Source organism: Trachemys scripta, chromosome 1, assembly GCF_013100865.1.
Source record: "Trachemys scripta elegans isolate TJP31775 chromosome 1, CAS_Tse_1.0, whole genome shotgun sequence".
Lineage (NCBI taxonomy): Eukaryota > Metazoa > Chordata > Testudines > Emydidae > Trachemys > Trachemys scripta.
In genome coordinates, this window is record NC_048298.1 from 193043580 (window position 1) to 193115668 (window position 72089).

The window sequence follows — 72089 nt, forward strand, 5'->3', positions numbered from 1 at the left end:
TCTGTCGACAGCTCAATGACCATTTCTGCTCAATGTGCAACTGCGGGCAAAAAACCGACAAGATGTTAGGATGTATAAGAAACAGGATGGAGAATAAAACTGAACATATTATAATGCCATTATATAAATCAATAGCATGGCCTCACCCAGAATACTATGTGCAGCATTGGTCACCACATCTCAGAAGGATATTTCAGTTAGATAGAGGGGGCTCAGAGAAAGGTGATGAGAATAATTAAGGGCATTAAAAAACTCTCCGATGAAAAGACTGTTTACGTGAGAAAGGAAATGAGTAAGAGGGAACATGATAAAAGTATAAAATATAATGAATGGCAGAGAGAAGGTAGATCGTGAGATTCTGTTCCCCCTTTCGCACAACACAAGAACAAGGGGATATTCTATTAAATTGAAAGGTGACAAATTCAAAACAGAGAGAAGGAAATACTTTTTCACACAACGTGTACTTAGACTATAGAATGTATTGTCTCATGATGACATTGAGGCCAAAAATTCAGCAAAATTCCAAGAGGGATTAGACATTTAAATGCATCTCCAGAATAGCCATAGTTGTTATTGTTAATGCTGACAAAGAGAGTTTTTGAAAAGAGATAAAACCTCATGTTTCTTGGTTTAAGCAAATCTCCAATTATTAGGGATTAGGATGAGATTGTCATGCAGGGCAGATTACATCTGCCTTTTCTTGGGTTCTCACACCTTTCGCTGAGCAGCCAGTACTGGCCACTATCAGAAACAGGATATTGGATAGATGATCCGGTATGATTTCCTATGTTCCAGAAATATCTCTTAATAAAATGAATGTTTTATCATTTCCCAGGGGATGTCAGTGTCTTTTAAACAGAGCCATTATTTGAGCAGGTCAGTATACCATTTACAAAACATATTTGAATACACTGGCTGTTTATGGCTAGGTTATTTATTTAACTCCTGTATGTATATCTATGTGACATACAGAAAACAATTCTATTCCTTTAACAGATTATTAATATTGAGCCCTAGTAATCATCTTTGCCATCACAGGAGGAGTTCCGCTTGAGAAAGGAGTGCTGAGTTATGAGTAGTAGGACTTTTATCCTCCAGATGAAAGGCACTATATAAATGTGAAAAGAACAGGAGTACTTGTGGCACCTTAGAGACTAACAAATTTATTAAGGTGCCACAAGTACTCCTGTTCTTTTTGTGGATACAGACTAACACGGCTGCTACTCTGAAACCTATATAAATGTGAGCAACCTTTATATGGCTGTCCTCTAAATGATAATAATGTACTTTTCATTCCAATTATAATATGCTTAATGCTTGGTGTTTAAACTTATCGGTGTTTTTAAAGGGAACTGGCTTCATCCCGTTCACCTTTTCCAGACCCAGTGTATTTCTTCAGGGAGAATGCTCCTGACTAGCAGATGCTTTTCAAAAAGGACCAAAAGATACCGCGACCATACTCAAAGAAGACTCTAATCAAATGAGGTTTGGTTTTTTTTAAATCTGAATAGATTCTCTCCCCTTCCTGAGGACTGATTCTTCAGAGGGAACCTTCTTTTCAGGAAATGTCCCATGCATACATCCCTGAAGATCAAGCAGCATACGATTTTCTTTTTTACTTCCTGCCCCAATCCAGTGTGCTGGACTGCTGGGGACTGCTTAAATTCTTACTACAATTCAATGGTGGGCAAAGTGATTCCTGAATATATCTAAACCCATATGGTCTCTTCTTTTGTGCAATATGTAATACTTCGTAAGCCTCGTCTCCAGACTCCTTCCCTATTAGAGGAGGTCACATGTGCACTGGCATAAGAGAAGGAGAGGAGAGGCACTGTGGGCAGCTTTCCAAGAAGTTAGCCATGCTCTGAGTTACATAGAATCATAGAATATCAGAGTTGGAAGGGACCTCAAGAGGTCATCTAGTCCAACCCCCTGCTCAAAGCAGGACCAATTCCCAGCTAAATCATCCCAGCCAGGGCTTTGTCAAGCCGGGCCTTAAAAACCTCCAAGGAAGGAGACTCCACCACCTCCCTAGGTAATGCATTCCAGTGTTTCACCACCCTCCTAGTGAAATAGTTTTTCCTGATATCCAACCTGGACCTCCCCCACTGCAACTTGAGACCATTGCTCCTTGTTCTGTCATCTGCCACCACTGAGAACAGCCGAGCTCCATCCTCTTTGGAACCCCCCTTCAGGTAGTTGAAGGCTGCTATCAAATCCCCCCTCATTCTTCTCTTCTGGAGACTAAACAATCCCAGTTCTCTCAGCCTCTCCTCATAAGTCATGTGCTCCAGACCCCTAATCATTTTTGTTGCCCTCCGCTGGACTCTTTCCAATTTTTCCACATCCTTCTTGTAGTGTGGGGCCCAAAACTGGACACAGTATTCCAGATGAGGCCTCACCAATGTCGAATAAAGGGGAACGATCACGTTCCTCGATCTGCTGGCAATGCCCCTACTTATACAGCCCAAAATGCCGTTAGCCTTCTTGGCAACAAGAGCACACTGTTGACTCATATCCAGCTTCTCATCCACTGTAACCCCTAGGTCCTTTTCAGCAGAACTGCTACCTAGCCATTCGGTCCCTAGTCTGTAGCAGTGCATGGGATTCTTCCGTCCTAAGTGCAGGACTCTGCACTTGTCCTTGTTGAACCTCATCAGGTTTTTTTCTGCCCAATCCTCTAATTTGTCTAGGTCCCTCTGTATCCGATCCCTACCCTCTAGTGTATCTACCACGCCTCCTAGTTTAGTGTCATCTGCAAACTTGCTGAGAGTGCAGTCCACACCATCCTCCAGATCATTAATAAAGATATTAAACAAAACCGGCCCCAGGACCGACCCTTGGGGCACATTTGGCTGCCCCCAGCCTCAAAGGGCTCTTCCTGTAGCTGGGATCTGCCAAAATGCCAGGGCACTCTAGTTATGCCTCCTTTTCCCTGGGAGCACCAGAGAACAGGACGGGGGGGGTTTAATGGCACTCAGGGATTCCCCCACATTGGCAAAGTCCTCCGCTGGCTAGATCAGCCAGATTTCCTGCTGCGTTGCAGAAGCTGGAGCAGTACAAAGCAGATGGAAGGAGGACAAGGATCTAGCCCTCTGTCTGCATAGGAATAGCAGCATTGGGTATTTTGTATGTTTGACACCCCCAGCAATGTTAAACTGCCAGGACCTGGTCCACTCTTTGCTCATTGGTTATTACTGGTGGCTTTAGGAGCTCCTAGCCATTGAAATCCATTTAACATGAATGATACTATAACTTTCCCAAGACATACTGGTAGAAAACATAATCTAGGCTGGTTTGTAGATCTAATGTTTACAATACCCATCAGCTATAAGTTACTTCTCTCATCTGCTAGTTGTCACAATAAAGTCCTCTCTGCTTCCTCGCTCGTCGATTAGGCTGATGACAGACTCGTGCTCGTTTTTTACTGGAAAAGTATCAAAATTCTTCTTTGTTAGTGAATTTAGAGCTCAGGAAAGAAAGAGTGGCTGAAGTCAGACACTGTGTAGACCTTTGAATGTGGCGTAGTAGCATGGAACAATGCCACAAGTGTGCTAGATTTCCCGGTTGCTAATTGCTTTTACATTGAAGGCACGCAGATACCATGGTGATGGGCAGCTGCATAAAACCCTAGATAGATAGCTCTATTGGCAATGAAAGGCCCCAACTTCAGCCTCTGTCTAATGATGAGAGAGATGTGGCCATTTCCCTTATAGCTCACAATCTTATGTTAAAACGGCTGGGCTAGATCCTCAGCTGGTGTAAATCAGGGTAGGCATATTTACTTCATGGGCGCTGAGCCAACTGTGCCTGCCTGTGTTGTGCCTCCGTCAGTGAGTTTGTAATTTTGTTCTGTAGTAGAAAGTTTATAGCAGTAAATTATAACCCTGGAGAGGCTCTAAAGAGAAGGCAAGGCAAAAGCTGTAGGGACAGATTGCGCAGGTGACCTTGAAAAGTTGATAAGGAAGCTAGTAGCATTTGTATTTTATTAACTATCTCCATGGAGCCTAATGAAAACTTAGTGTGTTTAATCTTTCAGTGGCTTCCAACAACAAAAGAGAGAGCTCAAAACTGTGAGTAGTGCAAAGAACTGAACTAGTGAGCGTACACCTCTGTTCACTGGTAGGTTGAATCAGATCTGATTGGACAGTAGCAAAGATGGTACAAGTCCAATATGAGGGAATTAATGGCTTGTTTCCTTTCGCTCAAGTGTGTGTCAGAGGTTGACAGGGATAAGTTCTGTTTCCCACACTGTACTGATGAGTGTTCACTGATGACTTTGGTACTGTAACTTTGTTTGAGGTGTCATAAAAAGGCCTTCTTACATGAAAAATTTAACACACAAAACCCCCATCAATTTATTTTAAACCTTTATTTAATATGAAACCCCAAAACAAAACAAAATCAAATTTTGATTTTTCAGTTTTTGCTTCCCTCTTCCTCAAAGCCTTTTTTTCAGTGGCCTGAGTGGGATGGATACAGGAGCAGAAAAAAAGAAAAAGGTGTGATAATGAAAACCAAACAAACCTAAATAAAGAATTGTGGAAATGTTCATATAAAACAAAATCATTTTTTTTGAAAATCTGCTGAAAAAATATTTTGCAGTTTTCTTTCTTTATTTAGTGAAAAATAATCATGACTTTTTGACCAGTTCTGAAGTTTGTGCATGCAGCCCTGCATTATTACAATATAGCACTGCTGAGGATGCCCCCAACTGTCACATGTAGGAGGCCACACTTCAGAGCTGTGGGACTGATAAAACTAATTAGAATAGGCAACAAAGGCTGCCCTACAGTTCACCAGATTCTCTGAAGTCGGTGGGAAGAATCTGGATGTGCTAGGGCAGCTTCAGTTGATTAGGACTTTGAAGAGGCATTGAAGCCTCTCCTAAAATAAGAGGTATAGGTGCAGCAGGAGTTGACATCATCTGATAGAAACAAGAGAACTTTGCAGTGCATTTAAAAATATGATTGAAGATTTCTTAATTAAGCCAGTAACTAATGTTCTTCACATGAGCATCATCCTAAATTAATGTATACAGTGCCATTAATGTAATCAAGAACATGTCATTATGCCTGTTCAGTCAATCATGCCAGACCCAGCTCATTATAATCTCATCACCACTTTCAGCCAAATCGCCTGAAGTCTCTGCAAAAGCAGCCTTCAAACATTGCTGGTGCAGCTTAGAAAACATCATTAGCAGATGCAAAATTATCTTCTTTTTTAGTTTTTAAATTTAGATAGTCCTATTATACTGTTAAGATTCAAGATCAACTATTATTGTCTCAAAATTCTCCAAAATTAAAATAGCTCTGACAATGTGAACTCAGCCACCTTGTTCAGCTACAGCATTTTCTGTTTCCCCTTTTACTTATTAAATGTAAACTTCAGCATGTTAGCAATCTGACCAGAGTAGAGTCCTCGAAGTGCACATGAATTACATTTATACCAATGCCAGAACTGTAAATAAGAATCAGGATCCTTTGTTATAACAACAGCATCAAATGCACAAGATGTGGAATGGGGCAAGTGAATGTTTCCAGGGGAAATGTAATGTTTATTTTTAATATCCTGTCTCATTGGTGGCAAATTTGCAATCTGAATTTTTCATTAATGCTATTTTTTGTTTGTTTAATATCTGAGTGTTTTAAGGGGGGGAGGTAGGGGAAAGATAATTTTAAAAGAAAATTTCAACAAAGAGTTTAAATTTCTCATCCACATCTATTCATCTTGGGCAGTTAACTATGGGATTTTTCTTACTACCAGGCTCACACTGGTTTATTACTAACACTTTTTATTTAGTATTCTCATATGTGCATTGTAATAATATCAAAGCTCAAGTGGTTTATTCAGCTGATCAGCATCTCGGATGGAAATATATTCTTGTAGCTAAGGGCCTTGATACAACCATCACTGAAGTCCATGGGAGTCCATCAATAGATCTCAGTGGGAGCTTGATCGGGCCTCGGGAGAGGAATATGATATGATAAACAAGGAGAAAGGAGATGGATAGGGTAGTGCAAAAGGGTATAAGAAGGAGCAACTGAATGAATAAATGTCACACTTCTGCAGTTTAACTTCAATGTGCCGTACAAAGATTAACTAACAAGTCAAGCAAAAGAATCTTTAGAATGTATATTAGGGGGAAAAATCCTAACAGTGAGGTCTATTAGACTGTGAAAGGGAAGCAGCAGAAGCTTGAGTCATTTGAACAATGGACTGCACCAAGTACTGGAAAATGGACTAGACTGGAGGGAATAAGGAATGGTCCAGATGATCTAATAGGCAGTTTCCATCCATAATTTCTTTGATATGACTTTTAGCCAGCAGAGTGTTGTAGGAAATTCAGGGTGTGTCCACTTCTATGTTGCATACAATACATTGGAGCTTTGTGGGATCATAGTGACCTATGGTGTAAGTGAATGACAACTCCTAGTTTGGAACATCTGAGTGCACACTATGCCTCCCACAGCCCATAGATTTTGGCTTTGATTTATACACACACCTCACCCCCCTCCCTCCACTGTATTTACAGGGAGAGGGAGCAGGGCTGGAATATTTGTGCTTGTTGGCTGGTTTTTAAAGTTAATAACCGTCTATCTAGAGCCAGGGCACCAGCTTTGGCGCTTTTCTGGTTTTGCTTGTTTGTCTGAATAATTAGCTTCATCTGGACTCCAGCTGGGAGTGTTACTGAGGTAAAGTGCCTCCTAGGTGGTTGTGATTAAACAGAGGAATTAGAAACTATATAATTTAAACCTTTAGAAACTATATAATCTAAACCTCTCTCTCCCCCCCAGCTGACAGTGTTCACCGTTGCCAAAAAGCAGTGATAGTCTTGCCTTCAAAAAACAACCAAACAAACTACCAACAGACCAGATACTTTCTACTGGGCCCTCATAACCAGACAGTCGCATAAACTGCAGCCACCTTAGAACCAGCACCATATCTTTTGAACTTTACTTCTAAAATCGTTTGCAGTATTTGTACGTAGCTGGGACACTCCAGTTGCCTCTCCCAAACCTGAAGAAGAGCTGAGCCTAGTTCAAAAGCTCGTCTCTCTTGCCAGCAAAAGTTGGTCCCCTAAAAGATATTACCTCATCCAGCTGGGGTGTCTCTACTTTTAAAAGAAAGCTAAGGTTATGCGCTTCTTCCCCTCAGAGTAGAATTGATCTCCCTTTGAAATTCTCAGTGGCAGGTGGCCTAACCCAAATGACACAGCTCCTGCTTCTCCCTACGTGTGATGCCAGCAAGAGGCAGCAGTTGCTGGTGCCCAAAATAATTAGTGTGGCTGAGGCTGGAGATTGGATGCTTCTCCTTACCTTTCCTCCCCCTAAAATAATCTCTCCCACACACAGTATTTCCGATCTCCCAAGTGAAAAAAAAAATCAATTAACTAACCAATTGGAGGCTCTATCCCTCCCCCCACTGCCATCACTCCTCTGTGGAAATTGCCACCATTGCTCCCCTGCCACCTCCTGAAAATGAGCAGCTAGCCCCTCCCCCTCTTTCTCTGCTCCTCACCAGGTCATGGGCCTCTCTATTCCCCAGTCACAGACTCTTACCTGCCGCTTCCTTGCAAACATAAGCTGATTAGCTCCTTGTTCCCTTTCCCTCAGCTCGCTTCTACTTGGGCTCCTGGTGTTGGCCCTGAGCTAGGGGTGGCACCTGAACTCAAACACTCTGGAGCAAATCTTCAGCCTCAAAGAGGACTGGGAAGAGAGGCTCTGAGCAGGTTCTGATCTCAGCCCCGCTCTATCCGTTCAAGGGAGCGAGGAGTCTCAAAGAGGATAAACCCACCTTGTCCTGACTGCCCTCTGAGGTTCTGCACTGAAGTGATTAGAATCAGCAAAGTTCCCACGCCTCTTTCCCACCCCTCACCCCCGTTTCTCTGCACCTCAATGCCCTCTCCATTGTGCTGCTGGAGAGGAGGAGGAAAATAAATTATGCATCTGCCACCTGGATTGATTGTTTCTTTAAAGAAAGAAGAGATTTCATTTGTGGGACATAGATACCCTGGTAATGAGGGGTTAGTGGGGCTATGGCTACACTTGTGAGTTAGAGTGCATTAAAGCAGCCCCGTGAGCTCTAACTCACGATGCGTCCACACCGGCAAGGCACGTAGAGCACCTGGACTCCGCGGCTAGAGTGCTCCTGGTAATCCACGTCGGTGAGTGAAATAACATTTGATGTGCCCCCGCTGGAGTGCCACAGTGCCAGTGTGGACGCCCTGGTCTGTTAATGCACTCTGGTCAGCCTTCAGAAGTATCCCACAATACCTGTTCTAGCCACTCTAGTCATCACTTTGAATTCTTCTGCCTTGCCCTCAGGTGACCAACCATCAGACCTGCCCTTTAAATTCTCTGGGAATTTTGAAAATTCCCTTCCTGTTTGCTCAGCCAGGCGTGGAGTGCTCTCAGTGAATCTTTCAAGGTGACCATGCCTCCACGCGCCAGGCGATCCCCAGTATGGAGCAATGGCGAAGTGCTGGATCTCATTAGTGTTTGCCGGGAGGAAGCTGTCCAGTCCCAGCTGCGCTCCAGCTGTAAGAATTACGATTCTATTATGTCCCTTGATATCTGCCTGAAGGTAAGGGGCCATGACCAGGACGCACAGCAGTACAGGATTAAAGCGAAGGTGCTGCGGAATGCCTACCACAAAGCCCGCAAAGCAAACAGCTGCTCCGGTGATGCCCCCACGACCTGCAGTTTCTACAAAGAACTGTACGCGATACTTGGGGGCGACCCCACCTCCACTCCAAGGACCACCATGGACACTTCAGAGCCCAGTTCAACAAGGCAGGAGGAGGAAAGCGGGAGCGAGGGTGCTGAGGAGGAGGAAGACAACCTGGAATCCCTAGATGCAGGCAGCCAGGAACTGTTCTCAACCAGGAGGAAGGTAGCCCATCGCGGCATCCGGTGCTTGGGGAAGGACAAACACCAGAGGAGGTTCCCGGTAAGCGGCTTTTATTTTGGGAAGGAAGTTATTCGGTGCGGGCTCTTGGGGCAAGGAGGGTTAGGGCTGCATGCATGCCTAGATGCAGAATAGGGCATTGATGTGCGCTCTCACATCGCGGTAATCGGCCTCAGTGATCTCTTCAAAGGTCTCATCCAGAAGTTGGGGAATGCGCTTGCACAGGTTTCTTGGGAGAGCCACTGTGGTCCCTATCCCAGTCACGCTAACATGACTGGGCCACTCTGCCTTGAGGGGCGGGGGGACTATTGCTGCACACAGGCAGGAGCGCCGCCAGCTTTTTTGCCGCCCTAGGCTGCGGAAGGTCCCGCCCCCAAAATGCCGAAGATCTGGCTGCCATGATCGACGCCCCCCAAATGTTAGGGCCCTAGGCGACCGCCTAGGTCACCTAATGGGTTGCGCTGGCCCTGCACACAGGCAAGCTGCATATGGGCCAGGGCAGAAGCTGCATTGCAGTAGAAGACCCTCCCTTGCTTCCCAGGTCACTNGCAGGGGGAAATTTCATTGTACTTTGTTCACCAGGTTCCGGAGCACCGCCAGCGTTTTTGCCGCCCTAGGCAGCGGAAGGTCCCGCCCCCGAAATGCCGCCCCCGACAGAGGCGGCCGAAGATCCGGCTGCCGCGGTCACCGCCCCCCAAATGTTAGTGCCCTAGGCGACCGCCTAGGTCACCTAATGGGTTTCGCCGGCCCTGCACACAGGCAAGCTGCATATGGGCCAGGGCGGAAGCCGCATTGCAGTAGAAGACCCTCTCTTACTTCCTAGGTCACTCTCAGCAGCAAGATATCTTCCAGAACGAACGCCTGTGGAAAATGTGGGGACAGTGGTCAGTATAGGGGCCCTCTGCAGCTGTTGGCTCTCCCCAAGGCACAGAACCCCAGGGGACGGTACGGCCATGAAACAATCAGTCCCCCTTGCCCCTGTGCTTACTCACCATTTTGGGGCTCCCATGGGTTATGTGTGCTCGCTTTGGGACAGGCAAATTATGCTATTGTGTAGACTGCGCTTGCCCTTAAGTATGGGGGAATCATTGCTCTGTCTGGTGCTGCCTCTGTTAAGTGTTGCATTTTGCCTTTACAGATGCAACCTTGAGATCTCAGCCATCCATGTTATCACTGGCCGAAAGACACCAAAGAATTAGGAAGAGGCCACGTAGAAGCAAGGAAGACATGCTGCATGAAGTAATGCAGCAGTCCCTTAATGAGAATCTAAAAGCGCAGGAGTGGAGGGAGAGTGAAAGGAGGATCCGCAAACAGAATGCAGATCGCCAGCACAAAAGCGCAGAGCTCCGGCAGCAAAGCACAGATCGGCCGNAGTGCCTAGCCAGGGGCGCAGGGTCTGGAGGCTGCCCGGCAAACCATGAAGCCGGTAGCGCTCAGGCAGCCCTTTTCGCTTGGCTGGGAGGGAGGAGGGGGGGTTAGGGCGGGGACTTTGGGGAAGGGGCGGGGAAGGGTCGGGGCCAGGGCCCGTGGAATGTCCTCTTTTTTTATTTTTTAAATATGGTAACCCTATATTAGGAAGACAAGTAAATGTCCCACAGGTGGCTGATTGCTCTTCATTCTACAGCATAGGGGAAAATATAATGGGCAGGGGGAAATTTCATTGTACTTTGTTCACCAGGTTCCGGAGCACCGCCAGCGTTTTTGCCGCCCTAGGCAGCGGAAGGTCCCGCCCCCGAAATGCCGCCCCCGACAGAGGCGGCCGAAGATCCGGCTGCCGCGGTCACCGCCCCCCAAATGTTAGTGCCCTAGGCGACCGCCTAGGTCACCTAATGGGTTTCGCCGGCCCTGCACACAGGCAAGCTGCATATGGGCCAGGGCGGAAGCCGCATTGCAGTAGAAGACCCTCTCTTACTTCCTAGGTCACTCTCAGCAGCAAGATATCTTCCAGAACGAACGCCTGTGGAAAATGTGGGGACAGTGGTCAGTATAGGGGCCCTCTGCAGCTGTTGGCTCTCCCCAAGGCACAGAACCCCAGGGGACGGTACGGCCATGAAACAATCAGTCCCCCTTGCCCCTGTGCTTACTCACCATTTTGGGGCTCCCATGGGTTATGTGTGCTCGCTTTGGGACAGGCAAATTATGCTATTGTGTAGACTGCGCTTGCCCTTAAGTATGGGGGAATCATTGCTCTGTCTGGTGCTGCCTCTGTTAACTTGCATCTGAAGAAGTGAGGTTCTTACCCACGAAAGCTTATGCTCCCAATACTTCTGTTAGTCTCAAAGGTGCCACAGGACCGTCTGTTGCCTCTGTTAAGTGTTGCATTTTGCCTTTACAGATGCAGCCTTGAGATCTCAGCCATCCATGTTATCACTGGCCGAAAGACACCAAAGAATTAGGAAGAGGCCACGTAGAAGCAAGGAAGACATGCTGCATGAAGTAATGCAGCAGTCCCTTAATGAGAATCTAAAAGCGCAGGAGTGGAGGGAGAGTGAAAGGAGGATCCGCAAACAGAATGCGGATCGCCAGCACAAAAGCGCAGAGCTCCGGCAGCAAAGCACAGATCGGCCGATAAGCATCATGGAGCGCCAAGCGGACTCGATCCAGGCGCTCATAGCCATGCCATGCCCCCTCCCCCGCCCGTAGCCCTTGTCCCAAAACTCTCTCACGTGCCCCCATGTCACCTCCAACGCACTTTCCCCAACATCCGGGTTCTTATCGCCATCAGCTATCTCCAACACCTGTAGCTTCACCACCCAGCCCTGAAAACTACGACCCTTACCCACTGCACTCAACCCCCATCACCATGCACTATAGCCATCCTGAAGTGCAGCACTCATTGCACAGCACTCCAGACAGAAAGGCTGAGTATGATAACAGGACATACGCAAATCTGTGATTGTACCATTCCCCAGCCACACCCCCTTGCCCTTTCTGTTTCCCAAGCAGTTGTGTTTCTTTTTACTAAATGAATTTTCTTTTCAATAAATGGATTTTTTGGTTTGAAAACATTCTTTATTATTGCATAAAGTAAAAGATACCTTAGCCGAGGAAAGCAACAGGCACTGCAAGTCAGTGTAGCAAACACAGATTCCTACTAACATTGGAACCACTGCACTTCACTCCCATGCAGGTGGCTTTCAGCCTCAAATTTCTCCCTCAAGGCATCCCTAATTCTTGCAGCCCTACGCTGGGCCCCTCTAATAGCCCTGCTCTCTAGTTGTTCAAATTCAGCCTCCAGGTGTTGAACCTCCAAGCTCCATGCCTGAATTAATCTTTCCCCATTCCCTTCACAAATGTTATGGAGAGTACAGCTCGCAGATATAACCGCGGGGATGTTGTCATCAGCCAGGTCCAGCTTCCCATACAGAGAGCGCCAGCAGCCCTTTAAATGAATAAAAGCACACTCCACAGTCATTCTGCACCAGCTCAGCCTATTGTTGAACCGCTCCTTGCTGCTGTCAAGTCTCCCTGTGTAGGGTTTCATTAGCCACAGCATTAAAGGTTAAGCAGGGTCTCCAAGGATCACAATGGGCATTTTAACTTCCCCTACGGTGATCTTCTTGTCTGGGAAAAAAGTCCTGGCTTGTACTTCCTGAACAGGCCAGTGTTCCAAAAGATGCATGCGTCATGCACCTTTCCAGGCCAGCTTACGTTAATGTCAATGAAACGCCCACAGTGATCCACAAGCGCCTGGAGAACCATAGAGAAATACCCCTTCCAATTAATGTACTTGGAGGCTAGGTGGGCTGGTGCCAGAATTGGAGTATGCGTCCCATCTATTGCCCCTCCGCAGTTAGGGAAACCCATTTGTGCAAAGCCATCCACTATTTCCTGCACGTTACCCAGAGTCACAGTTCTTCTGAGTAGGATGCGATTAATGGCCCTGCAAACTTGCATCAACACGATTCCAACGGTCGACTTTCCCACTCCAAACTGGTTTGTGACCGACCAGTAGCTGTCTGGAGTTGCCAGCTTCCAGATTGCAATAGCCACCCGCTTCTCCACTAGCAGGGCAGCTCTCAATCTCATGTCCTTGCGCCGCAGGGTGGGGGCGAGCTCCTCACACAGTCCCATGAAAGTGGCTTTTCTCATCTGAAAGTTCTGCAGCCACTGTTTGTCATCCCAGACTTGCAGGACGATCCCACCACTCGGTGCTTGTTTCCCGAGCCCAAAAGCGGCGTTCCATGGTGCTGATCATGTCCGTGAATGCCACAAGCAATCTCGTGTCGTATGCGTTACGCAACTTGCTATCATCGTTGGAATCCTCACTGTCAGTTTGGATCTTAAAGAGTAATTTGACTGCCAAACGTGACGTGCTGGCGAGACTCGTCAGCATATTCCTCAGCAGTTCAGGTTCCATTCCCGCAGACCGAAAGGGAAGACAGAGCGCGCAGTACAAAAAATGTTGAAAGTTGGCGCCAAATGTGGACGGAAGCATAGGGATTGCTGGGATGCAAACTGATGCATCACGGGGCGTTGGGACAGGACCCAGAATGCCCCGCACTCTCCACCCCCTTCCCACAAGCCACAGTGCCAGAATGGGAAGAGGTGCTCTGTGGGATAGCTGCCCATAGTGCACCACTCCCAATGCCGCTGAAAGTGCCACAAATGTGGCCAGGCCAGTGCGCTTGCAGCTGTCAGTGTGGACAGACTGCAGCACTTTCCCTACTGTGCTCTACGAAGGCTGGTTTAACTCAAAAAGTGCTCTACATTTGCAAGTGTAGCCATGCCCCCAGCTACCACCGACCAGAGGCAATAATCACTGAGTGCTTAGGACAAGGAAAGTTTATGGGTTTTGTCATTATTATTTCTGGGAAAATAATTATACTTAGTACTGCGAAATCTCTCTAATTTGGGCTCTAAATGCAGTATGTGAAGTTCAATGCTTGCACCCCTCCTTAACATGGGGAAACAGCCAATGGAGACTACTTGACCTAATATATATTATTCTATTTTGACAAGACTAGCCTCCCCTCTTTAGCGGCTGGTGCTATAATATATGATCTCTTGTTGTCTCACTGCCAGTAGCTGACAGGGAAGACAACACTGGTCCCCACTCAGACCATGACCCATTGAAAGCAATGGTACCTAATACCTCTGAGGATATGGGCCCATGACATTTAGAACAGCCTGATATGACAGCTCTCCTCTGGCTGCTGCAATGTTCAGCTCTGGCCACCATGACCCTCAAATTAATTTGCCCAGTCATCTCAACTGTGGCCCCTCCTGTCTTGGATTAAGACTCCAGAGGCAAGTTAGAGAAACAACAATTTGGCAATGAGTTCTTAATTACTATTAGTCCAAACACTCAACCACTTGGTGATAAGGATAGGATTGATGGCACTTTAGAAAGGAAAAGAAAACACAGTAAGTGTCTGAAGAAAAATACAACTCCCTGCTTTAGAAATTAAACAGGATTGAATTTTGATGATGCTATAGAGAGTTTTAGTATATTGGGAATGACTAAGAGTTTTTAGATACAGACAATACTGCGGAATGCTATCAAAAATTGTGTTCCTCTCATTTGCTCATCTAAAGGTCCATATGGCAGAGGGAACACCAGGTGAAATTACATTTTTTTTTTTTATTAAAGAACTGAAATTTTTATTCAACTAAGAAAGCTAAGCGAGATACTGTAGTCTCCAAGATCACACATCACACACAGATGAAAGTTGCTTCATTTCATAGCAAGCTTTGTTTCCATGAGACCATTTGGGGCAATGTTAAAGTTAAGAGATTCATTTGTTCATAGACTTGTTAGCAGAGAGCTGTGGAGTAAGTAACTAAGTGCAATTTACAGGTAAAATTTGTCTTGGGGAAGAACTCTGGACATTGTAAAAAGTTTTGAAAGCACTGAACACTAATTGAAAATAATGTAACTGCCCTATACTGCCCACATGTAGTTACCCCCCCATAGTGACCACATGGGCATATCAAAGATTTAATCACATGAAACAGGTTAACACAAGCAGAGCCTGAAATGTGCAAGCCAGCAAAACTAGTGAAAAGACTTCTTTTTGTTTGTGTTTACGGTTTGGAGACCAGCTATTATGCCACATAAGGGCTGCAGGCTTCAGAAATTCCTCTACTGGAAAAGTTCACAATGGGGCATACATCAGGAAAGCATGAGAGAAGCCAGGATTGCCTTTTGACACAGGGAAGCAAGTTAACTGTGATGCCCATATCACCTGCTCAGAAGGCTCATCCCTCTAGCTATTACCAAGCTCACATGGCCCAGCCCCAGCTGTTGAAAAACTCAATTCACTCTATTTAAATAAAGCAGCTCTAAGACAGCAATATACTCTGATCACCTGACTCTTATTACCTGGTTGCTATGATACTAGGATTACCCAGATTTAGTGCCACATTCTAGGCCATTCCCATTGCACCTGCTTACTCCAAATTGGCTGAATTTGGCCAATTACTTTATCATTCTAGTATTGAACTGGCATTGAATCACAACAGAGAATTCAGGCTGCTGGATCTCTGTACTTCTGGTATCACAAATGGATCTACTATTTCACCAAGAAGTTTGTAAGTTTGGAAATATTAATTTTAATTAAAAGATTTAGGACATTCTGTCACATACAATGGACCTGATGCTGCAATACATAAATTGGTGGTAGCCTAATGGACGTGGGATTGGTCCCACAGCAGTCCTAGTCAGATGGGCTAACAATTCTTCTGCTGAGCAAAATAAGTATTTTCCTTTAAAAGATGAACTGCAAAGTTGAAATCAAAACAGAGTTAAAGTCCAGAAGTGCTAGCCAGCTTGCAGGAGTCCCATTTAATGTCTAAGTAACTGTAAATTATTTTACAAAAAACACTCTCCTCCATTGTAAAATCCCATGGAATTTCCTGGTTACTAAGAAATCCCAGAATGCATCTGTCATTGACATCACTCATACCATTAATCTCATGCAGTTCATGATAGAGAGGACTGCAAATGATTAATTCATTCTTAGAAATCGTGGCCTGGCACCTGTCTCCTGCACTAGCACAAAAACACACCAAGTGGAACTAGGGATCTCTGTATTCTTAATTTTCATCTCAGGCTTGAATTCCGCCCCACTTCCCTTTCTTCTTTTGGCAAAATGAGCGAAATAGTACCTGCATCCCTGTCGGCATGTCAGACACATATAAAATAAACCACACTATTAGTAGATGCCAGTTTACATGAACGAGCCCAATGGCTTGAGAAAATGGCATCTAATCCCATCAAGTAGGTTGTTTCTCACCCTCTGCTCTCACGTGAGCATTACTCATTAGTCCACATACCTTGGGTGCATCATAAACATCAGGAACATATCCAAATCATTCACAATAAAGATTGGGTAATTAAGAACTACAACTACAGACCACACCTCCCTGTGTCAAAGCCATTAGGAAGATGTTGCCGAAACCCTTTAAAACCACTTGAGCATCAAGCCCAAAGAAGTGAGTTGGCAACTTTTTCTTCTCTGGGACAGTTAAAGATTTACCCGTTCACTTCCAGATTGAATTGAATTCATTCTGTTTAGTTCCCATTAAAACCATTTTTAAAACTAAAGAAAGAATTGTAGGAAAGTACCCTACTGCATCACAGACACTTTCTCAAAAGGTAGAGTAAGGTGGATCATGCAAATAATTGTCTGAATGGTCATTCAGACTTTAATTAATTTGGCTCACCCATGTTCTTGTGGTGTTCACTTTTCATGAACAGCAGAGGCCAAAAATGTTCATGGAAAATGAATTTTAAAGCCACATGTGTAAAATCAAATTATAAGTTTTCAGTAGAGGTGCTTATACATTCCTTCACTGGAATAGGAAAAATACCATGAGACCGAACTGATCAATCACAACTAGGCAAGGAGGCTCAAATTTGGAATATTACCTCTCAATCCAGAGTAAAAAGTTCAAATATATTCCAATAAATACAAGAATAATGTTGTTTGCAGGGATTCTGCAGGCAGAAAAGGGAAGCTAAGATCAAACTGTTTCTTGCAATTTATACTTTTAGCTCTACCTGGTGCTTAATATTCTAATTTTTGCAAGATGTTGCTTACAAGTATGGGGCTTTTTTGCAAATATTGCAGGTATTTTGCAATAACAGAGATTGTAGATCTAAGCTCCCTTCCTCCCCTGGAGTAAGTAAATGATCTTACACAATGAGCTAGGTTATGTTTAGCTATTATAAAGGGGAATTTGAAAGAAGTCGTCAGCAGGATAGACAATAAGCACTTGGCTGGAATTTGTAAAATCCCTGCCAGCTCCTGACTGTGACAAATGTTCTCCTGAACACAAAATAAACACAGAAGTGGCAAAAACAATCGCAAGAGATCCATGGAAAGGGACATAAGATAAATGTAAAAAAATAAAGAGCCCAGTGCATGATAATAGCAAAGATCCATGCATGTATCAAAATTCATTGACCCAAGGCTGAAGATGAAACAAACCTTTGGGAATCATTTCAAAGCAGGGTCTCAATGCACCGTAAATACTGCACATAAATTGCCAGATCCTCAATTGTCATAAAGCAGTGTCATTCCATTGATTAGAAATTCTCAGGACCAGTTCAAGTGATGAAATAGGCTTTTCCTTTTCACTACCATTAGATGCACACCAAGCTTAGGACCATTGGACCAGATCCTCAATTGGTGTAAATTGGCGTTACTCTATCAAATCAATGCTAGATTGATGGCAATGAGAAGTAGTGAATTTCTCTTTGCACTGACTAGATACAGCACAGAGAACAGCTTAAGCTAAGCTCCGCCCTTCACTGCCAACGTGTTATTAGCCGCGTTTTGGATCAAATCCCCACATGGATGGAAGGTAGTTTGATCCCCAAACCAATTCAGTTCTTCTTCACTGGCAGCCTCAGCACAGTGAGTGATGCTTGTTAGTGCAATGAAGGTGGTTAGAGATAAGGCAGGACTTGTATATGAAGCTGTGCCAACAGAAGCCCTCTTCTGTGGCACAGCTACACCTACCCTAGGGGCTGCGTCAGCATAGTTATGTCTTTAGGGGTGTCATCCTCACACCCCGGACCGCCGTAGCTGCCGGTATAGATTTAAAGTGCAGGCCAGCCCTGAGAGTGAAATTTTATCTACATGGAAACTATGTCCAGGGAGCTAAGATTTTTTTTTTATACTGTTATTTCACAGATATACCAAGTCATGGTGCTTTGGTCTCTACACACTTATGGACCAGATCCTCAGATGGCATAAATTGAAGTCAATGGAGCTACAGTGATTTATACCAGCTGAGGATCTAGTTCTCATGGTTTGCTGCATGTTAAGTATTCACCTGGATAATGTGACTATAAACATTGCATTCAGTTGCTGGACGATGACTCTTGGGATTTTTGTTTGACCAATTTACATTAAAAATACATTTAAAGGCCCAGTTTTTAAAAGGTTATATGGGGTTACAGGGCCTAAATTTGTATGCAGCCACATCAAAATTACAGCCAGGTGTACACATGTACAATATTTTTGGCAGTTTACTTCTGCATGTGCACTGGAAGAGGCAAATGCATATGGAAACCTGCAGCCTTCTATTAAGTCCAAATGAATATGCAAATAAGCGACATATCAAGACTGGCAGCATCTCTCACTGTCTGAAAACAGGAGACAAACCAAACTTTTCTCCAGCCGATATCCATCTTCTGGTCAATTTGGTAGTTGACCAGAAGATGGATCTCTGCAAGCTACGCAGCTCTTCCTCCTCAGTTCCCAGGGCAGGAGAATAATCTTTTGCCAATCCAAGGCACGGTTTGTGGGACACCAAAAGCAAGAGTCAATGCTGAGACCTTGCATTCCTGAAACAATCTCAAAACAAAACTTGAAACACCTGATGGACAGAATACCTCGATATGTAGCACAACTGGCAGTCTAGCCACTCCCTTCCTAACACCATTGTCTTGCCCCTCCCCAGCCCCACATTCCCTTGCCCTTCCTACTTCCTGCCCCCTAAAATTCCTGTTCTCCACATTCCTGTCTCCAGTCTGTTCCTGCACCCCCACATTCTCCTGCATCCAGCCTCTACTCCGTCCCATTTCCCATGTCTCCTGCCTGGATCACACATGGCAAGTAGGTAAAGCCATCTTCACTAGCTTCAATCCCATTGGAAACAATGGTGGATGGTTCCACTATTTAGCGGGGGCAGTCTCATTTCCACCTGCGAATGCTGTCGGGAGAGGGCAGCCATCTCAGCGGAGAGGAGCCTGGCTTCAGTCTCACTACGAACTAAAGATGGTAGTTGCCTTTGCTAAGGAATGACCAGTTACAAGCAAAGGCCAGCTTTCTCCTGAACATCTTTAAATAAATAACCCCCAACTAGTCTTATTTATGACTTATTGTATTTAAAAACACTGACTTAAAATTCAGAGGCAGCTGTTAAATTCTCTTACAACTGTTGGTGCCCTAGTTAAGCCCAAATCTTTTTGAAGATTATGATTTACATTCCTAAATTAATTTCTCAAATTAAAATTTAAAAAGTTAATATTGAAGGAAAAAATGGAACCTCTACAAATGCCAGAATCCTCCGTGCTCACTGTAGTGCCTTACTCGGCCTAGGGCCTCTCTCGGCTCAAGGGGACGTGGATGAAATTCTTGTCTACTAGGAACAGAACCAAGCTTAAACCGTTTGCATTGCATAGACCACTGTACTGTCAGATACCATCACTCGATTACCACAGATGTGGGCTAGACTCTGACATTACCTACAGGTGAAAGGCTCAATGACCATCCCTCTAAGACAGTTATTCCTCTTATTTAGTAATGTAAAAAAAATGCCAGTAATATCCTATGGACTTAAGTTTTAAATGAAGTCTAAAATCCACAAATCATACAGAAATAAGTGAAGTTGATATGTCAGAGCGTCTCAGAAGAAAAAGCCCTGCAGAATCAAGTTACAATACACGAAACAAAAATATTTTAAAACATTTTTATTTAAATATTAAATAACACATCAATCATTTTGGTGTCCATTTCTCATTTTAACATAAGAAATAAAATGATCTGTTCAGTCATGGTAAAAAATAAACTATACATCTTAATTAAACCAATCACATAGTGTCTTTAAATAGCCTATTGCATTGCAGTCTGCCGAACAGCACTGTCAAGATATCTACAAAAACCAAACATTAAAAGTGACCTCTTTCTGACCAGGAATAATTCCAAAGAGGCTCTACAGCAATTGGAAAAGGAAACACAAACAGAAAAACCTATGAAAGTAAAGTGCTTGTCATTGCTTAGAACAGGAAACAAAAGACTTTCTGTGGCCTTTGATCTATGGCATTAAAACAAATGTAGAAAAGAAAACAATTCTGTGCATTAAGTATGTGTGCTAGCTCATGAGACAATGATGGCAAAGTTGCTGCTCTGTGATAAGCTAGCTTCTCCTCTCCCTCCTCCCTCTCCCCCTTTAAAAAAGAAAAAGAAAAACAAACACGTTGCAAATTAGCATGAGACTTTGGTGTTTTCTCTGCTGCAAGGCACCAGTCGAAGATTCAATCTAAGTAATTTCCCGACACCTTGAAGCTTCCAGACCACATAGCAGCAGCAAGCTAGGGATATATCAATACAAACACGCAAATACTGTACACAGATAAAAAGGTAATTTATGAAAAGCCACAGACACTGAGCCACATAACACCTTGACCCCTTCCCCCTCAAACCAATTAACCTGGTTGATCTTTGGCTTTTTTTTTTTTTTTTTTTTTTTTTTTTTAAATATAAAGTAGGGTTTTTGTTTGAACGTGTAATACTGCAGGTTGCACGAAGCCAAGGTAACTTGAAGGCACCCTGTGTCACACTAAAGAGCTGGGTCCTTTAAGCATTTAGATAGAATGAAACTATTTTTCTGACATTCGGATGGTAACTTTTGGCTAAGCTGGCTCACTGCTTGCTCACCTGCTACCACAGCTGAACCCTCACCCCACCAATTCTTGTAGGAGGTTGTGGTCTATTATCCCCTTTATACACACGAACTTCCATTGACACCAACCTAAGTCACGCTCTGTGAGAGAGGGAGTTTACACCAGAAACACAATAAAAGCATATTACAAAGTATAAAAAAATAAGTAGTGTATATATTGTTTTCTGCTTCCTATTTATACACATATACAGTATTAAAAACCATACATAAACACCTAACCAAAAACCTCATTGATAATATGCCAAAAAAACCCAAACAAACCAAAAAACCAAAAACGAACACCCAAAGATTGTGCTGTTTCACTCAGTTTTGATAGTTTTGTTCAGAAATAGCTGTACTCCTTTAGAGTAGAATTCTGTTCTAGCCTATTCCTTTTGTCTTTGTACAATTATAACCTCGATATTGCACGTTTCCCAAGAGTCAGTTCTAGCTGGACCCTGATAATGAAATGCGTAAAAATGTAATTAGCAGCAGAAATAAAATGTGCAGCACTAAGAAATATCCCTCAGGCAACTTCAAAGGCAACATCTGGGGGGCTTTTTGAAAGAAATAGTTCCACCCCACAGCCCAGTTTTACTAATTTCAATCCCAGTGCCTCTGCAGGAATACAGGGAAAACAACTTAGACAACATTATGAAAAGATTCCTAGACATTTAGAACAAAAACAGAAAAGACATTACACAATTTGGATCATGATATCAGGGGATAAAATTCCAAGAGAGATTAATTGCTTCTGTGCTAACAATTAGAACTTTTTTTTAGCTGTTCTAGCTGATATATCAAGCAAGAAGTTCACAGTTTTCATTTAAAGCATAAGTGTTTTTAGGGAGGAGGTGTTGGTTCCTTTAAAGTGAGTATCAACTAAACAAAAACAAATGGCAATGCTTCCATTTTTAATTTTATCAATGCATAATGTTGCATGCCACTGGTTTTTTAAGAGGTAATCAGCTTCACAAGCCCATAAATGAATATTGTGAAAAAGGGAGGCTCTGGTCCCTTCTTTGAAAAGCCTCTCCCTGCTGTGTCACCACTACTGACAGCTGTTAAAAGTCTTGCATAACAGCAGAGCTGTATTGGTCTGACTTGAGTACAGTACCAAAGTGTTCTACCCGGCCTCATCCATCCCTGCTCCCACCCCCTACCCACCCCTCATTTCACCCTTCATTATTTTTCTTCAAAAACGTTTTTCAGTTTCTATTCATATTTGTTCAGTGCAAGAATAATAGAAGCCAAAAGACATACATATTGCTTGTTTCAGTTCTATAAAGTTGTTAGCTTTCTGAACCAGACAGCCTCTTCACATACTTCAAAATTTATTGCTTCTGAGAGTCACTCATCCACACGCCACAAGCCATCCATGGAACTCTAATGCTGTGGAACGATGGTGGAAGTCCTTTGCAGAAATAAAAGAGTTGTGTGAGCTACAACAGCAGGAGCTCTCATTTCACCAGGACAAATTTCCCTAGCTGGCTGGAAGTGAGGTCCTCCATTTCACAGTCCCCATTCTGCAAAGTGACAGCATCGTAGCTCGGAGACTGCACAGAGAAATTCTGTTGCTGAGAGAAGTTGTTGTTGGTGATCGGAGAGACATTGCTACTGATGTACAGCTGGGTGTCTAGAAGATGAGCAGCTGAAGACGCTGGTGAGACACTGACTCCAAAGAGGTGAGGTTGGAGCAGCTGGGTGTTGCCACCAAATGCCAGCTCAAATGAGTTCTCCCTTCGTAGCTCTGACAGCAGAAGAGAGTTAGATGTTTTGTAAGTGTCTGTACTGTCAGGAGAGAGGATGCAGTGTGTTGCAGACACCCGAGAGGACTGGTGACATGTTGGCTGGATCAACTGGTGATGCTGTAACTGGAGCATTCTGAATAGGATTCAAGAGTGAAGGAAATTAATACTTCTTGATCACGCTGTTCTTCCCTGTAGCACTTCCCCCAACAATTACTGACCTTACTGGTGCATTTAAAGCAACAGTTTAGTAAAGCTAGATACAAATATGGTAATCTTTGGAAGTTACAACTGAATAATTAGGTCACAATTTGGTTTGCTATGAATATACATTTAAGTGACTAAGGACTGTGCTTCACTTGTGAGCTGTAACTCTACCAAATTACAAGGCCCTATATCCCTGCCACAGGAAAGTTGCAGAAAGGGGAAAGAATCTTTCCCCCAAATTAAACAAAAATAAAGCTTTGACAGGCAGAAATAGTATGTTTTGCCCTTCCAATCCATATGGCTTTTGATGTGACTATCTTAAAATCTACGTGATGATCTTAAAACCTAATGACTGTGAAATATGTAGGTTAGCATCATACTCATTTCACAAATAACTTCTCTGTAACTCTGCTTATATAAGAGGCTTGTCTGCTGTCACATGGCAAGAGCCAGGAAGAGAACCCAGTAGTCCTAACCCTCAACCTCGTTCCCTAACCAAAAACGAGGTATTATGAAAAAAGAACATCTCTTTGTAGAGGAAGCTCAACACAGAGTATAATGTCCTTACAAACAGATGGTATGTCCCTGCCTTGTTTGAGTCTCTATACTAAGCACGCTTTCTCACCTCTGCTGTTGCAGCACCTCCTCTAGCAGGCTTCGGCCTTCTCTGCTGCTTCCTCCATTGCTGTACATGCATGTGTTCTGCTGAGAATGCTGGAAAGGGCTCATGCCACTGCGTGCTGCCCGAGTGGATGAAGACTGGCACACCTGGCGAGCAAAGCCCTTGATTTTGTTCAGCCCAAGGAAACCTTTGGCTCTAGCATTCTTTCGTAACTGTTGTCTAAATGCCTTCAAGCCTAGAGGCAAGAAAAAAAATTTTTTTTTTTTTTATTCATCATTAGCGTTTTGCCTGGATGCCCATCTGGGTGCTTCACTTCTTCATTGATCAGCAATTCCCAACCTCTCTGGGCAATTGCACTAGTTTACCAGAGTGAGACTTCAGGTGACCCAGACACTTCACATTCATCTGCATGCCCTATGGTCAACAATGAAGCTTATGCACATGCAAGACTGTGGTTTGGGGCAGCTCAAGTGTGACTGTAGACTGGGGCATGTACAACTAAATTGAAAGTGGGCAGTAGTGGTGTACTGGACTCAATGTAAAAAAGAGTGGAATGCCTAGGATAGCAGTCAGAGAAATGGGAAATTCTATATTGGTACATGGAGCCAGCATTTGGAAACCTCTGGTGTAGGTGACTTACATGAAGTCAAGTTATCCTTCATGTTCTATGGCACTATCATGATGGACACTACAGAAAGCCCTAAGATCAATAAGTCAGAGTAAGCTTCCCAAAATATTACCGTGTGTTGCTAATTAGAAAAAAAGTGTACAACCAACTATACAGCAAGAAAGGAATTACCTTGAGTTAATGAGGTATCAGATGCACGTCTTCCTTCCTGGAAGCTGACAGGCAGCAGAGAAGCACCTCCCATGCAGCCCTGGGCTTGCAGCCCTGGAGTGTCAGATTGGGAAGTCAGAAATGGTGATGTCATCCTGGCTGTGGCTGGGTTACCAGTCATTACTTGATCTGCCAAACAGCTGCTCAGAGCCACTGAGCTGTTGTTTGAAGATGAGGTGAGGCAGCTGTCTGAACTAGTTCCTTCTGTGGGGCTTGTTGAAGAGGAAATGACTATGCCTACAGATGAAGGGGAGAAGGGGAAGGTGAAGAGAGAACATTTCCAAAATGGAGTACAGAAAGAAAAAGTTGCCATCAGATTAGTCTGTCCACCTACACTGCAACTAAACATAACCTGCCAGCATCAAAAGTCTCAGACAACAACAGAACAGCAACTCATATTGTACTAGGACATGATTCCCTCAAGGGTTGCTGAGGTCATAAATAATCTGAATTCAGTGTTCACCTGCAACCTTGAGTGTGCACACTCAATATAGAATTTGGTTCCCTGAGATCAGCACTTACTATGTTCTATTTGGCGCTAGAGCCTTAACATAGATTTTTGTTTTTTTTTTAATTGCACAAGGCTCTCTCCTGCTCCAGCTAAGTCAATGGCAACATTGCTATTGATTCCAATAGACAAGGGATCCTACTCACTTTAATCAGGTTTTACAGGGGTAGAGGGGTGCAGGAAGGAGTTTGGAGGGTATGATCTTAAGAACTTTTCTCTTTAAAAATATGTAGGTAACTATTGATAGCTGGGGTCTCTCCCGAGCAATACAACTGGGCAATATTATTTAATTTCTAGGAGAGTTTTCAGAAACCATGTTATTTAAATTTTAAAAAATACCAATGAGTGAACATTGCAGACCATTTATTACTGACAGTAGTCCACCCCTCACAGCCCGTATTTCAGAGATCTTCTACCCTGCAGGACTTACATGGAGGGGTACACGGATAAAAATGAGTGGTGACTTCAGCCAGCGTATGCCTCCTGCTGGTGTTGCTGGGAAGGTGAAGAGGGTTGTAGGCCTTGATTTCCTCCTCCAGGTCTTTCTCCTGCCTCACCTCCTCGCTAATGGTGGTTTCTAGCAAACTGTTGGGAGAAATGGAGCGATTCCTGAAGAGACCATTGAAGTTGGGATCCACAGGAAAGAATACTGGCTGCAAAGACATTAGAATACAGGATATAAGTGAAAAGCTATTTATTTTTGCAAAAATATTCTCGTTTGTTAGGAGCTCTGCAAAGCCCTTAATTGTGCCTTTATTATGCACATTGTGATGAAAGGCACTGTGACACTGTATTTATATCTTAATGTTTAAATTTTGGGGAGGGAAGGGTGGAGAGGCAGAAGCAGGCAAGCACTATATATTCTTTTAACCTTTGTCATGTCAAATTGACAGAACAATAAAAACCTGTGGGTGACATTTAGCTGAGAGCACCAACCTGTAATGGACTGTTCATGTCACAATCCATTTCTGCTTGCAAGGATGACTGAATCAAGTTCTGAGGTTGATGGTAAAGCAGAGATGATCTCAGGGATTCACTTGAAAGGCTGTCTTGAGGCATCTGAAGGCAAAAATAGATTTAGAGAAGGCATCTTATAAACTGCCGTTCAAAACTTCAAATGTTTTTTGCATACTGAGTTTCTAAATCATCTTCCAGCCAAGCTTCTCAAAGCATTTGGCAAGAATTAACAAATTTACCCTCCTAACACACACATATAAGTAGGAACCTATGAAACTCCCTTTCACAGATGGAAAAGCTGAAGTACAGAGAGGTTAAGACAACTGCCTGAGGTGACATAAGAAGTCTGTGGCGAACAGGGAATATAACCCAGATCTCTTGATGTCAGTTCTGCGTCTCAATCACCACCCCAACCATCTTTTCCTTTTAGTTAAAAAAAGAATGAAAGAAAAGAAAATCCAAGTGACTCATGGAATCTCTCTGAGGTGGCTGTAACAAGGAATCAGAGGAAGTTTCATTGCTGGAAGGGTATATTTTAATGAGAAGTCTGATCACTTGGTGAATTACTGACCAGCACTGGAGAGAGAGTGTTCTTTGGACCACAAACTAGTGCCAGTTATTAGGAAATGGGCCATTAGTATTCAATCAAGCACCAAATTCAATCAGCAGCCTGCTGAAGAATGGAATATTGTACCCCCGAGCTTGAGGACAGAGATTAAGTTTGACTCAGAGGACCTCTCTATGGCTTTTCCATAACATTATGGGCAGCAATGTCGGCTAAATAAAGTAAATGATACAGCAGAGGAACAAAATAAGAATACCAGCAGATGTGACTTTATATTAAATAATTCACCTTCTTACCTCAATGTTGCTGAGCTCAGAGCTCCTTGGTCTTTGCTGACGGCTGGTCACTGGACGATTGGACAACTGGTTGTTTCGGTACTCCTTGAGGCGCTCCAGGAGAAGATAATAAATTGCAGCAAAATGGTTGTAGCTGCTGTTTTGTAGAGACTAGAAGATATGAAAAGGATTAAGATACAGATGAATCAACTTAAAGAACTCAAAAAGCAGCAACAGGAGATCAGATTTTAACAGCACTGTTCCAATAATTTGTGAATAAGTTTTACTGAATATTATACAGTTACACTGAATCAAAGTTAATTTTTGATGAGACACACACACACACACATATATATATATAAAAATAAAACTGAGTAGCTAACCTCTTGTTCTTTCCTAAGTAACTGATTTGCATGCAAGTGTTGTCTAACCATCGGCATTTTATTAGTCACTGAGCAAGTAACTAAGAAGTAAGCACCACTCATACTAGCAGGGCAAGCCAGAGCTCACCTCAACTGTTCTCCGCCTATCAATGCCAAGAGTCTGCATGATCCCAAGGACTTGCTCATTGTAGTCACCCAGGTTAGAGTTGTAGTTCTGCATGGAGAAGGACAAAGATTGCTGCTGCTGGAGAGAAGGGTCTGCTTGCATCCACTTGTGCTGCTTTATCTGGGCAATGGTTATTCGTTTAGTTGGGTCCACAACTAGCATCCGTCGGATTAGTGTTTCACAGTCTAGACAAAACAGAAAATGCCTTTAACAAGTGGTAAAAATAAAAGCCAGCCACATACAAGAGACTATTTGTTATTTTACTGCTGCATTTAGACAGCACTAGGAAATCTCTTCAGCAACATTATAGCAGACCAGTTTTAGGTGGGTGCAATTCTACAGATGTTTCATCCACTTACAGTAAATCAGAATTTGGCACATAGTTCGTTACTGACACACCCTGCTGTTCTGCGTACTAGCACTTACTTGTATGTAAGCAGCTTTGATTATTTTGTTAAGATTAAATTAGGTAAGGGATGCTATTAAGGCCTAGTCCTCAACGCCAGGGAGAAATCAAGTTTACCTATTTTTAAACCCAAATGATCACAGTAGTAACAATATCCTTTAATTCCCCTTTTCACAAGGTTGTTCAAGAATGAGCTAGATTGCTAAACCTTATTGTTTTTACTGACCTTGATAGCATATTCTGAATTTTAAAATATATCACTTGTGTATAGTTAAAATATTTTAAGAGAACTACACCCACCTAAGAATTACAGCCTACTATCATTAAAATGTTATTTAACCCCCCCCCCCCCCCAAAAAAAAAAAAACAACAACAAAAACAAAACAAAACAAAAAAACCCCACACACTTGTTTCTCTAGCAAGGGCATGAATTAGCCATTTTTTAAAAAAATCTATACTGAATTTAAGAAGGAAAAAGTGTAAACCCTTTAGATGTATTCAGATGTGTAACAGATCCCAGGAAAGAAAATGTGCTAGTTTACGCTGCAGGTTCAACACTAAAGTAACTCTGCTGAAAACCTAAGAAAGGGAAAGCGCAATGTGTGATAGCAAAATATTCCCGGTCATTGCCCTGAAAAGATACAAAGGCAGAATCTAACAGATGGAGAGGCAGAAAACTGATTCCTTCACAAAAAGACCCAGATTACCAATCAGCCCCCTGTTGGTAGCCCCTTTTCTGGTGTTAAGGTTCCAGGAAATGCACCTTGGGACATGAAGTAGGGGATGCGGAATCGTCCCTCCAGCACTCTTTGTCTCAGAGTTGGTAAATTGGGTCCATCAAAAGGCAGAGAGCCACAAACGAGGACATACAGCACCACACCAAGGCTCTGTCAACAGAAAATAGCACAGCATGTAAGGGACTGGAGTAGAGTTAGCAATCATGAGAGCCCAGAAAGAGTTTGATGATGCATAAAATGTGAACACTACAGAACATAAAGCTTACCCATATATCAAGGTGAGGTCCTTCGTATTCCTTGCCTTCAAAAACCTCAGGGGCTGCATAAGGTGGGCTTCCGCACCAAGTGGAGAGGGGCTCCCCTGATTTGTAGAAATTTCCAAATCCAAAGTCTGAAGTAAAGAGAAAAGTCTGGAGTGAGACTTCATTAAATACCAGGTTAACATTTCAAAGTCAGAGAAAACGAAGGAAAAGTAGACTTGGGGCTTGTCTACATGGTGGGGTAATGCACAGTACAGTTCCCTAGTGCATTTATGGGAATTTTACCGTGCACCAGCAGAGTCTACATGGACCAATTAACGTGCAATACATTAGTGCTCTTAAGAAATCACACTGCTGTAGTATGCCTTATCCACCATGTACACAAGCCCTTATTGCATAGAAGTTCTACACTTATTCATTTAACCTAGGCTTTTTCAACATGAGGATATATTCTGAAAAATAGTACTATCAGTATGTCCTATACAGCAGTTTTTAAAAGTTTTATTTTACCGTACATATTTATAGGAACACCTAGCTCTAAGAAATAGGATTTCATTTCCTGCTTTATATTTTAGCAAAAGTAACCATGTAAATATTCTCACCTGCTAACTTGATATTCATGCTAGCATCTAACAGAAGGTTCTCAGTTTTGAGATCCCTGTGCACTATGTGATGGCTGTGACAGTATTCCACTGCAGAAAGGATCTGCCAGAACTTCTTTCGAGCTTCACTCTCACTCAAGTGTCCATTGGAAGTTAAATGATCTGTAGCACACAAAAAATAAATATGAACAAGAATTAACACCTGGCAGTATGTTTTCATTATCCTGACGAAGCTGCATTCACCACTTGATATTTGTGACACCTGACTCTGACTTTTGGGAAACCTTCAACACTATGTCAAAAACATATCTTATTACCCTACATGAGTACTAACAATAAAGTAGGGTTTTCTAAATCTAGATAAGTGTTAGTTATTTCAGTGAGAACTTACCAAACATTTCTCCATTTTTTGCAAACTCAGTAACAATGTAAAGCATATCCTTTGTCTCCATAACCTGTCAAGACAAAAAATTAGGACACATTACAGATGTAGATCTCTGACATTGTTTTTACGAAAAAATGCATGTCCTAAATCTAGAACCTCTTAGTGCAATTATTTACAGTAACTGTAGGCAGCAAAGGCCTTCATTCCTGCACCGCAGTATTCCTTTCACATACAGAGCTATTCAGAAAGATAATGAATTAATGCTTGCATATCTAAAATACACAATTGCTTGCTTCCTCCATACTCTTTTCCCCTCCCCCCCCATGCCCTCAAATGTCTATGAAATAGGCTTATAGAGTATTTCAGCAAGCTTTACTTCAATTGCAATACATTTTTTTAATGAAAACAGAGTTCAGTAATCACTTTTGATCACTCAAGGACATTTTAAATTAAAAAAACAGGTTACCGGAATTCAAGGACTTTCTGCTAAAAAGGCTAGCAGATACTGAGATGATTAGAGCAGATATTTACAGCAAGAACACAGTGAAGAAGTGATACCATATACCCCAGTCCAACTTGGTATCAGATACAATACATTAGCCTGCAAGGTGACAGCTCTGCCGGGCAAGCAGCAAAAGCGTGCTGTTCGAGCAAACTCTATTGCTCCATGTCCGTCAACAGCAAGTGTCAATCCTAGCCAAAAGTTCATTTATTAAGCTAGTACTGATTTATTTTTAAACATTTGTTACTGACTTCTATAAAATAGGTTATAAACTAGCCAATATACTTTCTTTTTTGGAAGAAAACAAAAAAAAACAAAACAACCCCGTACAGCATTTTACATATTTATTTTTAGTCACTGGGACATATTTTTCCTTTTTGTTTCAAATGTTAACATGAGCCATTTACCGAGAAGGGCTCTTCAATGAGAACTGTATTTTTTGCTCCTAAGGCAGAGGCTTACAACAGGTTAACAACCAAACAGGTGTCAATGCTACTTCAGAGGCCATAATTTTCAACTTTCTTTGAAAAAGGATATGTCAAAGAGAGAGAAGGGAGCGCTCTCACCTCCCCTGCCTTCTCCCTGCCATGCCATGCACAAATGAAAACAAATAAAAAAGGGAGAAAAGGAAGAGAGGTTTCCAATTTTAAAAAATTGAAGGGAAGGAGTTTAAGTGTTCTGGGAAAGGTGCCAGCTGGATGAAAGTTAGATGCTGGTGTTGAAATTAAAACACAAAAAACCCAACATCAACACTGGTATGTCATCTAATTCCACCCCTACTTCTCAGTGGCCAACAAATAGGTACAGTATCAGTTACAACAACAAAGAAGAGAAAATTCAATTGGAAAGTTAAACTGTGATCTATTACCTGTGTCATTTGTTCAGTTAAATAATCTGGTTCAATAAGGTGGGATTTAAACTACTTTTTTAGAGCCCTGAAATACAATTTTCACCTGCATCATTCCACTGAAGTGCAATCAACAGAACTGTTACAATGTCTTTATGTATCCTATGTAGCCTTACAGGGAAGAGTGATGTCAATCAAACATTAATACCAAATAATTTTTTCATGATTAATAATATAAATATCAAGTACTCAATGGATGTTAAGCGCTTTAATACTCAATGTCTTCACTTAAGCACCTGCCTTACTGGCTCTTCTACTCTACTTTGTGTTAACTGACCTCCACAACATAAAAACAAACAGCTAAAGATCCAAACTGATGATAGTATTTACTACTTCACACTGCATATCAGACCTGCCGCTAGATTTCTAAATCCATCTTTTACCCTTCCCCCTCTCACAGACAAATCGTGATACCACATCTTCTAAAATCCATATGGTACTGTTTAAGACGATTAGGGGGAACTTACACCAAATGCCAATTAGATCAAATATTTAGCATTTTCAAAGCAGTCCTTGCTCATCAGGCAGCAGTGATCCTATTTTCTGCACAGCACACTAGTCTGCCCTTACACTTAATACTTATTGGAACAAGAACTGAACTAAATTAAAATACCCACTCAAAAATAAAATGTGGAAGATGTTGGGTTGTTTTTTTGTTCCGTTTTTTTTTTTTTTTTGTTAGTTTTGGAAACTAAAACATGATTAGTGTAAGGCGCAAACAAACACAAAATGGCCCATAGCTGTAAAGTCTTTACATAATGTAAAAATGATTTTTTTTTAATTCATAAATTTTAAAACAGCTCAGTTTGACCTTGATTCATTATTTGAGAGGTTTCAACAAAAATGACCTTCAAGTTTGGTTCTGTTTTATTTTACAAGAGCTTAAAATTTTGCTAGTATAATTTGTAAGTAGAATATTTCTATAGCTCTTAAAAACTGAAAAAGCAGAAGCATCAGGGGAAAAATGAGTTCCTTAGAAATACAAATAGCCAATTCCATCAATTGCAAGATCAATTCCACTTGATCAAAAACTAACTTGAGTCAATTTTGACTCTTTCCACTAAAATTAAAAACACCCCACACACAGGTTAATCAAAAGGATAAACCTGCTAAAAGAGAACAATGAAAAAAAATCTTAAATACAATGCTTATTGTATTTGTTTAAATACTTCAAAAAGTACAATGTGAGTTCTCTCCCTGCACGTGTGATTTAAAACCATGTGCAAGATAAGATCATTAGCAACCAAACCCATGGGATGTAAGTACATCTAACATGAATGCAGTCATCAGAACAGATCTTACCTGATACAGCTTGATAATGTGGGGGTGGTTCAAAAGCTTCATTATCTGGACCTCTCTATAAATTTTCTCCAGGTTGCTTGGATCTAATCTTGTTTTGTCTATAATCTTTATTGCAACCTATAAATTTAAAACACAAACCCAGACATTTATAAAATATGTACTTATGCTGCTGAAATTCTGAATAGTTCAAAAGAAAAACAACTCTAAAGTGTCTGAGTTCTGCCAAACTGATTCTTGTTTCCATTATTAAATGCAGGCTAAACAATATATTTTAAATTTCTCTATTTCACACAAAAAGGTTACACAAAGTAATTAATTGAACTATAGTTCTGATTTCTGCAAAAGACCTATTAAGTCACCTAATCCATACCCCCTTAATGCAGGATCATCCGCGATAAACTATTTTCTATTGCATTGCCTAGTCTGGTTTTAACACGCAGATTGCAAATTTACTTATTTTAATTTATAAACCAACCAATAAGAAAAAAACTCTTTACTCGCATAGATTTAAAAATGCAAAATTCTTAGGTTTTTTTTCTGAATAACTTCCTCATTTAATGAAAAACAAATTAAGGAACTCTAAAGTCTAAATAACAAGATTTTATGCTTTCTTTCTACACAAATTACTTTAAATTTGCACAACCCTAGCTACTCTCTAAGAATCCACATAGCGCTAATTAAATTGCAGTGTTAAAACTGTTGGCAATATTTTCTTAAATCTATTTTTGTGGTTTTGTTTTACATCAGCTGTGTTTATTATACCACTAAGAAACAAACAAAAAAACCCTCACCTATAGTTTTATCAATTATTACTATCACACTTAATCTATAGCCATGATTATATTTTGTACAGTACCACAATCTTAGCGTATGTTAGTTTATTTCACCACATTTGTGGGGGTGGGGGGGCAGAATTTACCCAGAAAGTTTCATGCCCTTTAAAATTTGGTTTCCTATATGAAACTATAGAGTAGATTTCACACCCACCTGCGTTTTGGTTACTCTGTGCCTGGCCAGCTTTACCACTGCAAAATTTCCTTTTCCCAAGGTCCTCTCAATATCATAAAATCCAACCCGGAGAGGCCTTCGCTGGGCTTGATTTGGAGTGGGAACAGAGGTATAATCTGACATGATCACCATGGCTTAGATTTTGGTGGGCAACAAGCAATATTTAGAAGGTATGCATAAGCGCTCCTCTTTCAGCCTAGAACCTGCATGAAGATAAGACAGACACTGATAAATCAAAGGGAGCTTTTGCTTTCGCCTCCAGATGAAAACACTCAAATAACACTAATCAGATTTTAAAGGTTTCACCAAATCTTTAAATTGTGCAGGGTGGAAAGCTTTGAACTAGCCAGGCAGACTGCACAACCCAACTTCTTGGAGACATAGACCAACTTTCCCCTGTGCTTCGCTCAGAGCCGGAGATTAGTTATGAAACAGCCTGGGAGTCTCTTCCTAGCAAAAGCCTGGTATTAGCGATACACTGCAAAGAGCAGCTAATAGAGACATCCCACTCCCATTCATAGCCATGCACTTTTCAGATCCCTGGGATCCAGCCCTATCCCGGGTTCCACTTGGAAGAGCTTCCCAATTATCAGAGTGGTAGCCCCGTTAGTCTGTATCAGCAAAAACAAGGAGGCGTCCTTGTGGCACCTTAGAGACTAACAAATTGATTTGGGCATAAGCTTTAGTGGGCTAAAAACCACTTCATCAGATGCATGCAAGTGGGTTCTAGCCCACTAAAGCTTATGCCCAAATAAATCTGTTAGTCTCTAAGGTGCCACAAGGACTCCTCCTTGTTGTTCCAAATTATAGCGACCAGATGCCCTGATATAGGAACATTCCCAATATTGGGGCTTTGTCTTATATGGGCGCCTATTAGCCCGCACCCTCCTCTCCTGATTTTCACACTTGCTATCTGGTCACCAAGCCACTGCCAACCTAGTCCCCCAGCCCGAAGAGGCATCGCTAATAGCAGCCACCCCCCACCCTGCCGCAGCCCCGAGCACCCAGCAGGGACCGCAGCTCTCCCCGCGGAGCCCCCGCGACCCAGCGAGAGGCTTCCCTGCCGGGCGCGCTCTGGGCTGCGGCTCCCCGCCTGCGGAGAGGAGCCCGGCGCCCGAAGACGGAGGGCAGGGGAGATAAGGCACTTCGGGGCGCTTCGCGCCTGTCCCCGCAACGCCGCCTGCCCGCGGCTCTCCCCGGGCGCCCCCCGCCCGGGCGCTCCCCAGCAGCTGCCCCGCGCGCTCCTCAGGCAGCGCCGCGCGGCTCCGAGTACCTGCGCGCGGGGCTCCCCAGTCCCCGGCTCTCGCCGCGCTACTGCTCCAGCGGCTGCCTCCGCGCGCTCTGGCGTGCTGCTGGGGGCAGAGGAGCACGCGGGATCCCCCTTCTCCCGCCCACTGCCCCCCCTCCGAAAACCGAGACAGACCCATTGACGTCACTTTGACGCCAGAGAGACGCGCGCCCAAGCGCGAGGCTGAATGAGAGCGAGACATCGGGCCGTTGCCAAGAGACGAGCTGTTCTGACGCGCGGGCTGATGGAGCCGTCGTCCCGGAGACCAATGGGCGGTGACGTCAGGGCAAAAGGGGGGGCAACCGGGCACCTGTCCCGGCGTCACGTGACCCGTTTGTTATCATTGCGGGGTCGCCCCCTGCCGGAGCCGCCGCGGCCCGGATTAACCCCCAGTGGGCTGGAGCCGGGCCCTGAATTAACCCCCCGCGCGCCAGAGCCGAAGTGACTAAGGAAGCCGCCCCAGACCAAATTAGCCCCTGACTACTAGGACCACCCAGGAGCCCTTAACCCCTGCGGTGCCGGGGCCCAGGCAGGGACGTTAACCCCCGGATCGCCTGTCTGCACTAGGGGGAAAATGTGTTTTTACCATGGTGTTTCCTAGCCTGGGAGCACCGTGGCTCTGGTGTAGTGTAGCTGTCGCGCTTCGTGTGCACCAACTCCCTACAAACTAGAGCCAACATGGCCTGGGTGGATTAACCCTTTGTCTGGTGGCGCAGCAGTGGCACAGATTAGAAACTGGATGTTTAGAAGAGAACGAGGATGACGTGGGGATTAAACCCTGCAGGCAGGGAGTGAAGAGGGGATGGCACTTGTTGCCAGCTCTCACTATTATATTGCATGTTATGCAGTATTCGGTGTTTTTCTTAAAGCTCCAGCTCCCCAGACCATTTTATTACAGGAGAATCTCAGCTGTCATTTAAAAGAAAAGTATGCCTCTAGCTTGCATAGTCATGGGGGGGGGATGGGAAACCATGAACCCCACAATCTCAAAAATCCATAAAACAAATAAGAACCATAAAATTATTATTTTTGAAAGTCCTATGGTTTTTAAGTCTATCTCATGATATGTTAGGGCCTGACTCATGATTTTTGAATATTTGGAGTTGGCGAGACTATTAACCCTATGCATGCAAGAGATGAGGCGCAAGAGATTAACCCCTTATATGTTAAAGGAAAAGGCATATCATTTGGGTTAAGCTCCAGCATGCTGGAAGCATTCAAAAGGTTGTTCTTAGGGCATATTTTCAAAGAGACATTGAAAGGTGCATTGGGACATGTATATATATTCAACTTTAACATAGTATGTGAACCAATAATCCACCTAGTGTCTAGGTCTAAACATCTGATTTAACCTTGAAAGTTTGTCCCAAATTCTGTGTCACCCTACCATGACTCCTGCCATGTCTGCTATTTAAATTGATCTGCTGCTGCCAGGGTCATGCACAGACTTTGCTCAGATGAATAGCTGGCACTTTGGCCACATGCCAGGATCCCAAAGGCTTAACCTAATTTGCATAAAATGGAACAATGCAGCAACCCTCATCTTTAATACAGAGCTTATTAGAAGACAGGTCCTAGCATGTAATGTTCAGCCTGACTGTTTGGATTAAGATGATGCCTTGGATGCAGGAGCTTTAGCCTTTGAGGTTTACTCTGTATAACTCAGTCAATTACACGGTTCATGAGCTGCACGCTGTCTACATAATTCTATGCCATATATACCTGTTTGTTCCATTGGGATGTTCAATAAATTGGATGGGATTTTTCTAATTTCTGGCTACAGCAAAATCATTCTTATAATTAAAAAATACATTACTGGGATCAGAGGTGAGACTTACATACAACACAGGAGAACTTTCAAGGCCTATGTCTTTTCGTATGTTTAAATAACTTTGACACTGTCCCATTAAAAGAACAATGACATTTCAGATATTTTGCCCCCAATAATAGTGGATGGGTCACTGTTCAACCTTCAGACTTAAAATGAAGCTCTCAAGCTTTGTTTTGCTTTACGAATGCAGGCAGTTTGGTCATGCATATCACACTGGCCCTTCCACTCAGTTACTGTGAGCAGGCATGGTACAGAGATATCTGAGGATGAAATATAGGGGAGAGAACATAGTCTTGTAGCGCTGGGAATTGGGAGTCTGGAGTCAGATTCAATTCAAGGGTATAACACTGACTTGCTGTGTGACCTTGATTTCTGTACCATTCTGTAAGATGGGGATGATAAACACAGAGTGGTGTGAGGATCAGTTAATGCTTGCAAAGTGCTCTGAGAACTTCACATGACAAACATTCTATTATTAATTATTATTATTATTAAGCTAACTCTCTTTTCTCAGTGGCGCTCATGAGGATGAGATGAAGCATAAACAGCATTTACAAAGCAACTATATGTGAACAGTGCCCCAGATATTAGAAAGAAAACATTACATTAACAACGGGTCATTTGCTCTTTCCCTTCTTTATCTATATAATTATTATAGTTGCTGTTTTCTTTCAATATTTTGAAGTTTCCAGACAGCAAACAGAACTGATATTTCCAAGGAACACTTTAGACTGATAAGCCCAAAGTTTAACATACCACAAAAATAACTTTTTTTAAAAGTACTTGTGAGTTATGATTTCCAAACAGAAGCAGAGAGCTGGAATTTACAAGAATTTGGTGCTATTGGTGCAAGGATCTGATTCATTTCTGCCTTGCATCTTGTGCAGACATTTACACCCATGGCAAGTGATTATGAAATGCTGCACAGAGTGCAAGGCACGGGAGAGTCAGGTCCTACATATCATGAAACTGCCTACGTTGGAGGAGGCAAGGAGAATGAGAGAGTGGTGGAGAGGTGAACATCTGCATCTGCCATCCCTAGCACAGCCAGCCAGACATGCCGAACTCCTGCAATGAAGGCATGGGGTTTGTAAGGGTCAGGTTGTTGTTTTTAATTGTATGGTAGGTTAAATAAATGAGTCCATACTGTGCCTGTCACTTGCAGCATCCCTTTGAAAATTCTGTTCTGTTTGCAAACCTGTGGGTCATGATTGCTCCAGGCACAGCAATTTAGAGCTGGCCTACACACAGTTTTTGTACCACCATATCAGTTTACGGACAGATAGAGTGAAAGTGGTACAATGCCCTAGTGTGGATGCAGCTAAACTAGCTTATTCCTGTGCATTTACTGTTTTAACTGCTCCTGAGGAAGCCTCCAGGAGGAGGAATCCTAAGAAACAGCGCTGGCCCTGTGAAGCATGGTTCCAGTGCAGGCTTGCTATCAGAGATTTGGGGAACAGGGCAGAGAGTCCGAGAATCAGTGCTGGGGCACAGGCTCTTAACAAGGATGCTCCTTCTGAGTTCCTTGAGGGCAGAACTATTAGCTCTTCTGCATTTGGGGGCACACACACTCTCCCCCTCCTTGGATGGAGAGAGATTTGGAGAATGCGCATAGAGTAGTCTTCCTTCCGGAGCTCACCCTGCAGGTATTTCCACAGGAAGGAAAGATTCAGTCCCTAGTTATTTATTTAAATGGTTCCAAGACAATTGCAATGATACTAACCATTCCCGCACAGAAAAAGGAAAAAAACTAAATCTATTTCCTCATTGTCATTTTGCCCTCCCTGGTTGGTGGAAGCCTAGTTTGTTATTGTAGGACTACTCAGTCACCGTTGGTATTCATAACTGCATTCCTTTAAAAAAAAAAAAAAAGGAGCACCGGTGTGTTTGTGTTGGAAATAAGTAAGTTTGTTGGACCAGTTTCAGAGGTGGTGCAAGCGGGTGCAACCTTATTTAAGTCAACAGAGTTGTGCTCGCAAACATCAAGTCTGAAACTGGCCAGGGCAGTGTACAAATGATATGTATCCCTAGACATGTAGATAACTTAATCACATTAAAAGTAAAGTAAAATGAAGATGTCAGTTTTAAAGACCAAAACCTACTTTTGATTAGATCACTGAATAAGTATTGGTAACACAATGCAAGGGTAGATTTGACATCACACTGTAAAAGTTAGGGTCACCATCCCAATGTTTGAAAAAGATTCCTGATTTCAGAGGGGGTCAGCTGCATACTGGTGCACCACACGGGTGTACTGAAACATAGGTCAGATGAGTGGCATGTCATTCAATCACAATGCTGCATCGCAGTTGCATAATTATCATCACCACAAAGATCTTTTGTTCCTGTTGCTTAATGATGTTTCATCAACATGTGAGGTCATTTCATTGGGATGTGCTGGTACAATGAAATGAATTTGTCTTGCAGGATAAACTGTTAAAATGGGCAACTCAGGGAGGCGCAGCGAGGGAGGCACACTGAACTGCTCTGCAAGCACTGGCTCAGCCCTCTGTACCTTCCTGTGCCTGCGCCTCTCTGTGCAGGACCCCTGCAACTGCAGGCTCTGCAGCTGGTCAGAACCAGCCCTACAAGGAAGGTTGGGAATCCAGTCAACATTCAACAAATTTCAGCAGCATGCAGCAAATCAGAGAGGAAACCTCCCCAGGGCAGGCCAGAAGGTGGAAGAGAATCTGAGCCACTGCAATATTTTATTTAGTAATGTTTAACATTTTCATGTGATTTTCATGCCCATGGGAGGCTTTGTCCTGGCCTCCCTGGAGACTGCGGTCCTCCATTTATCCCCAGATCAGTGACAGCACATACAGAACCAGAGCCCATTTTCCTCACTCCCAGCCATAACTATGCCTCAACCCTGAGGCGGAAGGATGGGAGAATAATTCAGGCTGCATCCTCATTCAAACGTTGGCCTTCTGCTGGGACTGCCACTTACAACATGAGCCTGAAAAGGCTCCCATCGACTTCAGCGGGAGTTGGATTAAGCACTTTGTGCCATTGTGGTGGAGTTCTTAGTGACGTGGCACATGGATGGGAAATGAACTGAGGCTACTTAGTTAATTGCAGCTATTTGTTATCTATAAGCCCCCCAAAAAGCCTTTAGCTGGTAACAACTTTGGGTCCCTTTTGATCTGGATCTGAATTTGTGACCTACAGGTGACAGGTTTTATGTCCGACTATCTGAGCCATCCCCCTTTCTATAATTATGGTAGGTCACTTTTCATCCCTCCCTCGTAAAAATGAATGTGACACCCCTGCTTTATAATGTGTTTGGTTTTGAGATTTGTTTTGCTTTCCTGTTGTTAGAAACTCAATGGTTATTATTTTCTTGGTGTCCCAAGTAATCACTTAATCTGCTTGTGCCTGTCTGTACCTCTGCCTGGCAGGTTGGTATGTACAGCCTGTTTTGAACAGGGTATTAACAGCACTATTGTATACTGTATACTGAATTGCTAGTTTGGAAGAAAACAGAAACAAAATAAAAGTCACAAGTGCAGCAAGATGCCTGTAGTACTGGTAGCCCCTGGGAAAACCAGATATATCCTCTTATTGTCTAAGCCGCTAATAAGAGACCTTAGCAAGTGAACAAGTTACGAAAACAGGTATCCTTCCTTAGAGAGTAATAGGATATTTGCATCTGATGTTTCCTGTAGCATAGCACAGATTGTTTTTGCTGATGGACAAGTGAGAAATATGGCATTTTTACAGAAAGTGGAGGTACTGTTAGAGCATGTCTTATTGTCCTTCTCTGGCAGAACATATTAAATTCATTTTCCATCCATCCCTGTAAATAATTTTCCTATAACTGCTACTATTTCAGATACACTGTAATCTGTCCTCTCCTACGTCAGCTGCATTGTTGTAATCCCCCTCCTCCTATGGCAGGAAAACTGTAATCCTCCTCTTACGTTAGATATGAGCTGCATCTCTGACCTTTTCAATTGCATTCACCCTAAGTCAAAGAGAGACAAAGGCATACACAGAGAGTGAGTACTAATGTCAAGACAGGGATTGTGTGGAATCGGTTGGGAGGGGGATTGTTTTGTTATTTTTGTTTTGTATTTTTAAGATAACTAATGAAAAAAGGTCAGATGTACTTTACCCTGTCAGCAGTCAGCTCTCTTCATTCACGGATTGGTTGAATTGATTCACTACATCTGCAGAACACGAGGAGCTCAGCATAATTTCCTCATGGCATTGAGTCCTGCATCACGCATTACACACACATTTTCAGCACATAGCCTGTGATCTCAGGAGGAGAAAATAACTCTTTAAAAAACAAGTCTCTACAGTCTCGCTCACCTAGGACCCAATCCTGCAATCCCATTGGTGTCAATGGCACTACTCATGTAAGTAAGGCATTGCAAGATCAGGCCCATAATTTGTGACTGCAGGACTTTAATAATAATTTTTATTTTTTTGAATATGTATACGTGCATTGCATTACAATTTAAAGGCTTGATCCTGCCCACAGTTACACAGAGGAGTAAAACTACTCATGGGTATAAATGTTAGTATGATCAGACCCGAACTTTCTGAGAAAGCAAAGAATACAGTCATTGTGGTATTGTGATGGGGTATACATACGTATGGTGCGCAAGAGGTCACATTGTGAGGAGGATGCTATTTTGTAGAGCAAAATGATGTCTTCTGTGCATCGTGACCTCTCACATGCAATACATGCAAAGTGATGCTGTGAGAAGCAAAATGGCATCCTCTGCATGCTAGGGTGTGGCCGCGACCCCATCTGCTGATGGCATGGGGTTGTGACCCACCATTTGGGAACTGCTGCATGAGGTGCATCTACTGATTGCGGATTTGAGCCGCAAGGTACTACCACCAACCCAGAGACTTGAGCACAAGGGGTTATAGTGAGCTAGTGCTCTGACCATTAGGGGACCCCCCCTTCCTCATCACGCAAGCAACTAAATAAAGTTATACACCAATGGGTGATCCAAGAAATATAAAGCTTCTTGCTCTGGCGATTTGGTAACATGTCTGAGACTGCTGTACCGCTACACACTGAAAAGGATACAAAACAGGCAGTGATTTTTTTTAAAAACAGGTGTTACTTTGGGTGAGGTAGAGGAGGGGGTATGCAGTGTTGTTGTAACAGTGTCAGTCCCAGGATATTAGAGAGAAAAGGGAGATGAGGTAATGTCTTGTTTTGGACCAGCTTCTGTTGGTGAGAGACAAGCTTTCAAGCTTACACAGAGCCTAACTGAAAAAATTGCATTTTACTTCTGAAGTGAGAGACCAGCCTTTTGTACTCCATTTAGCAATGCCCATACCATTGTTCCACAATGGAAATTTCCATGGATCACACAGCCTTGTGCAAACATCAGACAGGCCTTATTTCTTTCATGGGGTCTTCATTTTTCAGGGTACTACCAAGTCAGAAGAAGGTTCAAAGTTGGTTCCTAATTTGTTTTTGTCATTGTTGGTAGTCACAGCCTTTTAGATGATCAAAATTATGGTTTTATTTCCTTACTGGTTTTGCCCTTTTCCATTTGGCCATTGTAGCTAACCTTACTGTCCCTACTTGGGCCCATAGAAAGAAATGAGTAAGGGCCTAAATTTTCAAAAGTGACTAGTGATTTTGGATGGCCAAGTCTGAGACCACTTTCAGAGGGCAGGTGTCGATGCTTCTGAAAATCAGACCCCTTTAACAAGTCTCAAGTTGAGCCCCTCCAAAATCACTAGTCACTTTTGAAAATGTAAGTCCAGGATACCAGAGTTTGATCCATTGATTCTTTCCCCTCCCCACCAATGGTTGAAATGAAATTGAAATTATATAGCACAGCTTTTGTCTAACAAACCCCAGCTTCATCCTGTCTGATGTCTTATTCTGAGACATCTCAGTTTGTGAGCCAGTCCAGCATCATCCATTGAGAAACTGTATTGGTTAATCTTCAGGACTGCAAATATGAGCCAGAAGGGGGAGCACAGATTGTCTGTTGTGGTCCACACAAAAATAGCGAACCTTGCTTTGTATTTCAATTCAGCAGCAGCAAAGTGAGAGATTTAAAAAAAAGAAATCTCTCACGGAACGGAGGTGGGGGGGGGTGTTGTTTTGTATTTTGAGGGATATTCCCTCTCAAATTAAGACAATTTAAAGGTAGATCTTTTTTTTTTTTTTTTTTTTTTTTTGGTTTGGGTTGGGGTTTTTTTTGGCCTAACTAGCCTTGTAGCTACCCTTAAGAGGGTTACCTTCCATTATGAAATACCATTAGGTGTGTTACAAAGCAGGTATCCATGAAAGTTATCTATTTCAGGAGCATTTTCACTCTTGGTGTCCTTGATGTTATTAATTTAACCAGGTCATTCCTTTAAGAGGTATTCATTTTAAGGGATTTCTCTGATGCACCTTAGTCAGATTTTCAAAGGAGCTCAGTACACAGCAGCCCCTGTTGAGAACAATGATGAGAACATTAGGAGTTGTTGGCTCCTGAGCTCTTTCGAAACTCTGGCCCCATTTTCAGATGCCTAAATGGAAGATGAACTCAGGAAAATCTGGCTCATAGTTTTTTAACAGACGCAATCTCCCTTGTATAGGGCATTCTGAAAGAAATGCTTTAGTTCAAACAAGAATTAATTCAGGGAAGTCCTATGGCCTGTGTTATGCAGGAGGTCAGACTAGAAGATCAAAATGGTGCCTTCTGGCCTTAGAATCTATTCATTTCAGTGGGGCTCTGGTATGCCAAAAGACTTTGTGTTCTGCCTTTCAGAAAGGAAGAGAGAAGCATAAGAGAAAAAAAAAGGTATTGATTCACTTGAGTCTCCAGCACAGAACCACTTCTGGTGAAACTGTGTGTGAGCACATATGTGCATTAGCCTGTAACTGCAGATGGCACTCCTAAGTCTCTTTGATGGTAATGAACTGAGATTGAAAGAATTGGTTGTAATACAGCGTGTAATCTGGAAGGCCTGGCCCCGCCCTACAATAAATTCCTCTTGCTTCACTGTTTGCGGCTAAACAGCAGCCTGACGGCAAAACCTTCCTACAATCTTATTTTGTTAATGACTATGAGATTCCAGATAAGAAAATCAATACATGTTATGGTGAATTCTTTGACAGCACTAATGTTTATGGTTGTTTGTAATGCGAAGTCAAACTTAACCTGGGAATCAAGACGTTATCACTTGAGCAGTACTGGTAAATAATCTCTTCAGCCAACTGAGCAATTAATTACTTATGATAGCAAGCTGACGCACCACAAGGTATGTGTGCCGCATTTGTTTATGCTAATCGGTGCTTTCCCTCATGGGCTCTTTAGCAGGTGTTGGAACATGATGTCAGGTAGGGCAGGCTGTGAAACATGTAACTGCAGAACTATTTGGTGTTGTAAATAAAGTAAAGTAGCTCACGAGAGCAGGCTGGATGGTAGGATGGGCAACCTCCTATTGCTGCAGGTTTGCATGGTTCAGAAACGGAAGAGCAGCCTACAGGATGTGTGATAGGCAGCCAGAAATTATCTGACAGGCTAGTTCACACCTCAGGCCTGTCATAGGAAGGGCAACAACAGGAGGGTATTCTTTCAAAGATTCTTTGTTAGGATAGGTTCTGCAAACCTGTGTCAGATATTATGTGTTTGCACACTACGTTTGTTTAGCAAATAGAGGGTGCGGTATCTCATCTTGTATGCTCAGTGTGACAGCTACAGCAATTTCCTGCAATATCTTTGAAAAACCTTATTGAATTAACTTAAGTAGCTTTGGAGTCCAGGGTATCAAAAACGCAAAGTGTATGTCTGCGTGTGGGCCTGGCTGGTCAAAGGGCTCTTTTAAACAATGCATCAGACAAAAATGAATTAGACCCTTGGTAGAGCCTTTGCTGGAGCTGGGGTGATCTCTGGTAAGCTTATTATCATGCATGAATGTTCATTTATTGTTTTAATGTGTTTCCTCTGTAATGTGTTCACCTTAAGAATAAAAGTGCTTGCTTAGAAAGGGCTAGGTGGTAATTTACACCTGTGGGCAATTATAATCTCAGAAGAGAAAGCAAAGTATTGACACAGGGCTGCTTAAGCAGTTTGACTTGCTGGCAAACTCACAGCGTAGGCAGGGAACTGTGGAGCCTGGAAAAATCCCAGACAGGAGAGAGAGAGAGAGAGAGACATGAATCTCCACCCAAGAAACGGGATGCCTGAGGAGTCAGGAGCTGAGAGTGGGTGTCTTTGCTGGACTATGAGAGGGAAATACAGGTGCACTTGTCCTGAACTGTGACACACATATGCTACAATGGAGTCCACTGGGTAGCTATGTTTTTATTGGCTAGCAGTATCTGGGACCGGATACAGATGGCAGGAGAGCTTGGGTGGTGCTTTTAACTCATATCTTGCAGGAAAGGTCTCCAAAATCATAAAACCATCTATGCTAATTTACTAACCAGGGCAGGCAATGAAGCTGGTGATATACAATGTGGTCAAATGTGCAAAAGAAACATACAGATATATTGTTTTCCCCTTGCCCTTCCAGTTCTAGTGTCCTCTGGTGTCACCCATTTGCTGAAAAATTCTTCAGCTCCTGCTGCTGGGCATGCATGAAGTACTGCTGTTGTCTCTCCAGCAAGAAGAAAAGCCCTGTTGATACCTATGGTACGTAGACTAGGAGGATAGTGAAAATCAGTACTGACAAATTCGGGAGGGGGAGGTGAGGGGAGAGTGTTTTCTCCATATTTCTGTGTGTATGTTTGGTGAACGATGGGAAAATCACATTTTAGTATTGTACAGAAAATGCAGGCATAGGTGCTGGAACTAGGGGTGTTGATACACCCCCTGTCTTGAAGTGGTTTCCATTATATACAGGGTTTACAGTTTGATTCAATGGAGCATAGCACCCCTATTATACAAATTGTTCTAGCACCCTTGAATGCAGGTGCAAGATGCCTTTTGCCTGTTCCTGGCTCTGCTACTGACCTGCTGTATGATGTAATTTCTCTTCTCTTTACTTTGGTTTCCCCGTTTATACACATTTTACAATCATTCTGACCTTTCTCACAGGGCTACTATTTGTATAGCACTTTGAGACCCTGGCACACATGTAAGGTATTCCACCATGTGACAGCGTATTCCCCTGCTGTGTAAATGGGCAGAAAGGTACGGCGACTGTTCAGATTTGTCAGGTGGCAGAGACACTGGCAGAAGTTGTTAAAATTGTATTTTACTGTTTGCCCTTAAGCCAGCTCTGCTGCTTGACAAGGACATACTGAAAGAAACATGCAGCTGAACAGGCTTCTGCTTCAGAGGGACTCTCTTCTGGGAACTTTGACTGAACTCTTTACTGTCTGGGTTCCCAACATAGCCCCAGCCAAGGACAAGCTCAGGAAGGTCTAGCTTTACTACTGATCATGCCAGATCTTTCCCTGAGGGCAAATCCTGTCCCCTCCTCCTCAGCTGCCGAAGTCCCTGACAGCGGTGGAACTGGTGTAGTTGCACAATGTGTGAGTCAGAGGCAGAATGCCAGAAGCCCACGCACCCTCTGTGCCAATGAAGCCAGCTGTGCAGCAGGTCATTCTGTGCTACTGGTGGGGGGCGGAAAGGGGGCAGGGGAGAGAGGCAGGGCAGTCATTCTAGAATGATATGGCTCAACCAGCAATTCTTGCCTCCCTTATAAGAGAGAAGCACCACCAAGAGCACAAGCTACATCAGCAGTAGTGGCCAGGCCACAGAGCAGCCTGAGGGACAGGAGTCTTCCTCCCCCTTCTTCCCCCCGCCCCCCACTACTCCTAGGTAATGGAGATGTGTGTTGACCCCTGTGGTTTCCTTCCTGATCCAGCACATTCTCCTTGAAAACCTTCACAGCAGGTCTTGAGTCATTCAGTAGCCTTGGAACCAGGATAATTGGTGCACATCAGCTCCAGAAAGTAGTTTTGATTAACTGCATTCTGTCTACCTAAGAGTTACCCTGCAGTTTCTAGTGGATATAATATTCTTTCTGACCCAAACACCTGCCTTGTGTTTATGCACACTGTACAACAGCTGCATTGCACTGGTGGGGAACATAGTTCCTCGAACTTGTAACTTGGTTTGGAGGCCTTTGGGATGAAAGGCCATATTGTCAAACCTTGACTATTCAAAAATGCCCCCACTACGTATTAATTGTGCTGAAAATTCCCTTAGTGATCCACAGTAGGGTGACCCAGCAACATCCCAATTTTATAGGGACAGTCCCAATATTCAGGGCTTTGTCTTACATAGATACCTATTACCCCACACCCCCTGTCCTGATTTTTCATACTTACTATCTGGTCATCCTAATCCAGAGTCAGTGTCCTTCATTACACTTGGATAATCGAGATCTGACTTTAGGGCAGACAGGTTTATTAGCATTTCTTCTGTGACTAGGATGCTCTTTCTAGTTGCTCCTGTGATCTCCATTTTTAGGGTATATGAACACAGGGCAAAAACAACAGAAACTACAGCATAATTACTTGGTAAACAGGGGCGACAGAGGCCCTGTACTCCTAATACTTTAATCTTCATGAGCTTTTGGCTCCAGTGTGCCATACAGGGAGTTCACCAGAGGTAACTGCAGAAGTTAGAAGAAACTACACACAGTGTCATAAATTGTGTGGTTTTGAGCTTTAGCTTCAAAGGCTGGACTGTATTTCTGCTTAAGCAACACCACATAGTCAGTGGGGTCAATGCAGCTGCATTACTGATCCTGAAATAAATATGAAGTGTCTGCAAAATTTGGCAGAGCCTTGTTCAGAGGATTTGGATAAGACCTGGTAGTACTCTAGGTTTCCCTAGCAGTGGACGTAGTGAGGCTGGCAGGCTGGAGTGCCCACCCACTAGGTTAGATTTTCTGCTTAGTGATCAGCAGTAAGATCTAACTTTAATTAATTTAATGCAGAAGTGTATTTGAATCATGGAGATCTTCTCTTAACACTGTGATCCCTGCTCCAGAGTGGGGAGTCACCTTTCCCCGCTCCCAACTCCTGCTGAAAGAACTCTTAAATCAACTAAGCATGAACCCACAAAACATTTATTTAGCAGTTCAGTAAACAGCAACAAACTTAAAGCCTGAAAACATGCCGAAGTTCTGTTTTTTTTTTTTTTTAAATAGAGAATTCAGACAAACAGGGAAGAAAAAAAGCTCCTACTGTCCCCTACAATAGCCAGGACCCAGCCAGGGTCCAAGAGAGTGACACTAATCTTTAAGGAAAGGAAAACCCATACTGCTCCTATGCATGTGAGACTATGTGATCGTGGCTTTTTCTGAAACACAGTCTTTACAGTGGGAACAAGTCTCTAATCTCAAAGCTTTGCACTCAGTGGGACTGAGAATTCTGCCAGAGGTTCTCAGAGTGCACTGTGTGGATCACTGAGGACCTGATGACTCCCATGAATTTCAAGGAGCTTTAGATCAGGCCCATAATGAGGGAGGGAAGAAAGAAAGAAAGACACATTGAATATTTTCCTATTACTTTTCCATGAAACCAATTGCTGTAGTCAGGACATCATCAAGAATGGGAAGGGAAGTGGTTCGTGCAATAGCTGAGCTACCAGATTGCCTGAAGCTGGCCCCGGCCCCAGAGTGATGCTCACATTTGAATTCTAACGTCCTTTGTTTCCCTTCCAAAACATTCCTGCACCAGGCCCCACATCATTCTGATTTTATCACCCACATTCCTAGAGGTGGCGGTACTGTTTGGATGCACTGCTTGCTCCATTAATCACAGATTTAGTTCCTTCCAGCTCCTGTTTCACTCAGAGCAAAAGCACAGTATTTTGCTTTCATGCAGCATTCTGCAGAGGTTGTTTCCCTTTCCTTTCTATTACATTGTAGCTGTACCACTCATTTGTGATAATTCAGTAAAAAATCCAGTTAATTGAATGCACCCAGAGATGCCAGACACATTGAGACAGATATGTGTTTGATAACCTTCACATGCTACTGGGCACCAAAATACATCTGGGCGGGGTATAATGCAGCAACCCAGAGAACCTGAGAGGTAGTCTACATTAACCTGACATTTTGGTAATCAAGATTGCACACGCTTTCAGGAATGACCAATCCTAATCACCGCAGTACCTTCCATCTCATATTGGCATACCAGGATTGTGTGTAACATGTTTTATCGGTGTCACATTTACAGAAGAAGTTCCCTGTAGCAGGAGCCATGTCTTTTAGGTACAGAGCCAAGCACACCATTGGTGAGCAATAAATAATACCATTTAACCAACTGGCATATTTAATGTCTAGAACACCAAAGTCTTGAATCAGGGAAGTGAAATGCACCAGGTGTGAGGGTGGAGTGGTGGTGTCAGAGTTGGAATCATAATAGGAATAAGCCCCAGGAATGGAAGAAGTAGCCCTGAGACTGAATGAAAGGCTGCTCCTGAGTGCTAACTTACCATATCCCAACTGGCTATTTGTTGTTGATAACTGAGGGAGAGAATCCAGAACCCCAAAGGGTGGATTATGTTATTACCCCCTTTAACTCAAGCATCTAATCAAAGTTTGGAGCTCTGTAGGGGGTTCCAGCTAGAAGGAGATATTTAAAGATGGAGTCTGGTACTTTTGATGCAATTTTCTTTATTTGCAAAGAACGTATTAAGTTCCGTTACCACAAGGGGAACCAACCAGCAAACAGCCTCCTTGCTCACAGCTCCGAAACTCATTCAGTCAGCACCCTCCAAAAGCTCTCTCTCACTTCTCCCTTCCCACACACCCTTATCCAAAGACAATACCTGTGAAGCCCTCTGCCTACATGGCCAATGTTTCTGGGTGAGCTCATATACCCTTTTTATCTCAGGGTGGACTACTTAGCTGTCTCTCTTAAATGAGGGGTGCAGGTCACAACAGTTTAGAAGTGACTTGCCCAACCCACAACGTTTGGACATTGGCCTGCATTGGCAGTGACAAGGAGTCGCTCTGCCTCGAAGGGAGCATCAGAGCTCCTTAGGAACACAGCACACCCACTGCTACCGCGAGGTGAAAATTCTCAGCCAAAGCTTGTTTTTTGGGTGGAGGGGAGAGGGTTGTTTTGCTTTGGGTTTTTTTGAGCCAAAAAGTGCAGATTTGGTTCAACAAACATTTTGTGTTTCAGTGTTGACTTCAGTAAATTGTTTTGGTAAAAAAAAAAAAAGATATTGTAGAAATGTCGATAGTCTGACACTTCTGAACCATGTCGATCTTTTAGACTAGATTCACAAGGAGATTAGGCACCATTCATCAAACAGAAGGTGGAGGTGGTGCTCCACCCTTTACTGCCAATGGTTAGCATACTGGCATTGGATGTGGGAAACATGTTCACATCCCCACTCTGGAGCAGGGGCTTGAAGCCAGGTCAGGTCTTCCATACCTCATGTGACTGCCCGAACCAAACAATGGGATGTTCTAGGGTGGGTCTTAATCCCTCCTGGTGGAGCTGTTCCGCTTTGTATAAGTATTCATTGGAGCAGGGACCAGAACCCAGGGGTCTCTCCGATCCCTCCCAGGTGAGTGCCCGGCCACTCGGCTGTAGAGTCAGTCTCACTTTCTGGCTGCACGCTATGAAGGGGTTTAAAGAGCACACATGTTGCCTCTATACTAGGAACTCCCAAGCACAGGGGCTGAAGTTCTGCCTGAGTCTTACATGAGGCAAGCAGGAACAGGGAAAGGCTCTTTACCCTTTCTCCCCTCCATTGTGCTCCACTGTAAGGACCAAACGGCATCAGGCCAAAGCTCATTAGAAGCAAATATTTGTCAGGTGAAAGAGAGGAGACCTGTCAATGCCCAGGGAAGAGCACACAAGCTGCAGGCTCAAAGCACACCTCACCAGAGAGCAAACAGGAGAGACACATTAACAATATGTATGACTTCGATCCCTGAAGCTTTTGGCACTTATTTGGGACAGTGGGTGCTTTTCATTGAATGAATTGCAACATTATAGCAACCTCTAATGTCAATGTGAGAGTGGGCGGGGGAAGGGGACAATCAAGAGTATACTAAAGAGAATTTAAAGAGGAAAAAAAAAAAGGAAAGAAGTAGCAACATGTGAACCAAGCACAAGAATTTTCACAGGAATCAGCGTTTGGCTATTTTCTGTTTTCCTTTGGGGAAACTTATTTGCCCAGCAAATAAACAGACTGCTCACAAGGAAGTCTGATCATTAGTTTTGTTAGGCAGGGGGGTTATTTTTGTCTTGTTTGGGCATGAGAGGGGAACAGATAGCACTGGAGCAGAGGTCAGTGATGAAAAACAAGTTGAACAGAGTGAGTTTTGAGGCGGCATCTGGAAGACGCTAGGATTGCTGGGCGTACAAAAGTAAAAAGGCTGTTCTAGTCACAGGGAGCAGCATGAAAAAAAGTGTCATGGAGGCATGAGTGTGAGAATGTGATGGAGAGAAGGTAAGGAGAGAGGAGTGTGCAGAGGACTGGATGAGAGAGGATGAGCAGGAGGAAAGTCAGAGCTCAGATGTAGGCAGGGGCATGTGGAAGGAAACAGAACAGGGTGCCAGTGGTGGGGATGGGGTTGACTAGATCAGCAAGAGGGAAGTATGACTTCAGCTGAACCAGTTTCAATAATCTGGAGATGGGAGGCCAGAAAGGATGTGGTTACCAGTCTAAGTGATGACTCACCGTTTTAGCAGATAGGACAGAAAATGCGGTATGGCTTATGGAAAAGTTATGGAAGCAACATGACTGGCAGCAGAGGGAGAAGGACAGAGGAATCAAAGATGATCCCAAGAGTATAAGCTTGAGTGACAGGACAGAGGAAGCAATTATCAATCAGAGAGAAAGAAAGGCAAGTTCAGTTTTTGACATGTGTAGCTTTGAGAAACCTGTGGGACATCCAGGAAGAGATATTGGAGAGGCAGGACCATGGATGTTTGGGCACAGCTTAGGGGTAGAGAAGTGGACTTCTGAATCACCAACATACAACATACTGGTAGCAGAACTTGTGAGTGTGGATGAGGTCACCTAAGGGATATATTCAGAGGGAGAGGAAGGAACAGCACTGAGGAGCACTAAGAGAGAGTAGGAGGGGAGCCAGGAAAGCGAGATGCCAAAGAAACACAGGAAGATGGCCAGAAGCATAAGGGAGGTGGTAGTGTTCAAGGAGACAGGGAGCAAGGACAACTAATACAGAAAGAGTAAGCTTTTTTGGCCTGGGTAGGAGGTGGTCCTAGGGTGACCTTTGTGAGAAGAAGGTGGAACACAGACCAAAGTCCCATGAGGAGAATGCTGGACACTGTAGTGATGGGAACAAACAACTCACTCAAGGAGCTTGGTAGCAAACCAGGGGAAGATACAACAGTAATTGGAGAGGCTGGTTGGGCCAAGAGAGGATTTTTTCAGGATCAAAAAGACAAAAACATTCTTGAAAGATGAGAGAAAGGAGCCAAAGGAAAGAAGCAGAGGATAAGAGAGGAAGCAGTTGAGGACAAAAGGTAAGTAGGAAGTGTGGGCAACAGATTAAGTAGAGGATTTAAAGATGTAAAGCAGGGAGATCTCTATCTCAGAGACCAAGCTAAGGAAAGGGAAGGTGAGAGGAGGAAGGGGCAAGGATTAAGAGTCTTGCCAAAATATTCTTAACTTCAGAGTAATAGCCAAGATTCAGGGAAGAGTAAGGGAGGAGAAATGTTTGGAGAGGGGAAAGTGGGAGAGTTGCCAGGGCTGGCAATGTGGGAGCTGTGCATAGGGGAAGAATTAGGATTAATAAATGAAGAATAGATTGGAACTGTTTATAGATTTATAATGTTTGAAGTTGCCATAAGAACAGGTCTTCCTTTCAATCTACTCAGACTGGAAACAGGAGTGGAGACAGCAAACCTAGATTTGGGGTTGGTAGGGCAGATAGAGAGGCAGTGAAAGAGGACAATAGAGTCAAAGAAGGGAATAGGGCAGAGGTAACAGATGGGATCATGGTTTTGACTGAGGGGAGGGGTATGAGAGAGAAGTAAGGGGCTGAGCAGCAGAGAAGTCATACAGGCGGATAATCTGGGGGTTTGGAGAGGCGTGACTGACAGGTCTGACAACAGGTGAGCACTGACAAGCGAGCAGCATGGAAAGAGCTGCGCTGGCGTCTGAAGAATGGGAACTCAGACAGAAGAACCAGAGAACACGCCAATGAAGAATGTAGGCAGCCTAATGCTGCTCCACAGCACCCCCATTTATTCTTTTCCACACCCCTACATTTTCCCTCCCACCAGGGCCTTCTGCTATTTACAACATAGCAGACAATTGTCCCAGCCTTCAGGAAAGAGCAGAGAAAAGCTCCCCCAACCCAGCACAGCAGGAATTCCCAAAGGCATCTGGCATGAAACAGAGCAGGGGAGTGAAACTGCTACTCCACTTCCTGAAAGGTTGGCTCCAGCTCTGCACTGGTGTGCTTGGGGCGGGGGGGGCATACGCCCACCCTTGTCCTTCCCTAACCCCTTTGATAGTGTTAGCATCACTGTGGATGCTAGCCTTGCACCGGCCTGAGCACAAGGGCTGTGCTTGTGTGTCTGATTTCTCAGCATGGGGATGGGAAGTGGCTCCTGGTGTCCCCAGTTCCTCCCTCTGCAGTGTGGCTTTTCATGAACAGTTGCATAAACCCGAGGATGGCTGAGAACTGATCCTTTGAAGTCTGTTAGTTAGCCAAAAACTTCATTGGCGGGGAGGGGTCACCCCTGAGTTGTGGCCATTTTGCACTGGCTATGGCAGTGACAAGGGACTGCAAACCAGCCCTAAAGCTTCCAGTGAAACACTGTGGAGAAGGGGCTCACATGTCGAGCCAGCTCCATGACACCCCCACAATACTCCTCCAGCACAGGGGGCGTGATGTAGGCTGTAGGACAGAGGAGGGATGGAGTGCAGCCAGGGTGCTTCTGTGCACCAGGTCTATGACACTGCCGGAGCAGCCCTTGGGGCAGTGAAACTAGAACATAACTTATGCAGCCCTCAGGGCAACTCTAACCTTCTCCATGGGCTGATCTAGCCCCTGTCCTGGCTGCTTTGGGATTGGGAAGGCAAATTGCCTCCGCTATTGGTCCCAGTGCTGGGCTCAACAACAGCATCAGGATGAATCAGTCTCTCTATGGATTGATAGCTCGATGCTACTTGTGGTAAGTATTGGGCTTCCAAAGGACATTAGCCACCTCACAAGTGATGCTCAGTCTCCGCTCCTTTAATGTTATCAGCCAGTTCTCCTGCAAGTTAGATAGGAGCGTGAAGATAAGATGAGAACTCTCTGTCGAAGAGCTCATAATTAAGGCTAAGATTTTGTCACAGATATTTTTAGTAAAAGTCCAGGACAGGTCACGAGTTTCTGTGAATTTTTCTTTATTGCCCGTGACCTGTCCATGATTTTTACTAAAAATATCCATGATAAAATGGGAAGGGACTAGGTAGCTGCAGGGTGGCTGGGAGCTCTGGGGCCTCCACCACTCATGGGAGCTCAGAGCTCCAGGTTCCCCCTGCCATCGCGGGGAGCACTGTGGGAATACCCCTGCCACCGCCACAATGGGGAGCCGCAGAGGTCCCCCTGCCCACCCCGGCAGCAGGAGGTGGCCAGGGAGCTGTGGGGATCTCCCTGCCCCATGGCAGAGGCTGGGGAGCTGCTGGGGGTCCTCCTGCCTGCAGCAGCTGTGAGCTGCGGGATACCTCTGCTGCCCATCACAGCTGAGAGCTTGGGGGCCGCTGCCTCAGGCGGCAGGGTACCTTACAGCTGCCACTGTGGGAGGCGGTGGGAGCCTGCAGCACCCAGCCACCAGGGCTGAAGTCACAGAGGTCTTTGGAAGTCAGGGATTCAGTTACTTCCGCAACCTCCATGACAAAACCGTAGCCTTATTCATAATCCAGCCTGTTTCTCCCCAATCCCCACCAGAGAACTCATTACACAGTGAGAAGCCCCCTCCGCATTTTGAGAGTTGCCCTGCCAAACCCTCTGCCAGCCATAGTAAAGGTTTCCCTCCACAGAGCTCTAGGTAGCTGCCATTTGGAACTGGTGTCTCAGCTCATGAGGAAACTCATTGTCTCTGGCAAGCAACAGAGCATTGCGCACTAGTTGGACACGGTTCCTGCTTTCATCCAGTCCATCACTGCAGCGCAGGAAGTACTTGGGATAGGAGCGGCAGCCACACAAAAAGCCAAGTGTACAAAAGCAGCAGCTAGAAAAATGAAATGCAGGAAAACACAGAGAGAGACCAACCAAGAGAGTGTCAGAAGAACTGCCTGCGCAACTGGATCAGGAGACCTGTTTAAAGCACAGCTGAACCCTGGCCCACATAGAACAAGCTTCCATTTGGTAGCAACTGTGTCATTAGCACAGTTTATGGACACAATTAATGTCTTACCTGTGCTACATAAAGATGCCTTGCTTTGATCATCTTAGGGAAGAAGTGTCGTCGCTAATTCCCTTTGATCTTGTCTACTCTAGACTTGTTTTCTGGAAGTTCCCAATTTTTCCTACCATCAGTGCATCTCTACCAGTGATAGCAATGGAAAGAGAGCAAGTGCAGACCAGGTGCTGCTGGCTGCAGCTCTTTAACCTCTGCAGGTGATCTAGGCTTGTTCAGAGCAAGGTAAGTGAAACACAATCATTAAAACGCCAGCAGCCTCCTGGAGCCTCATCCATGCTATTGCTCTCTGCACTACTATCAGCCCTGGCTCTGAAGCAGTGGTGATAACAGTGGGGAAGCCTTAGGAAAACAATCCTTATCTAAAGGGTGAAATCCTGGCCCCACCGAAGTCAGTGACAAAACTTCCATCAACCTCAATTGGGCCAGAATTTCCCCCTATATAGTCATTAAAAAAAAAAAAAAGTATGCATTAGTGAGGTGAGATAGACCCACTACCAAGTCGGTTAAAAGAAAAACAGCATTTGTCTTATTTGTTACAAACTGATTGTGATTAATGTGGAAATAATTCTCATTGTAATAAAGTTAATGGGCCGAATTTTCAAGGGGGTAAATCAGCATTACTCCCTTGGCTTCAATAGAGCTCTGCCCATTTACCCCAGCCGAGGTTCTAACCCTAGATTTCATTAATAAGCGTGATCAGACATTTTTGTCCGTGAGAAGCAGTTGAATTTGGATTAATATGCTAATGAGATTATGAACATAGATATTAGTTATTGTATTTGATAAACACAGGCTTGATCCTACAATGAGCATCACACAAACTGTACTGGGGGAACACTGATTAAGATTCAAGGCGTATCACAATTTAGCAGTCTAAAATGACTCTCTCTAATTCTTTCAAGATTCTTACATTTTAACATTGTGAAATGCTTACATCTGACATTTAATCAAAACAAGTCAAAATATTCATGAACAAACAGCTATTAAGGAAACAAGCAAAAGTGTTCACTTTTTTAAAAAAATGAAGAATATAGTGTGCATATTAAGTACTTGCGGGTGGTTATTAAACTGCTTTGAAATCAGAGTCCTAGGGAGGGGGGAAGCTACATTTGGCTGCAAAAATCCAGTTTCCTGTAAAGAAGAGTGCTTTTATGTCTTTTGTTTTCCTGGAAAAAAAAATTATTCAGATTGGAGCACTCAGAACATTTGCACAAGAGTATTTGCAAAACACTACAGTGTTGTGTGTTGTACATTGTAAATATTGATGTTGATTTTTTTGGAGGAAAGATTAGAAAATCAGGGCCCAATCCTGCTCTTCTGAATGTCTATGGGAGATTTGCTAATTACTTTTATTGAGTTGCAAACAGAGAATTTTAAGTCTTGAAAGTTCTTTATAAATTCCAAGTTCTAAAGAAAGCTGTGAACTAGTTTTAAGGTTAAATTGTCTTAGAGGGAAGAAATGAGAAATGCTTCCTCGCTGCTTCCCAAGTGTTACGAGCTCGCTCCTCAGTGCACCTGCACTCCGTGTGCGTAGTGGGAGGAAAGTGACTTTAATACACCTTTGTGAAAGATACACAGCGCCTTTTGAAATTGCCCCTCATCACTGAGGGAAGCTAACTCGTTAATTATGTAACTTGAGAGTTTGTTTCCATTATTTTATATCAGGTTCAACTTTTCATCTGAATGTTAAAAACATGAACGTGGTACCATATTTAAAATACTTGATCAACCTTACCTAACCAGTTTTGATAAAGATAGAACAGAAATGTTATCAGTTTCCCTTTCAAACAGATGAGACTGCTGATTTTGTAAAAAACCCCATCAGCAGAACCCTTTCGCACCACAACCTCCCCCGTTCCCCGCAAGTCCATATGTGGGTGTGGATCTCTTTTCCCTAGTGATGCATAACGTTCATTGGGGTTTATTCATTTTCATACTGACCAGACTACCTGGACACCACAAGTAGAGGAGAGGCTGTGCGGTCTGGTGATGACTGCAGCATACTTTGTTAAGACATCTGCTTTTGGTTTTGCATAGACAGCTTGGGCAAAAATCACTGACCTTCTCTCTGCCTCGTATTACCCATCAGATCAATGGGAGGTAATCGCTACCTCATGAGGGAGTTGTGAAGCTTACTTAATGTTTGTACATTGCTTTGAAATCTTTGATTAAAGTGCGCAATATAATTGTGAAGTGTCATGTGTTAATTCCAACAGTGAACAGTTCACCAACAAACCAACCTACATCAAATTTAATAAATTCAGGCTTAATCCATCTGTCAGAGCAGTCTAAATATTTGTGATGGTGAGTCATTAGGCGTGTGGCCTAATGATTTATTAATCTGATCTTTTTACACCCCATCAAAATGAGCATTTCCATTCAGCTTGAGACTGACAAGGTATAAGCGCAGCACAGACAACCAAAGACGGACATTGCACTAGTAAAATGAAGCAGGTTCACTTGCAGTCTGGGGCCCTTCTCAAGGGGAATAGGTAATAGATTCTTCTCTACTGCTGGAAACTGTAAAGCAAGACTTATCAGACTTCGCTGACCTTATCACAGACAGAAAAATCAGTAGAGTTCACTACCAAATTAAAAGCCCCACTGCACTTCATAGCCTGGTAAATCTGCAATGATCAGCAATATACGGAGCCTGAGGCAAAAGACAACTCTACTGTTGTCCGTTGCATGTGTTTCTCCTGGTCTCAGATCGAGAAAGTAGCATATAAACAATCACGAGGAATGAGCCTGTTTCTCTGGTTCCCAGCCACTCCCAGTATACCCACCCTACCTGCTTAAAGCCTGAGAGTGGGGTTCGAGATGAGTGGAGTGAGAGGAGCTTGGGGATGTGAATGCCACTCTCTTCCCCCAGGGTGCAGTGATGCTGTGCAGCCCCTTTGTCTTCCCCACCCTCTCCCGTTCTAGCCTCTGGACAGGCACAGGGACTGCAGCCCCTTCAGGCCAGCTGTGGGGGGAGGGAGGGGAGAGATTTTTAACTGAAAGTTTTCCTGCCTCACTACATCAGTCAGAAAATATTTGATGTTTTGAAACACCCCATTTCATTTTGATCAAACCCACCAACTTTATTTATGCCAGTATTTCCACACTGAAGTGGGAATTTTTTTTATTTTTTTGGTCAAAGTTCCTGCTATTTTGACTTTTTGCCCTGTTCCAGGCTGAAAACAAGTGTTGAAATATCAGAGTTTTCTGCAGGACATAAATGCCATTTCCGGAACAGCTCTAGTGGGGGGTATTGGGTCCTCTGGATCCCCACAGGTGTAGGTCTGCAATTTCTTTCCCGGCCACTCACCACCCACTGCCATTGTGGTCCTCTGCCTTAGCCAATGGGGACCCAGCACAGAGACAGTTTCGCTGGCATGTAAGGGGTATGGAGACATCCCTGCTCAGCCAGTGATCTCCCCAGATCAGCCCCCTGGCAGGACTTAAGTTGTGTGGAGGGCCTGGAGCCAGCCTGGTGATGTTTACTGGAGGGTGTCAAGTATCAGGGGGTAGCCGTGTTAGTCTGTATCCACAAAAACAACAAGGAGTCCGGTGGCACCTTAAAGACTAACAGATTTAAAGCTTTCATGGGTAAGTGAGGTTTTTTACCCACGAAAGCTTTAAATCTGTTAGTTTTTAAGGTGACACCGGACTCCTTGTTGTTTTTACTGGAGGGTTCACTAGTGATATCAATAGCGCACATTTATATTTAAAGTTGCACATAGTGGTGCAATCAAGGGGAACAAGAAGAGTTGGTTAAGTGTGTGGAAGAGTGCCCACTCCAGCTCCCTGAACTGTTTTTCAGGTCCATCCTAAAATGTTTGGATTGGCTCACCTGGCGTTCTTTGCATCAAGACTATCCCAGCTTTGGAGGGAGTTTCAGGTAGGTAAGGAGTGCAGAACCAAGCCCTAGCAGAGCTCTGCTAAGTTTTCAGTCTTCTAAGAAACTTTTGTCTCCTCCCCTGGCCTTTCACATTCCAGATTTGAAAAGAAATGCTTTCTTTATGGCGCTTGCATTCAGCTTCAGTTCCCTACTCAAAAGCAACCACTAACATAAGAACGAACGGAACACGTAACCTGGAGGTGCAGAATGATCCCAGTAGAATCCTTAGGGATAGCAGTTTCCTCCTTTGTCCAAGGTCAGGTGTAGTCAATAAGCTTGTCCTGTTCAATGAGGGAACGGGTCCAATACTACACACTCCCCATTACCAACACAGCATCAGACTTTGCACAGGCCACACCTAAGATGATCCATTTACTCGTTTCATCAAGGTCCTGCATGGTATTTTGGCACCACTGCTGTGTCCAATTCAAGTGCTGGTGCTCAGAGCCTGCTCCAGTGACTCACTCGGCCTACCTTGGTGTGACAAAGTGGGTGAAGCACCAGCTACACTGATGAATCAGAGCAGGACTCAAAACAACTAGGAGTTGATCTTGTGCCAGAACTGCCCAAACCAGGTAACTCTGATGCAGAATCAAGTACAGTACAGTACAGTACAGTAACCTTCCAGGCTAAGTGCAAAATGGTCTGTTTTCAAAAGCTATCAAAATTGGAGAAAATCATGTGCCAAAGTTGTATGGATCAGGCCTCACTTCTTGCAGAAGAGTCAAAGTAGTGCAGCAGAAGTCTAGGAAAATGAATGCTCTGAAGTTATTGACAGTTTTATAATGGCAGCAATTCTTACACTGTTAGATGTTGTCTAAACTACATTTGCCTCTCTTCGCAGCCCAGTGTCCAGGGTATTTCAATCTCCACCTTTGCCTGGTAATATCTGTTAATGCAACAGCTTCCAGTATAGCACCTGTGTCCTCAGACTGACTCCTGTCCCTGCTGACCTCTGACAACAGGCTTATCTGATAACCTCTGGGGTTGGCATGAGGTTTACTTGATCCTCCCTCAGTGCAGGCAGCTGGACTTGATGACTTTGAGATCCCTTCTAGCCCTACATTTCTATGAGGGCAGGGGAGAAACAGCAAATCCATCTGCTGCTTGGTCACTTGATTGCCACTGTCCTAGGCACTGGAAGTATGGAGAGAAGTTAGCAGTCCCAGGTTTTACAGAAAGCAGCAGTGGCTACCTGATCAGGGAGACAACAGGGAAACAGATCTGAGCTTGTTTTATACTGAAACAGCATGTGCCACCTGCTGATTGTACTCTGCCACTTCTGCTTTCCATTCCTCTCACATTCCTGCCTCTGCATTTCCTCTTCCCCCTCATGCTCCAATTTCTCCCCGGTTCCTCTTTATAGAATCCTTTATTTCTTTCTCCACTATTTCCTTTTACTTGGCCACTGGTCTTGGTCTCTTGTTATAGGAATTATTCTTTCAGGAAGCCATTGTCCTTGTTTCCTAATGATTTCATGTCCTGTCCTCCATGTGAGAGTTCTTTTACTGGCCCATACAAGTTATTGAAGAGCTCAGTGCCCAATTGCGGTCCCATATGTAAAGCCCTCTCATCTGACAGACACGTGTGAGAGCAAGCAATCTGCTTGTGCCAGATTGATAACGTCCTGAATGAACTTGACTGAATTGAGTTAAACCTTATTGAATTAGGTTTAATTAGGGGTGAAAGTAACTTAAGGGACTTACCAGTACGCAGGGCTGGGGTCCTGTGCAGGTGGGGAAGGTGTGTCCGTCCCCTGTCCTCCCACCCCCCGGGCATAAGGGGCGGGGCCTCAGGCAGAAGGGGTGTGGCCTTTAAATCCCCAGGCCCTTTAAAATTGTTGCCACTAGCCCAGGGCTCTGGCGGCGCCCATGGCTCTGGCCGCTGCCAGGAGCCCTGGGCCCTTTTAAATTGCCTGCCTGGGGAAGATGTCCTCTGCTGGTATGGTCGGCTGTGTACTGGCTCTTTCCGGTATGCCATACCAACTTACTTTCACCTCTGGGTTTAATACCTTTCGGGCGTAGGTCCAATGTTAGAGTTGGGGTGATCTCTGGTAAGCTTAGTAGCATGCAGGTAGGCTCCTTTTTGTTTTGAATATGTTTTGTCTGTAGTGTTTTCATCTTAAGAATAAAATAGGATTGCATAAAAAAGTTGTGCGTTAACTATAATTGTGGGCAGTCACCTTCTCAACCATCTCTGAAGGGAAAAACAAGTAGGCCTGCTTGCGGGGCCTGTCTCTGCTGGGAACAACACAGTGAGGGCAGAAAACAGCAGCTTGGAAATATCCCAGTCTGAAGGGAGCAAGATGTGGATTTCGACCTAAGAAAAGCAACAGCTGGAAGGCTGAGAAGGGGGTGTCCTTGTTGGAACAGGGAGGGGAAATACAGGTGCAGTTGCCCTTAACTGTTACTCCACTCTAATGCCAACACCAATGCTAATCCCTGAATCTACCAGAGAGTGCATGTGTGAACAGCCACCTGTTTGAGAAACTTCCCTTTGCTCAAGTACATCCCTGTAACGAGTTATGTTTCACAGAGCCACAGAGCAAGGCACCACTGGTTGCTCTGGTGCAAGGGTATCCTGTACTATACCAGAAGATGCAACTCCAAGGCCTGAACAGGAGGCTTGAAATACCTTGATTCCCTGGAACCACACGTGCAAGTCCCACCAAGTGCTGACTATTCCCCTTCATTCCTCCCAAAATAAATATAGAGCATCCCATGCAGTAGAGTGGGGCAGGCCTTGCAAATAAGATGTTTAAAACTGGTTCTTCTTGCTGAGCCTGTAGCCTACTCTTATGACCAATGCTATGTGCTCCAGTTTTCTTGGCCACCATTTCAGCTCTCCCCCGCCACCATCTGAATGGCAGCTTTCAGGGGTTCTGTATACACACAGGGTGTAAAGCACTTTCAGCTCAAAGGTGCCATGTAAAGATAGAGAATATTATAATACCACATAGTGCACAACAAGACAGAGCCATCAAGGCAGTTTTCTCCCCATATTCATTCCAACACCCCTTGTGGGACAGAGCTAAATGACACTCCTTCAGAATGGAATGTCATTCTAAAGCACATTTCAGCTAAATTTACATCTTGCATCAATTACAGCATCTCAACGGGTCTCAAAGTGGCCAAGCCATTATTAATAGTAAAAAGCACCTGTTTCAAGTGACAGATTCTGGGGTGCTTTAGACATGTTAAAAGCAGCTTAGAATTGGCATCTGAACATGGGCCCCAAGCCACCAGTCCTGAGATCTTCATTGATACCCACAGCTTTGGGCTTCCACAGAAAGTCTCCATTTCACAACCCGGCTTTTTCTGACATATTGCTGCCCCTTTCTAAAGTCTCTAAGACAGTTCAAACCATCTGTGGACTTTTGAGCAGCCCCTGCAAGACCCCAAAGGGTCCTAGATATAGCCCACACAAAGGGATAATGCAAACGGACTGTATCCAGGTTCATCTTCTGAGCAAGACTGGGTGGGGAAGCTCCGTTGCACAGAGCAGCTCATGGGCAAGAGAGTCCCATGGATCATAGTCCTGAACTGCTCTCTACTCCTCCCCTCCCTGCCCCCTGTAACAGCAGCATGCCTCTTCCAAGAGCGGAGAGACAGCTGCTGCCTCAGTTTCCTCCTCTTCCAACTGATGAGTCACAGGTTCTCCCACTAGATGGGAGATTTTGAAGGTTTAACTCTCTAGAAGAGTCCGTCCTCTTCCACACATCAGCCATTCCCAGACTTGGTAGTTTTTTCTACTCTATTAACACAGGGCTCCCCCCTTTAGCAGCCCCCTTCCAAGTCCTCCCCACAGGCTCAGATTCAGTAAGTTCTTTTCCCCTTCATGTGACAGGATGTCATCTCTTGGTGGCACAGCTAAAATGGAGGGGAACCCACTCCCTCTCTCAGCTCCAGATTCCAGCCCAGAGATTCAAAACAAGGCAGCAGCATATCTCCTTCACTTACGAGTTACACAGCCCTTTGAACTGTTTCCTGATGCATTTACCCTGCAGACTGTCTCCTCGGGAAGAACCTCTCAGTATCTGTCCCAACTCACTCCCTATACAAAATTTCTGATTCCTAGGAGGCTTCCCCCAACCCCTAGCTCAAAACTCTATTACTAAATAATTTCCCCACGTTTCCTATTTTCTGAAGGTCTCTTCTCATACTGAGCACAGGCTGACCTATTAACTCCCCTGCAGGCCTGGTTCTCAGTCGCATGCTCTGGGAGATAAATCAGACACAGGTGAGACTGATCCCAAAAGCTTTTCAAGAGGTCAGATCAGCTTATAACATACCTATTATGGCAACACACCCTGTAGATATAACTGAACCCTAGGCCTGGATTGTAACCCTTGATGAAGTGACAACAGAGAGACCAATACCAGATTGCCCATTTGAAAAAACCTGGTCATAAGCTAAGTTACGTTTCAGCTAGGAAATAGAGCTCCCACCCCAATTGCTGGAAAGGACCCACTGCCCACCAGCATTGTTATGAAGTGGCCATTCCCAATCAGTGTAAGAAATTCACTTCCTCTTTCTCTGATCCCCATTGTGGGGGGAATCTTTATTCTGATGGGATTGCCTAGCCCCCTTGTCCTAGGAGACAGTCTGTGACTGCCTCTGGGAAAGAGGCAGAATAGTGTAATGCCAATGTTAGTGTCATAAAGGCACTGCCAAAGAGGAAGCATCATTTAAGTTGCAGCCTCCGTAGCTCCATAACTTGGGACACTCATCAAGTCTCCATAGGCCACTGGTAACTGAGACTAAACTAGAATCTTGGGTTTCTGCTCAAAGCGGACAATGCATTGGATTGGAAAGGCAGAATCCTGATAACCCTAATGCCATATAAAAATGAAAACCAGTCCTGTCGGCTTGCTGTTTTAGGCAAAGGAGTAACAATGTACATTAAGATTCAGAGGAGCATTGCTGTAGAATGTGACAAATGGAACTCAACACAGGACACGGAGACACATACTGAGAGAAGATGGAGTGAAACCAGCTCACTCTCCTGGCAGTTTGACACAGTGCATGCACCTCCCCTTTCAGGGGAAATCAAACAATAATACAAAACAATCCAAAATAACTGTATCTATAGTCAGAGCATTTAACTGAATACCAGGGTTAAAAATATCAGTGTGGACAATTTTGAAGACGGGACCCGTGGTTTCCAAACTTTTTACTAAGTTGACTCACCAGTTGCATTTTGTCTTTTGTGGTGGTCCACAATTACATATATGCACTGGCACTGCAACCCTAACCCAAGCCCAGTGAGGAGGGGAAGCCTTGTGGGGGGTTGGAGAGTGATCCTGTCCCACATTTACCCCACAGCAGTGGTTCCTGTCCCATGGCACTGGGCCAAGTTCCCCATTCCTGGGGCTGTGAGCTGGCACATGGAGTCATGTCAGAGGCAGTTGGGACAAATTTGAGTGAGAGGTGGAGTGACCCCATGTGCCAGGTTTCAACACCTTGCTTTCCAAGCCCCACCCCAGAGGGTGTCCCCCCCCTGCACTGAGCCAAGAGAAGCGTATGTTTGCCTACGCAAGGCCCAGTGATGGGTTAATCCAGCCCTGGATGTGGGGACCCATCTAGAGTCTTCCCATGACCCACTGCTGTGTGGTGACCCACTGTCTGGGAAACACGGGTCTAAAGGAAAGTTAAGAATGCTGTACATTTTCTGTTAGCCTAGGTGCATTGAACTAAGGAAAGGACACTGGGAACTGGAAACAGTCAAGTCACCATAAGGGGAATCATTTATTAAAAGTCGAAAGCTTAGCCTCTCATTTCAGTCAACAGAAAAGTTTCTTTCCCAAGGCTGATATCACTGCTTGTCAAATCTCAGCCACCTTCCAGCAGTTTTGTCCTGTCAGTGAGTCAGATTATTTACATTTTTGGAGAGGATCCCTACAATTAACATCTAAAAGGGAACATGGCAAATGCCTACAATGAACAACAGCCCAGGCTTTGGATCCGGCCTTACAGATACAATTCTGCTCTAACTGAAGGGAATAGGATTTTGCCATTGATTTCAACAAGAGTAGGAATAGACCCTAAGTGGGAGATTTGTTTTCAGATTCAGTCTTGGTCTCGCTTCCCCAGCCTGGTGCTCAAAAAATGAATTTGCTAGGCAGCCAGGAGCATCAGGAATGGGACTCTGGCAGGGCCGGCTCCAGCATTTCTGCCGCCCCAAGCAAAAAAAAAAAAAAAAGCTGCGATTGGCGGCGGCAGTTCAGCGGTCGGTCCTTCGCTCCTAGAGGGAGTGAGGGACCTGCCGCCCCCGAATTGCCGCAGGTGCCGCCCCTCTCCCTTGGCCACCCCAAGCACCTGTCTCCCTTGGCCACCCCAAGCACCTGCTTGTTAAGCTGGTGTCTGGAGCCGGCCCTGGACTCTGGTCAGCACTCCTGGCTGAAACGGGAATGGATGTGTCTAACTGTGGGAGGAATGACAGAAAGATCTTTGTAAAGACACTGGTTCAACTTGCTCCACCCTTGGATTTAATAGCCCCAAAAGATTACCCCCAACCCTCACAGGAAGTTCTTTATCTATGTGTGTGTATGCATTATATCGTGTGACTGTGTAGACTTGGAGGACTCGATAGCTAAAGGAAATAGAAGGGGAAAGCAACCAGAGCTGAAACCCTTTAACTTTTTCCCTGCTTAACAGGTGCATCTCTAAGGTGGCTTGAAGTACCTGGTCTGCCTTGGTATTCTACCCAGACATATCTATGGAAATTATAAGGAAAACACACCCTTAAATCAATATCATGCTAGGTTATTATCCTAGTCCTGAATGGACTTTTTTCATGTTCATATAATTAGGCATTATTAGCAGTCTTTGCTCAAGAGAAGCCCAATCGTGGAATAGCAAAAGGCATTGCAGGTCAGGATTGGGTTACACTTGTAAGCCTGTGCAAAGAGGCTCTCATACAAAGAGGCTTTCATACAAATGTATGAGAATGTACCATTTTCCTCAGCAATCAGAAAGGGAAAACTGGGTGGGAAACATATTAGGTAAGAGAGAGAAGGATACAACCAGCAGCAGCTGGTAGCAAAATTGACACTTTAGGACTGTAGCTACTTGGTGTTCCTAAATTTAAAGGGACAGTCCCAAAAAGATATAATGGGGAGGGGAGAGGTAAATTTTATAAGAGGGCAACCCTGCACTCAGGAGAGTTAGTAGGGTCCAGGAAGTCACCATGTAAGATGTTCCTGGAGAAGAGGCTTCTTTAGTATTGTGCGTATCAGACTGCATTGCATGTGGGTCAAGCCAGTGTATTAGTCTCTCACTTTCACTACATTCATAGTATAAAATTTCATTTGTATTGCATTTAGGACACTTTTCAATGCACAAACAAGATCAAGTCCCAATTCCTACCCATGTTACAACATCCAAAACAGAGCTGGGTGAACCTTAATATTTTCCCTTACCTGGGATTCCTCATGCCACTGTTTTGGTTTGCATGGGCTGTAGGCTCCCATCCCCCTCTACCTTTTGCTTTGGGTCTCAAGGTCAAATATCCCTATATTTCAAAGAAAATCTCTATAGTAATCTTTATGTTTCGCTCAGTTTTGTGTCAAAACTATGTACAACTAGAAAATCCTAGTGGCTGTAATGAAAAACTAAAAGCAGGTCCATTTTTTGGTCCAAAAATTGGTGAACCTTTTGATCAGCACCTGAGTTGCTAATGAGACTCAAAATGAGATACACTTGCTATGTTTAAAATAGAGATCAATCTGACTCAAAACTCCCCAGAAATTCAGTATTAAGATTTGTTGTTCTTCTCCAGAATCATCAAATGGTTCCTGGGCTTTCTGAACAAATTTCACCTGGCTGCATTCCAAACTCATTCACACTGTTATAGATAGAGTGCATTCATTTTAAAAACAGGAAGTAAACAATAGGTGAGATAAGAACTGCTTCATGCGAATCACAAAACAACAGTGAAAGCAAACCTTAAAAGCTAAATGGCCCGTTTTTTTATAATGCCATATAAGTGAGGTCAATGCTGTTTGTCAATATATGTATCCTTGAATATTCACTGGCACTGAGGGAGAACTCTGAAAAGCTTTAGGCAATGTATCGAATTGTTTGTAAGGTGAATATTTGCACATAGTGGAACATTTTTTTAAGTCAACAGAAAAGAGCATGACTTCTCACTAAAACCATCACAGGGTTTACGTGAGTCTGACAGAATCAATAGATTCCAGGAAAGCCTTTGATGTGGAGACGTGTTAGTGAAGAGAACTTGCTGCTGTCTATTTTTAATGCTTCCAGCATGTGCATACTCACTGGAGACAAAGAGTGGGAGTTAAATGCAAGAGAGGCAGATAAATCAAAAAACAAATAACACATTTTACATGGCACCTTATCCCACCCAGAAGCAGAAGAGCACTTAGATCTCCCAGTTCAAGTATGAACTGGCTTCTGTCAACAGTTTAGATTAACTGTGGCTAAAGTGGCATTTATCTTTGGGGCTATCAATCAGATTCCTTTCTAATTTTGCTGCTTACGTGTCCTTTGCTGTTTACACCATACATGGTTAAATGGAATCTTTGTTGCTCCTGAATGGGTTACTGAAAGGTCAGAACTACAGCACGGTATGCCCCTTCTCCTCCTAAATATTGTACATCTAATCCCTAAAGGATATGGCACGTAGGTGAAAATGCACCTACAAGGATATTGTCTCTCCATTCAGCATACAAGGTTATTTGATGTACACACATTGACTTAGCACATTAGGAGGATACCTTCCTACTAACTCTATTTTTTGGTCCTTAGTATTAATTTGAATTCTTTGATGCATAATTCATGGCAGAAATTGGACGGTAATATACTACATTAGGCTTACACGTAAAGCATGGCTGGCATAGTTATTTTTGTGCTGACCTTCAGCTAAGGCTCACTGAGACCAATGGTAGAGGCAGAAACCCACAGTATATAGGGCACTGGACTGGAACTCAAGAGACTGGGCACTATCCCTGACCTTTGGCTTGCTGGATGACCCTGAGAAAATCACATCACCTGTTTGTGCCTCAGTTTCCCCACTGTTAAAAATGGGGTGTTACTGACCTCCTTTGCAAAGCACTTTGAGATCTACAGATGAAAAAAGCTACACAGGCCTAATCCAAAGCACACCACAGCCCATGGATGTCTTTCCACTGACTACAATGACTTTGGATCAGCTAAGTTTTATTATGAGAGTGTTCCGCAGTGCCCAGGATCAGGCCCATAGGATAAAGATGAGGGTCATGGTGAGTAAAAGCTCAACCCTAGCCTATTAAAAATGTATTTGTGTCAAGCACGTTATGCCCCCTCCCCTGTCCCCAGCCCTGACTCCTATCTCTTTTCCAGTGAGAAGACCCATTCAATATTGGGAGTCATTCATGGTGCCCTCAGCAGAGCCAGCATTAGCCACAAGACAGAGGTTCCCCGAAGACAAGACTCTAGCTGTCACTGCCATTGAAAGTGGCAGTCCTAACAAAAGGAGCATCTGTGCCCTCCAGTTTGTCTAGTGATACGGTGATACAGTGGGGAAGAAGCAACTCCACCCTCTACAACAGGTGTGGAGTTGGAATCTTCTGGGTCTAGCCCTTCCTTATGCAGTTCGTTCTCTTCCACCATTAATAGTGAAAAAGAAAGAGAATCACATTTGCAAATGGTAGTCACATTACTTTATGCACTTCTGGGAGGTGCTCAGATGCTATGGTAATGAAGGCAGTGTAGGAACTTGTGGAGAATAGAATAGACATTCCATGCATATTGTCCTAGAAACAGGAGATCTTTCACTTTCAGAGAGAGGCAGAGAATCTCTTCATTTAATATCTTGTTTATGGCCCCTTCATTTAACATACCTCTAAATATGCTTCAGGCTCCATCCCCAATCTCAGCACAGCAATGTACTGTCAAGCTGGTTATAAGCCTAAATTTTTGTGCAGAATGTGAGCCCATGACTTTCTGGCTCAGGAGAGAAAGCAATATCAGTACCTGTAAGTAACACAGACAAGATATATTAGGGAAAGGACAAATTAAGAAAAACTAAAGAACTGGAGCTAATACATAACTACAGACACACACACTGAGTATCCTGTGAGCTAAAGCTTGAATGTTCCACAGCTCTCAACAAAACATCTTCAAGCTCCAGTATGAAAACTTGATTGAAAAATTACTCCTGATCCCTAAGCCTGTAGGAGAGATGGTAAACTAGGAAACACTGTTAAAACACTTGACTAGAAGCAATCAGCAGTTGTGGTTTGAAGCTCATGAATTTCAGTAGGAGTTAGAAACAGAAGGTTTCTTTGCTGTTTATGGCACATGAACAGCTGTTAAAGAGAGAAGCTAGAGTGGATTTGCCTGCCGTAAAAGACATCCCTAGCTTTTCTGGAATTTTTGACATTTAACTCCCTTTCCTTCTGAAGCTGAGTCAGACACTCCTCCTGCCCCTGCCATTCCTTCTTTCACACACACACCCTTCCACTTAGATCACATGTCTGTAGCACTTCTGATAGGGAAGCAAGATTCATACCAGTGTAACTCAATTGACTTCAGTGGAGCTACTCCTAATTTACAGTGGCGTATGTGAGAGAAGAATCAAGCTCACATATTTCATCTACTTATATGTTATTTTTTACATAATTATAGAAGATTAATGTGTACAACCAAATAAGGGATCGGTCAGCAGGTGCTTAGGTATGATGATGGGCATGGTATAAATACACACTAAGGGAGATTCAACTTCATGTAAAAATGTACAGTCCAATTCCCATCTCTGTTACTGTGGTGTAAATCCAGAATAATTCCACTGGCATAACAGATATGCTAGATTTACACTCATATAAGTAGGATCAGAATTTGGCCTGCAATGGAAACCAAATGCCAACGCTGGCTCTGACATCTCCTTTCTGCACCTGTTTGCAGAGGATAAAATCTCCCACCCCCTCCATCCCTTTAGAGTGGGCTCCAAATTCTTGTAGTAGCCATTCAAATCTGGTAACCTGTCACTGGAGTAATGGTGGGTTAAAGGACACTAACCAAATACTTTTATCATCATTTACATGTAATTGTCATTCACACATGACAGCAGAAAGAACAGCACCCTTTTGACTCAAGTAAACAAGCTAAGTAAGTTTTCTTTTCTCATCCCAATGAGATGTTTGTGTGCATGTGTGGGTGTGTGATCTTGCCTCTTTTCAGAGTGAGCCATATCTTTGCTGAAGATGTGGTCCCTTAGGAAGTGGTTTTTCCTGACCAGGGTAAACATTTAAAGGCTATGAGAACTTCCTTCCCTACTCATGTGCCTGTTAAGAATTCAGATGTTAAAAAACTACTCCAAAATGCCTGCACACCCATAGACATTCTTGACTCACTAACACTGCTCATTGTAGCCAATTTCAGGCAGCCTCCCACACATTACATGTACGCAGATCAATTTGGTGTATCATCTTTCCGTGAAGCAAAGACAGCATTTTATTGTGAAGCCATGTGTGTGCATACTAATGGCAAGTAGTGTGATGTCAGGTGTGCAAGTTCTTCCCAGGTGTTTACAGACTGCCTATTACTATTGATCTAAAAAGCCTGCATGAAGGATAGCAATTGTGATCAATAAACAAAATGGGAGAAGGAGAGCGAGTGCCCAGCAGCTGTGGGAATAGCCAGGATACCAGATACTGATCAGTGAAGAGTTAAAAGCAGCACTCTGGAAACGTTGGCTGGATGACTTCCTGACAAAGTTTATACAAGTATAGTTTTGCAAACGTGTGTGTGCAAGGACGTATGTGCCTACGTGCCACATATCCCGAAGCAGCCGGAGCAGAGGGGAAAAAAATCACAGATGAGACCAGGCTGAAAGAGCAGCTGATGAATGTGCAGGGTCATCACATCACTCTCATTGCAAACCCACGGGATAAATCACAATAATGCCTCCCCCACCCCCGAAGTACTCATATTACTAAAAGAGACTAGGGCGGGAGGAAGAGGACCAGCAGCTCAGGGAATTTACAGCAGTTCTAACCAGAGGCATATTAATCAGGTTAACATCATGCCCACAATGGCTGATGAGCCCATGCATTCAGAAGTGCTTGCTGTAACAATGAGTTGTTAGAGATGAGAGCGGCATGGCAGACCTATGATTACATGGGCTCTTTACTTTATTAGAGTGTTTTCTGCAGTGGAGGGAATTATTCTTCCTTACTATAGAAGTGAACATTCCTGAGCCCAATGACTTGTGGCTGACTGAGAGCATATCTTTTAGCAAGTCACCCAGTCTTCATTTAAAGACTCCATAGCACCAATTTTAACAAAGTGGAAGTGTTATAGTTTTAAAGGAGACAACTTAATCAGAAGGTTTAGAAAACCTGACCTATGAGGAAAGGTTAAAAATAAACCTGGGCATGTTTAGTCTTGAGAAAAGAAGACTGAGGGGGGACTTGATTAGTCTTCAATATGTTAAGGACTGTTATAAAGAGACTGTGATCAATTGCTCTCTATTTCCACTGAAGGTAGCACAAGAAGTAATTAAGAACATAAAAACGGCCATCCTGGGTCAGACCAAAGGTCCATCTAGCCCAATATCCTGTCTTCCGACAGTGGCCAATACCAGGTGCTTAAACTTTCTATCTGTAAGGACAGTTAAGCTCTGGAATAGGCTTCCAAGGGAGGCTGTGGAATCCCCATCAGGTTTTAAAGAACAGGCTGGACAAACACCTGTCAGGGATGGTCTAGGCTTTCTTGGTCCTGCCTCAGTGTGAGGGGGATGGACTACATGACTTCTCGAGGTCCCTTCCAGCCTTATGTTTCTATGATTCTATAAAATGGTATAGAATGGTACCATGGTACTTATGAAAGGATTAAACAGTATCAGTCCCTGTGGGAATGGTCAATCAGTAAGCCAATGTTTCTGCGTTTCATACCTTACGTGTCTTGCCATTTGATAAATTGCTGGAGAGTTTTATGGGTATAAATATGTGGAAGCTCAGAAATCCCTTTGCTTCTTCAGTGCGGCTGTATTTTGACAAGGTATTTTGTGGAAAAAACAAACAAACAAAGGCAGTGTGTTGTCTATCAATGACTCCATAGCAAATTTGATCCATTTACATGTAAAAAGATGTTTTTCCTAATTGCCACCCTTGCAAACTCAACCTGGACTCTGAGAGTCAAGCTCAGTTCTTTGTGATTCACACATAACCACCAACAGTAAAGATGCCGCAGTCAGCATTTAGACAACACGAGTCGGAAACAAAATCCAGCTCGCTCTCCAATTGCTGGAGGGCTAGCCAGAGAAAAAAGGAGTAAACACTTATTTTTATTAGCAAACTAAGCAAAGGTAATTCATAGACTGTAAGGCCAGAAGACATACCTAGATCACCTGGTCTGACCTCCTGTATAGCACAGGCCATGACATTTCATCCATTTACCTCTGTATTGAGCCCAATACCTTGTGTTTGGCCAAAGCAAACACAGAGTCTGAATTCTTGGGGAACAGAGCTATGGAAGGAGACATTGCCATTTTTACATACTGTAGTCACTTTTCTGGTCATTACCTCTCTTTAAACTCTTATTAAAGTAATCTGTTATTTTCCAACTTGTCACCGGACCCAATTATTATAACTCCAGAAATGAAC

At 43.7% G+C, this 72089-nt stretch overlaps 1 protein-coding gene across 1 annotated transcript; it reads right to left on the minus strand.

Annotated features, from left to right (window-relative positions):
- Nucleotides 1–20593: 20593 nt before the first annotated feature.
- SIK1 (salt inducible kinase 1) lies at nucleotides 20594–34594 on the minus strand. Its single transcript, XM_034753716.1, has 14 exons — nucleotides 34460–34594; nucleotides 33166–33389; nucleotides 32179–32295; nucleotides 29474–29537; nucleotides 29083–29244; nucleotides 28487–28611; nucleotides 28247–28370; nucleotides 27039–27262; nucleotides 26550–26699; nucleotides 25668–25790; nucleotides 25162–25384; nucleotides 24185–24460; nucleotides 23389–23620; nucleotides 20594–22692 (listed from the first exon to the last, which is right to left on the minus strand). Exons 2-14 carry the CDS (start codon nucleotides 33316–33318, stop codon nucleotides 22269–22271), a joined length of 2397 nt encoding a protein of 798 aa, XP_034609607.1. The 5' UTR covers nucleotides 33319–33389; nucleotides 34460–34594; the 3' UTR covers nucleotides 20594–22268.
- Between the last annotated feature and the right edge of the window lie 37495 nt (nucleotides 34595–72089).

Coding starts and splice junctions, on each gene's coding strand:
- SIK1 (XM_034753716.1), bottom strand. CDS start 33,318: ATGGTGATCATGTCAGATTATACCTCTGTTCCCACTCCAAATCAAGCC. Junction 28,371..28,486: donor GACCTCACCTTGATATATGG/GTAAGCTTTATG, acceptor TTCTGTTGACAG/AGCCTTGGTGTGGTGCTGTA. Junction 26,700..27,038: donor ATAGGCGGAGAACAGTTGAG/GTGAGCTCTGGC, acceptor CATATCTTCTAG/TCTCTACAAAACAGCAGCTA.